Source organism: Mustela putorius, unplaced genomic scaffold (assembly GCF_011764305.1).
Source record: "Mustela putorius furo isolate JIRA1106 unplaced genomic scaffold, ASM1176430v1.1 tig00003875_pilon_pilon_pilon, whole genome shotgun sequence".
NCBI lineage: Eukaryota > Metazoa > Chordata > Mammalia > Carnivora > Mustelidae > Mustela > Mustela putorius.
The window spans coordinates 11362561-11434649 of NW_025422026.1; the positions used below are offsets into that span (position 1 = coordinate 11362561).

The window sequence follows — 72089 nt, forward strand, 5'->3', positions numbered from 1 at the left end:
AGTCTCTTTGGCTCTTTTAAATTCTAAGCATTCTTTAATTGATTAATTGATTGCTTTGTGGGACCTTCCTCATCTCAGAAATTATACGCATACGCTTCTCCTTTCCAGACTAGTTCTCTACTCCTCTGCGTTAAGAACCTTCTCCCTCTGGTCTCAGAGATACAAGCCCATAGCTAGAGGAACGCCCTCTAGTTTCCTGTGCAACTTTTTAAAGAAGTTGGACCTCAGGTGTTGGTGTTGAATTAATCACACCCCTCTGCTAGGATGCACTATCATCATGGATTACTGCAAAAACCCTTTCTTGTTTTGCTTTTTCTTTTTATCCCTTTCCCTACTTACACACACTTGCACACACACCTCCACCGCTCTTAACCATGCCAATGCCTTTTTTATGTGAATCCCTCAATAAGTTTCTTTTTGTAAACTTAGGACTGCCAAATAAAATACAGAACATCCAGTTAAATTCGAGTTTCAAACAAACAAGAAGTAAGTTTTAGTACGAGTAGTAATGTTCATGGGATCATTCACTGTTTATGCGATAAATCTGTGTTCATTCCATCAAGGGCCCTCCTTAATGCCCGTCCCCCAGTGACCCGATCCCCCCACCCACATCCCCTCCGGCAACCCTCTCTTTGTTTCCTAGAGCTCAGCATCTCTTATGGTTTGTCTCCCTCTCTGTTTTCATCTTATTTTTCCTTTCCTTCCCCTATGTCTGTCTCTCTTGTTTCTTAAATTCCACATATAAGTGAAATCATATGATATTTGCCTTTCTCTGACTGACTTATTTCACTTAGCATAATACCCTCTAGTTCCATCCACATCGATGCAAATGGCAATATTTCACTCTCTTAGATGGCTGAGTCATATTCCATTGTGTGTGTGCATGTGTCTGTGCATACCCGTGTATGTGTGTGTGTGTGTGTTTCACATCTGTCGATGGACATCTGGGCTTTTTCCATAGTTTGGCTATTGGGGACATTGCTGCTATAAACACTGGGGTGCACGTGCCCCTTTGGATCGTTTTGTTTGTATCCTTCGGATAAATACTTAGTAGTGCAGTTCCTGGGTTGTTTTCCCACCAGCAGTTTGCATTCCCATGCACCATGTAAGAGGGTTCCCCTTTCTCCCACTTTCAGCTCTCTCTCATTTTAGTTTGCATTTCTCTTATAACTTATGATTGGGAGCATCTTTTCCTAGTTGCCGTTTTTAACTTTCACTTCTATAAATTGTCCATTTGGATCCTTTGCCCATTTTTCTATAGAAATTCCTATACTTTTCTTATTGTTTTGTGGGAATTCCTTGGATATTTTAGATATTAATTCCTTGTCACCCTTAGGCATTGCAACTATCTCCCTCTGTCCTGATACCTATTAACTTTACAGTGATGTCCTTTATTCTGCTATGATCAGCTGTGTTTTAAGCTGGAAAGTTTGAATTAAAAGGTCCTTCTCAATCCCTAAGTCACAAAAATATTCTCCAACATCAATTTCTATTAACTTTGTCATTTTATGGGACACCTAGGTGGCTAAGTTGGTTAAGTGTCTGCCTTTGGCTCAGGTCATGACCCCAGGATCCTGGGATCAAGCCCTACAGCAGGCTCCCTTCTTAGCAAGGAGTCTGCTTCTCCTTCTCCCTCTGACTCTGCCCCCCACTCATGCTTGCTCTCTCTCTCAAATAAATAAATAAAATCTTTTTTTTTAAACTGTCATTTTACCTTTTTTTTTTTCTAAGAATTTATTTATTTATTTGACAGACAGAGATCCCAAGTAGACAGAGAGGCAGGCAGAGAAAGAGAGAGAGGGGGAAGCAGGCTCCCTGATGAGCAGAGAGCCCAATGCGGGAGTTTGATCCCAAGACCCTGGAATCATGACCTGAGCCAAAGGCAGCGGCTTTAACCCACTGAGCCACACAGGCTCCCCATCATTTTACCTTTTATCTGGATATATTTCATTCATCTGGAGTCTACCTTTGTATGTGATGTGATGTGGGACCCACCAATTTTCTTTTTATGTAATGAGCAAGTTTTCCCAACACCTTCTATCAGACAGCCCATCCTTTTCCCCTTGATTCTGTGGATTCAGTTCCCAGATACAGCTGAATCCGTCTAGAGCTTTCCTCTCTGTTCCAGTGGACTATCCGTTCTTCCATACTGTCTTTATCACTATGGCTCTGAAGTTGTCCCCACATACAATGGGCATGTCTTCTCATTCTTTGCTCTTTTTCAGACTGTTCACTTTTTTGTGGACCCTTATTCTTCCTTATATTTTTATAGTTTATATGAGTTTCAATAGCTTATATTTATAGATTATTGAATTCATCGAAACATCCAACTGGAATTTTATTGGGGTTGCACTGAGTTTTACAGGTTAATTAAGAGAAATTCAACATCTCTATAATACTGAATTATGGCATCAAGAACACAGCCTGTGTCTCCCTAGGTGAACCTCTATGATCTTCAGAGTTAAGTTGTTTTTCCAGAAACATCATGTGTGTTTTTCAGATATGCTAGTACCTAGATACTCATTAATGTTGTGAATGATACCTTATTCTTACTAAAACTTCTAATGAGATATGACTGGTGTAGAGAAATACCATTTTTTAAGTGATCTCCTATCCAGTAAAATCTTGCTGAGTCCACTTATTAGTTCTACTGGTTGATCCTGCTGGATTATCTAAGTATCTATTCAGATCACACATAAAGAGTTTTATTTCTTCCTTTCCAAACCTTTCTTCTCTTATTTTCTTATCACCTTGACCAGTAGCTCCATTCTGTGTTCTTTTTTTAAGATTTTATTTATTTATTTATTTTTTTTTTTTTTTTGAGACAGAGAGAGTGAGGGCAGAGGGAGGGGAAGATGAAGAGGGAAGCAGACTCCCAGTTGAGCAGGGAGCCTGATGCAGGGCTCGATTCCAGGACCCTGAGATTATGATCTGAGCCGATTATGCTTCACCAACTGAACCACCCAGGCACCCCTCCATTCTGTGTTAAACAGCAGCAGAGTTGGAGTATCTTACAGTAATGTCTCTGACTACTTTACTGGTGAAGTCTTAAGCAAATTTTCTCATCTATCCTGACTTCTCAGTTTTCCCAGCCAATAAACTTTCCTCATGGGCTTGTGACAAATATGATAATAAACTGGAAGTTCATAGGAACCAAAATAAGCTAAAGCATAGAGTGTAGAAATCATAGAGTGTAGCTTTACTAAACCCCTGAAAAGATATGAGACATCCACTCCTTTGTATGCCGTTCCAATCGATACAGGGAGTTGTACCATTTAAAATACATAGGCTATCTAGGGGCACCTGGGTGGCTCAGTCAGTTAAGCATCAAACTTGGGGCAGGTCACGATCTCAGGGTCCTGGGAGCCCAGGGATCAAGCCTGGGGATAGAGCCCTGCGATGGGCTCTGTGCTCAGAGGGGAGTCTGCTTGTCCCTCTCCCTCCACCCCTCCACCCTTTTGTGCTCGCTCTGTCTCTCTCAAATAAATAAAATCTTTTTTAAAATAAATAAATAAAATAGATAGGATCTCTAAAGTAGAGAGGTGGTCATTTTTATTTGCATCTAAAATGAAAGTTTTAGGGGTGCCTGGGTGGTTCAGTGGGTTAAGCCTCTGCTTTCGACTCAGGTCATGATTCCCAGGGTCCTAGAATCGAGCCCACATTGGGCTCTCTGCTCCACAAGGAGCCTGCTTCCCCCTCTCTCTCTGCCTGCCCCTCTGCCTACTTGTGATCTCTGTCAAAAAAAATAAAATCTTTTAAAAAAATGAAAGTTTTATAAAACTGATGGAAAGGATTTCAGTCCCCTACCCACTGCAAAGTTGTTCACTGAACATATTAACCAAGTATAATGGAGTAAATTAGCAACAGCAGCACCAGAGAGAAGATCACCCCAACTTTTCATTCAGATTTCATAATGTATGTGTCAGCAAACTCATTATCAACACATTTTAAAATAAGCTCTCACGATCAGTGATGGTGGGTGAGACCCTAGAATAAACTGAATTTCCTGTGTTCTAAACTGACAGGCAATGATTTAAAAAAAAGAGTAGCAGTGTTAAGTGTTAATTTTTTTTATTTAACACTAATACTTTGGTGAGGAAAATGCAATTATCTGTTATTTATGATAGGTAAAGTTTTAAATTTTATATAGTAGATCAGTGCTTAAAACAGGATATTATAAGTACAGAAATAAATTCTAAGTTTTAGCCAATTCTTTAAAAATGGTACAATCCATCAAGCAATTTTCTTTATTAAATTAGATTTTTTTAATTAAATTAAGAAAGAGTAGTAGCTCCACTAATTGACGATATATCTTTGTACTTGTGGCGTTGGTCTTCCCCCCTGAAGATGTGTACCAAAATGCTGATAAAGGGATTGCTAATAGTAATTATAAATATTCTGGGGATGTGGTTCCAAAGCTCTGATTTTCAGAAAACTGCATATTTTTTTGCTCTATTTGGGTGAAAGCATGTTTGTAGTAAAAAAACTTAGCAATAAAAACCATCTTTGAAAACTATTCTTTTCTTTGATGTGACTGCAGGGACTTTTCTCATCGCTGACGGCAAGGATTTTAAATAACATTTGCACAACTTGGACAGATTTTCTATTCTGCTTGAAACTGGGTGATTTCGCAATCCCCCTTAGTGACATCATGCTGAACAGAACAGCAATAAATACAATTCGCTCCCAGAGTGCTCATTCCTCACTGCGGCTGACGGGTGGTTACAGCTGCGGAAATGGAGTTTGATTCCCCTACATTGACTGTTAGGATTCTCCGATCTCAGCACTTTTCCCCTGCGATCCTAAGCTGGAAAATTTTTTGTATGTGAACCAACACAGTACATTTCAAATGGAACTGTAGAATTACAGTTCTAGAAATTACCTTTCATATCAACCATCTATATCCCTCCCACCTACACCATCTCCACAAAACATGGAGGCAGTGAGGTAGACAAAGGACTGTTAGGTATTAAAGCTTATATTAAGTACCTACTGCATGCCTACCACACCGAAAGGGGATTCAGCATTATTCTATCATTAATGCTCTTGTGAGAAAATATCTTGTGAGACATATTGCTCTCTGCCCCTGGTTCCTGGCACAGAGCTCCTAAAACCCTTGTGATTGCCTGGGGATTGGAGTGTCTTTTGTTCTCCTGAGGTAACTTTGGGTGGGCTCCTGGATAGCACCTGGGTGGGGGTCCCTGGAAAGACCCAGCTATGATGAGAAGCTTGGAATGTTCATTCTCTTGAGAGGGAGAGGGGCTAAACATGGGAGTCAATGACCAATCACCTGAAATTAATATAACACTGCAGGTTAGTTAATTATGCCAGAATTAAAATATTTTAAAAATAATTAAAAAGGGGCACCTAGATGGCTCGGGTTAAGCATCCAACTCTTGATTTTGACTCAAGGCATCATCTCAGGGTCCTGAGATGAAGCCCTGAGTCAGGCTCCCTGCCCCCTGCCTCTCCCTCGCCCATCTGCCCCCTCAAATAAATAAATAAATAGTTTTAAATAAATAAATAAATATTTTTAAAAAATAAATAACATGGAGTCAGGAGGCTAGAAAGGGGAGCTCTCATGCCCCACCACTCAACGGCAGACCCAGCAGGAAGAAGCCAACTTCACCACGGCAGCAGGCAGAAGGAAGAATCTTTCCTTGCCCAGCGACAAATTCAGCCAATAAGAAAGAGGCACCACCCGGAATGCTTGCTTTCCTCCAATGGACTTTTATTCAAAGTAGCCCCTCCAGCTTCTTCCTTTTCTGTAAAAAGTAACATTCCTCTCTTTTGATCTCCAGACTTGCCTGTGGCTTTGGCAATAGCTTGCTTGTCCTGAACTGCATTCCTCTGCTTTTTCTGCATAAACCCATTTGCTGGTAAAATACTGGTTGTTTTGCTTTTAAGGTCAACAGTAGCCATGGGGATCTTTTCAATCGACAAATTTGATCACATTACCCTGACCAACTCATTAACACCCTGTCTGCTGCATTTAAAATCTTTCAGTAGCTTATTTCTCTTAGGACAGAGGCCAGAATCTGTGATATAACCTCCAAAGCTGAGTGACAGAGTCATGCCTAACTCTGGGGCCTCATCTAGCACTGTGGGCTCTATATTCCATGCTGTAGCCACAAGAGCCTTCTTTCTAGTTACCAAGCCTTTCCTGTTCTCTCAGCCCCTGAGCTGGCAGTGAAAATAAACCCCTGAAGTAGAATAGAGTGAAGAGAGTTGGGAGAGAGGAAACCAAGTTGCTGAGAGGCTATCATGCAGAGTGAACCATCCATATGGATAATGAAATTGACCAGCATGATGGCAAGAAGTGGAATGGAGAAGACTCAGGTCACCTGCCCAAGGCCTCATCAGTAGACGTGCAGAAAAAACCCCGAAGCGTAGACAACAACACAACCATAGAGCTGCAAGATATTCCAGCAACATGAGCCTTAGAGCACTGAGAGTTTGACACTCCTGAAGGGAGGTGGGAGAACAGCTGTGAGAAGCCAGGAGAAGGCTGATCCATCCCTGCCCTGTCCTTCCTCCAGATCCCATGATGCCAGGACCATGGGAGAATGAGAAGCTTCCACTCAAGAGGCACACAGGGGAACCCTCCCTCTTTCCCCACCTTCTTTCTCACTCCTCATTGCTTGGTGACCTCCCCAATTACATAGGGATCATAACATTGGCCTTAAAAAAAAAGATTCTGATACAGATCAATGAGGGGACAAGTTCAAAGATGCTCACCGTAGTGTTGTTTAGTGGTAGCTGGAAGTTGGCAGCCATCCAACAGTGGAGAAATGGGTTTGTGCCATGCAGAGATTACACACTATGGAATATTGTCCAATACTTGGAAAAAACAGACCAGACATGCACAGCAATATGGACAAAGTGTAGAAACAGTGTGCCTCGCACCCGGGCTTTGGACTCTAATTATAATCTCCCACTTATCAGAACCAGGGCTCCTTGAAGAAATAGCTGACTCCAGGTCTGGGTCAATAAATTTATAAGTTGATCCAGGAATAGCTTATCATAACAGGCAGCACGGCAGCTATCCAAGACTAATGAGGTAGTGCCAATAATGACTACAAAATAAAACCTTGTAGAGGCTCCCATCTGCCAAAGATGAGATAATTTGAACATCAGTGTGAATAACTGCAAACAACTGAAATAAGCAAATATGCTTAAATACATGAGTTTATAATCTTATTTTTTTAATTTTACTGATTTATCTTTAGGGGAACTAGCTCATTATTTTGAAAATTGATAAAGGAAACAATCAAGCAGTGTCTTGCTTTTCCTATACAAACTGTATCTCAAGGTAGCTAAGTTTCTCTTTATAGAAATAGTCCAGCAAACAAATAAAGAAGGAATGATGGAATTAAGTTATCATTATGTTGAAACCCCTAAGGAATCATGGACCTAGGCACTGCCTACTGGTACCACTAACATTACAGAGAAAGCCAGACACTGGTGCCTCTTGATAGAAGTCCATAACCTCACCTATGAAGTATTTCTTGTCAAAAAAAAAAAAAAATAGATCCTGAATCTGATCAAGTTTCTAGATCTCACTACCAATTTACAGGAAATACAGAGGGCAGAGGAACATATGAAAAAAACACCACAGGGATACAGTCAAAGACTTTGGAAAACTTCATGAAGATAAACACTCTGATCTTCTAAATAATTATTTAGGGACAGAGAACAGAACCATAGATTAAGGGACACGTGTGTGACTCAGTCAGTTGAGCTTCCCCCTCTGCCTGCTGCTCCCCTTGCTTGTGCTCCCTCTCTCTCTCTTTCTCTGACAAATAAATAAATAAAATCTTTAAAATAAAAAGAACCATAGATTAAAAGAGACAAGGGACATATCAACCAATCACAATTGTTGTGATTTTTAAAAAATTATGAGACAACTGGGAAAATTTGAACAATGACTGAATAGTTGATGATATTAAGTGATTATTTCTAATTTTAGGTATGATATATTGATTATATAATTTAACGATTATATGTTAGAGGTACATACAAAATATTTAACAATGTAATAGTACGCGGTTGGGACTTCCTTCAAAGATATCTGTGAACAGTGGGAAGGGATGCTGGGACAAATGAGAGAAAACTGGCCACAACTTGAACCTGACTCTGTGCACAAGTTGTATACTTCACTTTGAGTGATGGGTGCCGTGAAGTTCATCACACTCTTCTACTTTTGACACTGTTTGAAATGTTTGCACAATAAAAGGTTTTTTAAATAATGGTGAGAAAAAGAATGAAACGGGTTATCTACCTCACCATTAATGTAAAACTAAAATATAAACACCAGGGGCACCTGGGTGGCTCAGTGGGTTAAAGCCTCCTCCTTGGGCTCATGTCATGATCCCAGGGTCCTGGGATAGAGCCCCACATCAGGCTCTTTGCTCCACGGGGAGCCTGCTTTCTCCTCTCTCTCTGCCTGCCTCTCTGCCTACTTCTGACCTCTGTTAAATAAATAAATAAAATATTTTTTAAAATGAAATATAAACACTAGGTGCCTAGGTGGCTCAAAAGGTTAAGCATCTGTCTTCAGCTCAGGTCATGATCTTGGGCTCCCCACTCAGCAGGGAGTCAGCTTGTCCCTCTCCCTTTGCCCCTCTCTCTGCTCATGATCTCTCACTCTCTCTCTCTCTGAAATAAATAAATAAAAACTTAGAAATAAAAACAAAAAATAAATAAAGTAAAATATAAACACCAAAAAATAATACAAATAAAAGAACATATGTCAAAAATATTAAAATGTCTGCCATTAGAAGAATTGGGGAATGGACATAGAGGATAAGATAAAAGGGTATAAAAATAACTGAACCGGAAAGTGACATTGCACTGACCAACACTAAGGTGTCATTAATTTAACCCTCTGAAGTCAAAGAAAGTTCTTTCACACATTTTTAAGGATTCAATGAGTATGTGGTCATTATTGCTGGCACAGTGCTTGGCACACCAGAGGTACATAATAAATATTAATTTCCCTCTGTTCCCTCTACCTCCCATCATCTCCTTGTCCTGCCAACAAATAAAAGGGGTCATGTAAGTTAATTCTCTTTGAGCTACTAAGCCCTGGTAACAGCTTCATGTATCCTCAGCAGAGGCTTTCCAGATCAGGCAATACTTAAAAAATTAATCTCCACTAAGTGGAATTCCTGCATACCACAGAAATTTATATTTACTTAGTTCCAAGCCCTAAAACTAGAGGGCCAACAGTGTCCATTGCGAGGGTGATTTCAGGAGGGCTCAGGTCTGCCTAACTAAACCCATAACTCTTCAGAGTGGCATTCGGGGTTAGTTGCCATCCCACATCTTCTAAATCGAACATATCAACACTAAAAAGCACACCGCCTGCTAGTTCATCCCAGGAATCCAAGAACTCAGCTTCATCTTAGATGAGCATCAAAGTGAAATATTTATGTGCTGAGCTTTGCTCTTGCATCTAGCTGGAAAGATTTCTATCGCATGCCCCATCACCAGAAGCCAACCTCTACCATTTCTCCCTCTCTGCCTCGATGGCCATGACTCCCATGTTCCTTCCAAGCAATATATAAACTTTTAATTCAAAATCCTGTTCTGGGTGACTGGCTTACTGGGAATCATCCAGAGGTTGCCAATGACTCAGCCAATAAATTTGAGGCCCAGCAAGTGACTTGGAGTCAGTGGCGCCTGACAACTGCTCAGCAGCAGAAGGTGAAAAACAGCAGAATTCTGCATTGGTTTATAATAGACAAATGCTCCTGGTCCATCTCACAGAGCTGTTGGAGTGAAAAGCAATCCATTAGCAGTGTTCCTGGCTGCAGCGTGGCCCCAAAAGTTCAAAACTAAGGTCAGATGTAATCGGAAGAAAGACATTTCACAGTCTGAGTAAAGCCTCGCCAATCAGTGCACACATCTCTAACTAGCACATTCCATGTGTCCATCACCACACTAAAACACAGAAAGAGTCACTCACTCTAAGAGACCTCTGCTTTCAAAATTGTAATAATCTTGTGAGAGATTCAATATAGAACATTAGACAGAATAACGTGAGATAGTACCACCGTATGACTACCAGGCATCCATCCTTGGAATTACTTTTCCCACCTTTATTGGTAGGCCTGAATTCTACAAGTTCCCAATGCCACTGCCCACACAGAATCCTCCTCTGGTAGCTTATCGTGGCAGTCACTTTTCTGACACTACCCTCTGAGGTAGCAGCCTGGGAGCCCCAGATACACAGGGCCTGCTGCCCTTTGGAGCTCAGCAGCAGGAACCAGCCCTATCTTAGCCAATCCCTCATGTTTAAGAGAGGAAGATGGAGGAGGACTCAAGGTATCTTCTGTCCGTGTCTCCACACTGGGGTGGGAACTGGATGAGTCCCTCTCACCACCTCCTTATTTCTGGAATCCAGTGTTATTTTGAGCAGATCCCCTGTGTCCATTATCAGGAGCACTGATGGGACAAAATCATCCAGCAGCACAGGCAAGAAGCTTTCCCTTCTACCACTGGACACAGATGACATCCCGAGTCATTAATCCCCCCACTGACAGGTCAGGATTAGACTGTGCTGTGTCTGGACCACTGAGCCACATTTGTATTGTTGCGTACAATGTCAGAATCGCAGAGCTCAGAGGTCTAATACCTGTCACAAACGGTTCCTGGACCCATTCTTCTCTCCCCTCGTTCCAAGCCTTCTGAGCAAGCAAATGAGGGCTTTCAGCCATAAGTGATCGAGTTACCTAACCAAACTGACCAGAAAAGGGTGGAAGCAAACAAAATAAAAGCTAAAATTTGAGTTTAGCCAAAGGAATTGTACAGCAGAGAATGACTTTTCAGTATGAGAAAGCCAGAGGTCAATGTTATGAAAATTAACTTAGGCATTTTTTTTAAGCATCAGGGGCTCTCTGTTAGCTAAAAAGGCTTGGAATCTTGTTCAGGGCATTGTCTTTAGAGACAGTGAATGCTGAGGGAATTTGGGACACCTAGCATGCATGCATGACAAAGACCATGAATCTGGCTGTCTCTGTGCTCAGCTACCTTGTCTTTGAACGCCGTGATGCAGCACAACCCAAGCGTCAAAGATCTCTGATTAAAAAATCCACGACTTGGGATAACCGCTGTACAAGTTGGCATTGCTGCTGTTTTGGACTCAACCCTCACATCCCCACCATCCCCCAACCCTCTCCTTGGTCCAAACATGACCATGGCCTTCTCCCGGTCAGCTCTACCATCATCATCTTGAGGCCTTGGTACAGCCAGAGGAAGTGAAGCCAGCCAGAGGGTCAACAGGGGAAGGAAAATACAACTGAAAGCAGAAGAGGAAGGTATCACCGGCCATGTGTGCATTTGTGGCCAGCAACTACTGTCCACTCAGTAAGAAACCTAGGCTGGCTTGGGGTCTGTAGAGTACATGCATATTTTATATATTTATAATTATTTACATATTTAGGTATATATTTTAATATATTTTATGGATATAGGAATACTGAAGTGTTATTGATGTGAACCTGAGTTTAATAAGTCAAACTGGAGGAAGAAATTGAGTTTTTTGGTGGGGAGCCCTGGGGTTTCAAGTAGGGGATTTCAATGCTGGAGGCTGGAAAGTTACCAGGAGGACTGAAGAAAGTTGAGGTTGCTAGGAAAGTATGCCCCTTCTCTGGTCTGTAGGAGGCTGTCTCTCTCTGCCACTGCCTCCACACCCCCAGCCCCTCCTTCTCTATGGGTCCCAGCCATTCTGTCCCTTCCTCTACTGTTGCCTTCCATTCACTCACACAAGCAATCCATCGCCATACCGCCATTGTGACCCACTTCATCATCACTGGCTTCTTAGGTTGCCAGTTGAAAATTCTTTATGTAAAACAAGTGTTTGTAAATCATCACATTTTCCCATTGACTTCCTACTGTCATTTCAGAACTATGATCCCACAGAGGAAAATACTTGGGCATACGTAGTAAAAACCACAGACAGAAGCTACTATAACCTTAATGGAATATTCTGCCTTCTGCTGAGTATGATTTAGGACTATGTGATTCTCCCCCTGGACATCTGCAAGAAAAGTTAGGCAAAGAGGCAATCAATTAGAGCACTCCATGTTAAAAGTGTATTTATTATTTATTAACCACCATTCTTGATTGATTGGCTTCTGTTTTATTGGTTTTTCTCAGTGACCCAATGTAAACAGACTACTTCAATCATTCACACTAGTAATCACTGGTCCAGACATTCCACAGAAACTGCCTGTAAGCCTTCTGGGCAACACCTGTGAGTAATGGCTCCTTAATACCCTCCCCCCTTCTTCGTGGTCTCTGTGTCCTGACCTGTGCTCCACTCCTCCACCCCTTCCCAATTCCCCTGGTCATGAGACAGCCCTCTCAGAACTGACCTCCTTCCCAGCTGTAAGTCACATTTACTCCCTGAATTATATCTGCTCCTGCCTCCTTCCTGCCCTGAGCTTCTACCCAACACAGCATCTTCTACCCATCTGCTCGGAAGTCCATGCATGTATTTCTCCAGTGTTCACAGCAGAATATTACAGTTACTCTTTCTCTAAAACCATACATTAGCATGGTACTAGTAGGTAGTAGTTTATGATCTTTTTGGTTCTAGCCTTTCCAAGCAGGAATACAGTCTCCTAGTTTTGGGTTTGGGTTGTTCGGCATGTTTTGTATTGTTTTGTTTTAATCCAATATTATACATATATCAGAAGTCCTGTCATCTGTAAGGTGCATTCCTGCCCTGGATTATCAGATGTGCAACAGCAGCCATGTCCCAACAACCTGTCACTAAAATCTAACCTCCTTGAAACTCAAGCAGAAGCATCTGATTGCAAAATCCACATGGAAAGGAATATGAATCTGCTCTTGACCAAGCAATAGCCAGAGCCCAGGTAATCAAAATGGCAGCAGACATACACCCAAAGTCTCATTAAACAATCCTTATCTCTCTATGCGATGTGCTCCGATAACTGTTCTATTCCATTTCACTTATAAAAACTGGTTTCCCCCATTTAATTGATTTTACACTTGGGTTGCATCCCCCAGCTTGTAAAAATACTGCTTCCATCAGTCCGGCTGAGGAATTACAGTCAGATAATGTCACCAGTTGGCAGGCTGGGAGTCAAGTGGGGAACCCCTGGAGGCCTGAGCCAAGTCCCTGCCCTTCTCCTTCCTTGCTGATGGGAGAGGACAGATCACTTAGTCTCGCTGTGACTCACTGTCCATCTTAAATGGAGGTTCTGCCAGCTCTATCCTCATGGGTCTGTTAGAGGGGTCTAATGAGATGAAAGACATGTAAGCGCTTTGAAAATATTGAAGTACCACTCAGCTCCAAGGAGGTGGTGTCAGTCACTGAGAAGGAAGAAGGGACATAATAACCTATGAGTTTCTACACGCTGCTTCTCTACAACCCAGCTGGGTTGCTTGGAGATCGGGTGGAGGTGGAAGATAGCCAGAACCCAGCGAGCAAAACCAAGAAGAGGAAGAAAGTGAAGGAGACAGACAATGAGGCGGCTGTAGCACATCCTGAAACAAGAATCATTTCATTGGCCAGCAATTTACACCCACCAACTGAGAATCAGTGGCTCAGCGCCTTACTCCAAGAGCCACCACGAAATTCATACAATACTATTTATATACACACACACAGACATATATGACACCATACATGATATATAGTGCATATGTAATACTAGTAAACACTATATAATATGTAGAACAATATTATATATATGCTAGCATATAACATATATATACATATATGCACTTGTGTGCACGCACGCACGCATGCACAGACACACACACACACACACACACACACACACACACATATTCTCTGATTCTCAGAGGCTTTGTTGCCAAATTTCTTCATAGCATTACTGGTGCTGACAGTTCCCCCTCTCTGCTTCAGGAGCTCTCAACAACACTGCCATTTTGTTAGAGACAGCCCTCCCAGCATATGCAAAAGGGATCTTGGCACATGTTCCATATTATTTGATCTGACTCCCACCGTCGATCAAAGAACACTTCTAACTGAGCCAGATGATTCAGCAATCTATCAGCCATTAGCCACAGTGTATAGAAGCCTTCTGAGAAGCAATTCCTATCCCAACAAGACTTCTAGCTGAATTTCCCTTTACCCTGGAGATTTTAAACTCAAATGTCCATAAGGAGGTAGGCACATTCCATTAATAAGGAGAGAGGGGCCATGCACAGGAACATATTCATCACTGCAGAGTGCTGGGACCGCATCCAGCTGGTGTGTGCGTACCCATTCCATTTGAAGCGGGCAGTCATTGCCCAAACCAGCTGATGGGTGGCCTATACTACAGATCTTCCCCTGCCCAAAAGAAGTAAAAAACCTGGAGTTTTATGTAAAAATTGCCTCATTTTTAAATGGCCACTCAACTTTTTAAAAATAGATAAATCAATCAAAGAAAACATAACAAATTCAGCCTATGAACATCAATTAATGGCCTATACTTTTTCTAAAAAAAAAAAACAGAATTAAGTAACTTTTTTATTGTAATATTTCATTACAGGTGAAAATTCAAAATAAAAGTCAAATTTATCTAGTGTTTTGTCTTTAGACTTTCGTACCATCTTAGCCCATATCCTCTAAGAAATGGAGCCTGAGGCAAGGATAAAAATATTTATACTTTGTTGGGGGGGAGGATATTATCCCTAGAATTTAAGAGTAAGGAAAAGGGGAAAGGACCAAAGGAAAGAGGAGGAGCATTACAGTGTTGCCTCTGTCTACTACAAACCACAGAGATGCAACAGGACACCAGGCAGGTAGATTCACTCCACACATGGAGACACAGGTGTGCTAGAAGGAAAAACTGACCCTCAGAGAGCACTCTGTGGAAGAAAAGAAGGATGGAAGTTTATCTGCCAATTCTGGGGAAGAGAAAAGGGTAAAGCAAGGAAAACACCTGATGTACAGGGATGACCCTGAGAGCAGGTGCCTCTTTACCTTGCACCTTCAAAGCCAAGTTCTGGCCCTGGCAAGCTCACACCTGTCTCCTGTTTCGCACTAGTCAATGTTTACCCCACAGGGTGACCCTAAACTTGCAGGTGCTAGATTCCATTACTATAGTGGTACTTCTGTTTTTCTAAATTCAAAATGGCAAGAAGAACCAGAAGATTCAGGTGTATGGCTGGTTGGCCCAGCTGTGCAGCATAAGGAATGGGGGGGGGGGCAGCACTCTCAGGGCAGGTAACTGGTTGGCCCTGGTGTTGTCTGCAATATGGTCCAGGAGGTGGTTCGTGCCTTCAGAAAAACGGAGGCAATTGAGGGAACCTAAGATGGTACAGATAGGCATAGAATACATAGACATCATCAAAGCATAGCTATACTGAGAACCACTAAGTTAATTTGAACATTGAAAAAGAGAAAAAGTACAAATTCTAGTATCAGAAATGAGAGATGGGTCATCACTACAGATCCTGCAGACAGTGAGAGATAATAAGGAAATGTTAGGGCAATAATTAGTCAATAAATACAACTTGGATGCAACAAACATGTTCCTGGAAAAAATTTCTAAGTCAGCATGGCCCGAGGTTGTAGAACAAATCTGAAACTCCGAGTTTCCCACTTACTCAGAAGCATTCAAATCAGAACAGTCCTAAGTTCATAAAGACTCATAAATTAAAATCAAATAGCAAACCTCTATAGGCCAGGGAGACTGAAGTAGAAGCTCGCCTTCGAGACTTACCATGAATACAGAGAAAGGGTTAATAAAGCCATTCAAGAAGAGTTGAATGGGTAAGACAAATCTGAGGAGAAGAATCTAAGAATACTTAGCACCATGCTTCCCCCACTCCAGAAAGCTTAATCCAGAAAAATTCTGTGACAATGGCTTGTTGCCAGGACTTTTACATCAGAAATGGCAAACTCAGATACCCACAGTGGTCAGAGACCAGCCAAGGCAACAGGGAATGGGATGGTTAAGAGGCTGATGAGCCCCTTACAACTTCACAGCTCCATCTGGTTTTGCAACTTGAGTGTGGTCAGGGACTCCAGATTTTAAACACCCCCAGTGTTTAAATGTTGACTCAAATTAATACTAATATTAACATATATACTGTGTGGGCCAAATATAACACATCAGCAAGCCAGGTACAGCCCATAGTCTAAGAGTGCATGGCCTTCACTTCTGGTTTGCTAATCGAAGGTCAGGAGCAGGGAGGAGGATTTGGGAGGGGTTTTTGCTTGTTTTGTTTCCTATTTTTAAAAGCTGGAAGATCTAGTTCTGGAAATTTTCTCTCTTTCTTTTTTATGACCCCTGCAGTATGGGGAACTTCAAAACAAAGGGAAACAGCCACCATCCGACATTCTGGCTCTTCCCCATCCCACCCCCAGGATCCAGCAGATAAGGAGCTAAAACCTGAGACTCGAAGAGGTTGAGTTTCTTCTCTCCCCTTCAGGCTACTGTCACCTACCGTCCCTGTCCTCAGTTTCTGAAATTTCCATATGGCTGAGTTTCTGCAGTTTCTGCTATTTCCATATGGCTGAGCACCACGGAGGTTGGGTGAACACTGAGGGCGCATTTTACTGTGATAAGATGCTATCACGGGTCAGGAAACAAGATGAAATGCACAGGAGTATGCTCAGGAGACTCCTGAGAAGAAGATGAATTGTAGCCTCCACGCCCAGGCACTGGAGTGCACAGCTCCTGGAGTCTTCCAAGTTTGGCTGTCAGGACCACCTGTTCAAGTTCCAATGAGCCAACCCAAGGTAGCAGCACTGTCTCAAGGAGACATTTCAAACAGGCAGATGACTGGATGGAGAACGCCTAGCACTAATGCGCCATCTTGCCCCAGCACCGGGCCTCCCGGTGGCAAAAGAACTTTCCCCAACACTCTGAGCACGGTGGCCACCATGCAAGCCATGGGATGAAAGGGGCTCAGGAGGGCGAGGGCAGCCGACCATCCCTACATCCTCCGGGCTGTCGGAGAAGAGGTGAACTCAGAAATGAGAAGGGGCCCAGGCACTGAGGGAACCCATTAGAATGCAGGTGTCTGCTGCATTCTCAGAGCCACTCTCCCATTGCTCTTTGATCAACTTGGCCCAGCTCCCCACGGAGAGGCCCTGAGCAGTTCAGGCCCCAATTGTCCACATCCCTTTGTGCACCTCCATCAAGGCCACTCAAGCCACAATTTTCCCCAGTAACAATCAGTAAGCTGACAGCCAAAGTGTTCCTTTTCCCATGGGCTCAAACAGAAAGCAGAGGGTTTCCTGGGCGCCCTGCAGCTCTCCGGGCATCCTGGGCTGACTTCATCTCCCCCAAGCCCAGGTCCATGGAGGGATAGACGGATAGGGAGCTGGGCTTTCAGAAGCCCGGCCCAGCTGCCCCTGGAGGAAACGAGAAGACCATGGTTTCACGGGAAAGGCCAGTAGGGAGCCCAGGGGTTTCTCCCCGACTGTGTGCCGACTCAGGTGTTGAGAAAGAAAATAACAAAAGAGCCATCCCACACACACACACACAATCCCTAAACAGTCTGAAGGCCAACCATCCTCTAAATTAGGGAGCCTTTGCCCCCTGTTGGTCCTCTCTGGAAAATTAAGAGAGACCACTCAGAGAATGAGCCACTCTAACGTAGCAGGAAAGAAAGAATTGAGAGGAGGAACAAACAAAGAAGTATTCCTACTCATCTAAAGGTCTTCCCAAATTCTACAAAAAGTCTTGCCAGAATCAGAGACATGAGGATTCATAAAGAGGAAAATGTCAAAACTGTGGCAAATTAGAATATCTCACATTTACAGATTACCCGCTGCTGTTTTAAATGCTTACACGTATGAACTCTTTGTAATCGCACAGCAGTTGGTATTTCCACAGCTCCGTTAGCTAATGCGGAACCTGAAGCACACAGAGGTTAAGTGACTTGCCCATGGTCACACAGCTAGTAAGTGGCAGAGCTGGGATTTGAACCCAAACCATCAGAGCCTCTGGGCACAGTTGCCTCTTGCACTTTGAGACTACAAATACAAAGACAAAGAGTATGTTCTCTTGAGTGCTTTCATTCACTCATTATTCCAAAAAATCTTTTTGTCTAGTCCCCACCAAATGCAGGTCCCAGAGACAGAATGGTGGACAAGAGATATCCAGTTTCTGCCCTTCTGGTTCTTCTCCTTGAGCAGAGGAGACAGATCAAGTCAACTGCTCCCAAAATTATATCTAAGGGTGGTGGGAAGTGCTATAGGAACAGACACAGGAGTCCTCGTTCTCCAAAACAAATACCACTTTCCTCATTGAACAGATAGGGAACCTGGGATTTCACAGTGAAATGCGATACAAGAGAAAGAACACACTGATTTTTTTTAATTTTATTTATTTCTCAGTAGGTATCCAGTATCCACACCATCTAACATTCAAAAGGTACTAAAGAGAATTCCCGCCTGACTCCAGACTCCCAGTTCCCCTGCCAGAATTAATCAATGTTGGGTCTCCTGTATCATGGGTCTCCTGACGGAGACACACACCAACAATCAAATACACACACACTTACTTTCTGGACACAAGTTACAGCACACCGCACACACTGTTGTGCCCCTCGGGTTTTTCTCTAGCAAACAAAGACACAGCCCGTGTCCTCATTTGCTCACGGCTGCCTGCGATTTCATCGTGGGGATGTCCCACACCTGCTTTGGCCAGGCTCCTACTGGTGGTCATTTAGGCGATTTCCAATCTTTTACAAGCACAAACAGTGCTGCTGGGACCCACTAAATCTATAAACCATTTCACACGCAGGCGGGTGTCTCTGCATGATAAGCTCCCAGAAGTGGAATTACTGGGTCTATGGCCATGTGTGTGTGTCATTTTGATAGACATTAGCCATATTGTCCACCATCGAGATGTCCCCAATTTACACTCACCCAGTGGCAGATGGAGCATCTATCTGGCCACACCCCAAGACAGTGAAGACATGCAACAGAATCAAGTGACCCAACAGCCCATTCCCTGACTTGCCAACCATGGGCTTTGGGCAGAACCTCAACCCCTCAACCACAAAGACCTCATCAGAAGAGTGGGCTTAGTAGTGACCTTGCCTTGTGTCTAACACAAGCCCATCGGAGGCAAGGTGAGAAGTCCTGCAGCTCCCCCAGGAAAGCAGCTTGCAAGAGATGGCCCCAAGGCCAATGTAAAGAGGGCCAACTGCCCCAAGCCAAAGGCCAGACAGGACACCAGCAAGAGACACCAGCTTCATGACCTTAAGCAAGCTGCTAACTCTCTTCCTGACTCCTTTGGGAGAAGAGTCAGACAGGTGAGTCCGTGAAGGGCACCTGGCACATGGCAGAGCTCAAACCCCCATCATGGTCCCTGGGGCAGACACAAGTGCCTGGCAGCCAGCATTCCAAAATTCTCGCCTGTGACTACCAGGGCTCTCTGCCTAGAGTGAGGAACCCACTTCACCCTTGAAGGTAGGACAGCCCTCAACCAATGTGGGACAGGAGCTGGGGACAGAGACCCCAGCTTCTCTGCCCTTTGCGGGGTGCTGGGAACTCTGTAGTGGGTTTGGCACCATCTCCCAGAGACTGTCAGGGAGGACCACACCCCAAGCGCCCATGGCAACGGTGGCTCTTCAGCCTCCTGAAGGGACTCACTTTCCTTCCATCTCACACACTTCCCAAGACTCCCCCCTGCCAAAAAATAAACCACCTGCACTCAAATTTCTTCTCAGAGTCCACTTCTGAGGGAGCCCAATCTAAGATCACCATTATCACTGAGCAAAGACTGGACAGACATGTGAGGAGGAAGCAGCAGTCAGCACTGAGACGTGGCGATGAGGCAGCACCATGCAGACCAGATTTTGTGGCTCTTGGGTTCCAGAACAGCATCTTTTCACACGTTGATCATGAGTGTTCAGTAGGCCTAAGGTAATGCCTGCTCACAGAAAGCCACTGCGAGAGCCCTCTCTCCCCTGAGCACCCACCCTGGATGGGGCAGGACTCAACTCTCCAAGTTGAAGCCCACCAACCTCCTGAAGACACACTTGAGGTGGGCAGCAAGTCCCAGAATGTTTTCCAGAAGGTTCTGTAACTGGCTTAGGATACTGGAAGTCCAGAGGACACCCCAGCTGTGTGTTCTCACTTCCTCTTCCAAGCCACTGAGGCAGCTGGAGGACCGTGAATATCCTTGGGGTGCAGGAGGAACAGCCAGAAGACCATTTTTTAAAGTATCAATGGGATCCACTCCCAGCGTCCATCCTGGTGGCAGAGGGCATGTGTGAGACCCACAGCAACCCACTTCTACATTCTAGCTTGTTCCTGCAAGAAACTTAAAGAAAACCAAAAGTCATAGCCAGGGTGTGTCATGACATCCCTGGCAAATTAAGGGAAGATAGATACAGAGCTTGGAGCAGAATCTCAGTTGATAACAGTGGCTGGAAATGAGTCGAACTTTGTAGAACAAAAATTAACAGCAAGGCAAAAAATAAGAAAGAAGTGGGAAGGAAATAATAGATAGAAATAGAGAGATAAATAGCTAATAGAATAATGAATGATGTGACGGCTCCCGTCCACTCCCTGCCCGTCTGCCGTGGGTCAGGGCTCTGGCTGACTGCCAATGCCAGCGCCATCTCTTCACCTGACAGCTTTCTCAACACTGCAGAAGACTGGCAGGGGCTCAAGGAACCAGCAACCCCCAGCCCTCGGCCAACCACTGACAAGCTGGAGTATAAACACCCCAGCTCCCTCGCCCCCCGGAAGGGATAATCCCCCACTACATCCCACCTTTTCCACAGGACGGAGCTCCAGCTGCCTGTCGTGGGAGCTGGCTTCAAAACACCCCTTTCCTGGCTGCCTGCTCCCCCCTCCATCTCATTTCCCCCAGCTCCCTATGGTGCATCTCAGGATCTGCTTCTGGGGCAACCCACACTAAAGCAGTTGGGCACCTGCTGTGCACCAAACACCGAGCTAGAGATTTTATATGCTGTGCAGATCTGGAGCAGTTTCTGCCGAGAAGGGAAAACAGTCCACACAGTCCATGCATCAAGGGAAGACCAGGCCTTTGTTCCAAAGCAAGTGTCCATGAGGATGCGGGGAAGAGTGCTCTTACTCTGAGGCCAAGCCAAGTGAACAGAATGACGGGCCAGATCTCTTTCAGGTAGTGCATCCTCCAACAGAAAAATAACACACAGCCAAAGGAGGGAGAACCGGGTTTGCCAAGCCTGTCAAACACATACCCATGGTCTGTGTTGTGCAGCCTTGCTCGGAGACGTCATTGCGCTCTCGTGGTTGGGCTTTAGTCTGCCTGGCTTTTGTAAACCTGCTCCTCGCACCACCACAGGTTAGGGGAAGGAAGGGGAAAGGTCTCTTCACCTCTCCCAAGAAAGGCAAGAGCGAGCTCTAGTTAAGTCTGGGAGCGGGATCATTAGTGTCTCATTAGTGACTCTAATCTCCTGCAAGCACAGAGAAGGCACAAAAACATCGCTGGCTAACCAGGGCTGTAATTGCCGCTGTCCCTGTCAGCAGGGGGGAAGCGGGCCATGCTTTGTGGCTTCTTGCAAACAAAAGCCCTCTTCGTTAATGAGGATTCTTAATTTAGGGCAGGAAAAAACTTTTAGGTTATTATTAGGCCACAAATGGAGGCTTGTGTTTCATTTCACTGCCCCACTTAACCAAAAAAAGCCTTCCGTTTTGCAAATTAAAGAATTATTTTTAAGTGTTAGAGGCTGCTGGATAACCTTGAGTAAAACCTCAGGCGTTGGTGCTCAGTCTGCAAATTTAACAAACTGGGGCAAACGGTCCCAAAGGCTTTGTAAGCCCCAACAATCTATGGTTTTGTTCATCTTGCCGCCTACCCCTCTTAGAGGTCCCTTCAAAACTCCCAGGGTCTTTGGATACCTCTGGGGACCACAGCATCTCCCACTTGCCTGGGATCCCCACCCACGTTCCCCAAAGAGGATCCCATCAGCGAGCTAAGAAGTTCAAAGACGACAGCAAACTCTCCCCTTTGCCAACCATGGGGGGGAGGGGGAGATAATCAGGTCTATTGGTTCCATACACTAAGTGATCCAGTATGGTCCAAGGCCTCTCCTGGCTGAATTAACACAAATCATGCCCTTAGGAGGAAGTTCACAGGCACTGGAGAGGGACAGCCCTGCATTATGGAGGCTTTAAAACCCATACTCATAAAATGTGATAGGAAAATTCATCTTTGAGGTTCATGACCCACAAAATCTGCAATGTCTCTGTCATGGATGCTTTTCATGTTCTCTGCAGAGCAGTAAGTGGGCGACCCCGGCAGAAGTGGGGGGTTGAGCAACTTCCTGAATAAAAATAAGAGGTGGGAATGGCGTGCCCCAGTCAGGGATCCATGCCCAGGCTGGGGAACCAAACCCCAGGCTCACAAGGGGACTCCTCCTGGAGTCACCTCAAGATGCCTGGCTACACACAAAATGAGATTGGTGGCATTGGGTTAAAAAGAAAAAAAAAAAAGAAAAGAAAGGGGTTGAGTGCAGTTCTACCACCAGGTTTTTTGGGTTTTCCTTTTCAACATCTGTCCTGGCAGTGGTGCAAGTGACCTTATAAAGACCTGATACCCTCGTAGGTTCTCTGTTTGTTTGGGGTCACCATGGAGACAATGCAGGGTGTCCCTTGAGGGCTCTGGTGCCGCATTTATTCCCCTGGCTTTTGGTTCTTGACCCCAAAGCTACCCACCATGTCGAAAACTAACACTTACTCTCCTCGGGAGCCTGGATCAGGCCTTGGGGGAGTCAGGAGAGGCCACCATGTGCCCAGCTAGGAGCCAGGAGCCACAAGGGGGGAAAATTTCCCTGCATTCCAGGGCTTTGTGCCCTGGAAAGTCCCTTACTTCCCACTGCTCTCCCAGTTTCTCCGTCACACCTCCCAAACCCACTCCCTTTCCCTGTCCTCTGACTCACTGAATGGCACCCACATCCCCCAATCCCCCAAGGAAGTCAGAAGCCTGGGAGTCATCTCTGACTCCTCTCTTCCTTCCCACGTATTCAATCAACCAACATCATTTATCTTCTGGATCCTCTTCAGTTTTCCCTCTGTTCACTCAGGGATGCTGAGTGCAGAGGGTTGTACAGGGTGCGCACTGTCCAATTTAAGGTGTATTAATCTCCTTGTGGCCCCCTCAAGAACGGTGCCCCCTGGAGTTGTGCAGTGGCAAAAAGCACTTTACATTCCTCTCCTTTCTGCTCCCATCACCTTAGCTCGGACCCCCATTTCTGGAACAGAGACAGCCTGAAGTAGAGGAGGACACCAGGGCTACCTGACACGACTTGCCCCCACCCATCCAGCCTCCATGGAGTCCTTTATCAAAAAGGCATGTCCTGTCACATCACCCCCTGCCTCACACCCTCCGTTAACTCCCCACTCTCCGTAAGACAAAATGCAAACTCCCTCACCAGGCTTACGAGACTAAAAGGCCTAGCACAACCCGGCCCTGCTTCCTTCTTGAACTTTAACCTAGGAAACCTGCTGCAGGCACCACTCACCATTAGAGGTTCTCCCACACCACGGCTCAATGTTAGAGCTTTACACATGCTATTGCCTCTGCCTAGACCTACAAACCCAGCTGCCCTCTGTCCTACCTCTGCCCCTCGCTCCATGGCTTATCTGACCTTCTAGGCATCCCTGAAGGCCCAACTCCCACATCACCTCCTCCAGGCTGTACTCCCTGACCAGCCTGGCATGAGTCCCCATGACCCCGACTTGAGTCTAGGTTGACTGCTTCACTACTGGGCGTTTTAGGACCAAAAGCTGTGCTCTGTAAATAGTTGTTGCATGCCAGAAAGGGTCTCCCAAGGCCCACTCCCCAGCAGATAACTGAGGAACTTTCTGCTGCAACTCTTCCCCAAAGAATTATTTCTCTGCAGTGTCACCACCTCGGGCACTTCTGGTATGCTCTGGAAATCTCACCAGCTCAGGCTAGGCTCTGCCCTTCCTTCTGAGCCAGCTTCCCCTTCGCCTCTCTGCTCCTACCCCATAGCTTGGCCGCCCCAGCTCAAGCTTCCTCAGCGAGCGTGCCTGTTTCTGCAGCCCCACAGCTGCCCTGTTCAGATACCATCTCTTCTATAAGGCTGGTTCCTGTACCCAAACAGAAACTCCTGGTGGGGAGCCAAAACCCAGTCATCCTGCAAAGTTGCCACCAGCTCCTTGGAAATAAAGGAAATCCCTGGGGGCGCCTGGGTGGCTCAGTGGGTTAAAGCCTCTGCCTTCCGCTCAGGTCATGATCCCAGGGTCCTGGGATGGAGCCCCGCATCGGGCTCTCTGCTCAGCAGGGAGCCTGCTTCCTCCTCTCTCTCTGCCTGCTTCTCTGCCTACTTGTGATCTCTGTCAAATAAATAAATAAAATCTTAAAAAAAAAAAAAAAAAAAAAGGCGACCCTTGTCCTGCCCCAGCCTCTCTCTCTCTTCTCCCAAGCTTCCAGACTTATTGGAGAACCTGTTGCACTCTACTGCAAAATACTTCTTGCTCTGTTCACATTGCAAAGGGCAGGCACGTTTAATGAAGTACACCCCCTTTCCTCCAAACATCCTTCCATGTTCTCAGTAATGACGACACTTTGCCTTTGCATGAAGCTCACTGGCTCGAATTCACAGAGGGCACAGACCTTCCTACGCCCCGGCGGAGTCTCTCCCAGAAGAAGCTAGCTGGGCAGATGGGAGCTCAGAGCCCACCCAGGTGTCCTGCTCTGTTCCTAACTGAGCCTGCAGGGCGAGGCCCCTGGCTCCCAAGGGCGGACAGTGATGTTAGTGACATTATTTTTTCTAACCAAGACTTGGGAAGCGGCTCAGTGAGCTCCAGCACAGAGAGGGACCCTGGGAACTACTCGGCAAAGGGTTCAAAGTGGGCTCCTCTCTGCTAGAGATGTGGCACATGGGAGCGGGATGTCGGCTATGTTGGGGAGAGCAGGTGTTCAGGAAAGGGACTGGAAAGCTACATCAGCCCTGGTTGGCTGCTTCAGGCACTGGGCTTCTGTATACACGGCCACCGTTTCTGAGCACTTCCTGCATACCAAGAGCTTTTCCCGTCTCACCTGCTGTATTCCTCCAGCTGGCCTCTGTGGCAGGAATTATGATGAACTCCAGCCAGCAGGTAAAGACACTGGGGCTCAGCGTGGCTATAACTCACCAGCATCGCACAGCCTGTAGGGGAAAGCGGAGAGCGCTGGGACCCTCCGTCAGGCTGTCCCACACCAGATCCGTGCACTCCCCCACCATGCCACAGCATACCACACAAGCTGTGGACTGCAGAAAGTCTGTGGCTCAAACACATAATGAATTAAAACGAATTTCTAATTTGTTTCCGAATTTCTAATTCTAATTCAGAAATGCTAATCAAAACCACTTCACACCCATTAGAATGGCTATCATCAAAGAGAAAAAAAATAAGAAGAAGAGAAATTGACAGGTGTTGTGAGGATGCGGAGAATTGGAAACCCTTGTGGTGAACCTTAAGGCAGCTCCTCAGAAAAGCAAACACAGCATTACCGTTTGATCCAACAATGCCACTTCCGGGCATCTACCCCAAAGAATGGAAAGCAGAGACTCGAAGACATCTGGGTACATCCAAGCAGGCAAGCTCACGGAGACAGAAGGTAGACAGGCAGCTGCCAGGGCTGAGGGAGGGGGAAGTTCGTGTCACATGGGTGCAGAATTTCAATTTCTGCAAGACGAAAAGTCTCGGAAGTGGACGGTGGTGCTGGCCCCACAGCAATGTCCACACAGCTAATCTCACAGAACTGTACCCTTCAAACAGTGAGGATGGTAAGTGTTATGTTATGTATTTGACCATAATGGAAAAGTCAAAAAAAAAAAAAAAAGTTAAAATGCTGACTGTCGTGTCCTGTAAGTTTTTTATTCATCTTTTGAGTAATCTCTACACCCACCATGGGGCTCAAACTCATGAACCTGAGATCAAGAGTTGCCTGGTCCACTGACCGAGCCAGCCAGGCGCCCTGTTTTGCCACAGGGCCCCAACCCCAACCCGCTGGCCACAGTTTCTTCAAAACTGTGGGTGGCCCAGAGAGGAGAAGCTGCCTTTCCGTCCGCCTTCCCTTGTGCCTGTTTGTGCTCTCCCTCTCTGGCAGTGGCCATGCATCGCAGAGGCACTGCGGGGCACGAGCTCACGCCAGAGCCAAAGGAAGCGGCTCTGCTCCTTCCGCCTTTTCTGTTTTTCTCCCTCCACCGCTCAACGCCAACCTGCCTCTTCCAAACATTTCAGCCAGAAGGTGGTACCTGGGCTGAAAAGCTCGTGAAAAGGCTTTGGAACGACAGATCGGGCCGTGAGGATGTGCAGAGGCGACAGATGCCACCTCTGAGAAATAGTCTCTGTCACCCACTGGCTGTCCTTTTCACTTGGGCCTTTCTCTTCCCTGGACCCAAACCCTTCTCCTCTCTGGCTCTCTGGCGCCATCTTGTGTGACTTCTTAAATAGCCACAAAGGGTTTTGGGGGTTTTTTTTGGTTTTTGTTTTGGGGTTTTTTTTGTTTTTTTATTTTTGGTCTTCATCTTTAGTAGCAGCATTTTTATTTTTTATTTTTTATTTTTCATTAACATATAATGCATTATTTGTTTCAGGGGTACAGGTCTGTGATGCATCAGTCTTACACAATTCACAGCACTCACCATAGCCCATGCCCTCCCCAATGTCCATCACCCAGCCACCCCATCCCACCACCCGCCTCCCCTCCAGCAACCCTCAGTTTGTTTCCTGGGATTAAGAGCCTCTTATGCTTTGTCTCCCTCTCTGGTTTTGTCTTGTTCCTTTTTTTTCCCTCTCTTCTCCCATGATCCTCTCCCTTATTTCCCAAATTCCACATACCAGTGAGATAGTATGACAACTGTCTTTCTCTGATTGACTTATTTCAGTAGCAGCATTTTTTAAAAAAAAAGATTTTATGTATTTATTTGACAGAGAGATAGAGAGAGATGACAAGTAAGCAGAGCAGCAGGCAGAGGTAGAGAGGGAAGCAGGCTCCCCGCTGAGCAAGGAGCCCAAAGCGGGGCTTGATCCCGGACCCTGGAATCATGACCTGAGCCAAAGGCAGATGCTTAACCGAATGAGCCACCCGGGTGTCCCAGTAGCAGCATTTTTAAAGAACAAAATAGTTCTCAAAGTTTTATTGCAGCAGAATTTCTGTAAGACAATGTTGTTATTATTATGTTGTTTCCAACAACAATGTAATAATAATAATATTCTAGAAGAAAATCAACTTTACCCATTGTTCTAGCACCAAGAGGCCAAGGTTCCCACCCACCAGCAGCATATTCATAGATGTTTCAAAGATAATCTGAAGGGCAGAATTTGACTTTATCCCCCTTGCCCTTCATATTGCTTTCAATGGAAAAACTCCCTGTGGGATAAAAATGAAGAAAGAAGCGGTTTGTGTTGAAAGTTCTATCTGAGCCAGAAAAGGAGCAGCATGAGTAAAATATGTCATAAACCCTTCTCTTTGCCGGTCTGGGCTCAGCACTGCCAGTGGGCATAGCCTCACCGCAGCAATTAGAACTGTCCTCCTAACAAAAACGCAAATGTGGTCCAGGGGCACCCCCAGAAAGCCAATGACAGAATCCACACCTTCCGACCCACTGGTCTGTGCCCTGGGGCATGTTGCTAAAGCACACGAGTGTCTCAAAGAGGAGGGGGAGGGAGCCAGTTACACACAACTGCGCAGAGGCATGAGTCGTTGGTTCACGAAACGAATCGAGCACCAGGACTTTAAGCACCGGCACAAAGCTTCACCAAGCCTTTCTTATTCCTGTGGAAATGCAAGTTGCTTTCGGCAAGTGACACAGAGAAAAAAGCAAGCAAGCAAGCAAGCCACTTTGGTGTTATAATCCCACCGTGGGTTATCAATGCCACTGAGAGGGCTTTAAAACATCCACTCTCGGGCGCCTGGGTGGCTCGGTGGGTTGAGCCGCTGCCTTCGGCTCGGGTCATGATCTCAGGGTCCTGGGATCGAGTCCCACGTCGGGCTCTCTGCTCAACAGGGGCCCTGCTTCCCTTCCTCTCTCTCTGCCTGCTTCTCTGCCTACTTGTGATCTCTGTCTGTCAAATAAATAAATAAAATCTTAAAAAAAAAAAAAAAAAAAAAAAAAAAAAAAAAAACATCCACTCTCCGCACAGGAGGCCTCAAGATGAAGAGAGACTTTCGGGACTCAGAAGGGGGCTTTGTTCTGGAGATCCGGGTCCCTTCTCCACTGACCGAGCCCACAGAGAGCCTACAGAGTTCAAAAAGAACAGAACAGCAAGAGGACCCTGGGAAGGGAAGGACGCAGGGGCCGTCCACATTTGCAGGCAAGCTTTCTGCCAAAGATTAATTGACAAAAGCAAATCCCTGCGACTTGAAGTAGAGAAAATCTCAAAAGGAAAACACACCACTTCCCCGGTGAGATGGCAGCCAGGTGGAGGCCTCATTTTTTTTTCCTTTAAATACATGTCACATTTCCCAAAAATGCACGAGATGTCATCCCTGCAGTAAAACAAGTCAGGCTTTGAGGTCAGGGAGCCCTGAGTTTAAAAACCTGCCCATGACTTCAAACAGCTTCAGCAGCACCCCTGGACCCTGGGATCCTCATCTCCACATCAAGACAAATAAAATCTGCCTCGGGGGACTGAAATGAATCCAGGTGAAGCGGCCCTAGGATAGAGCATGGCCCGAGCCGGTGTTCAGTAAATGGTGGGTGCCATCTTGATGATGATGAAGATGTTGATGATGGTGGTGGTGGCAATCGGGGCCATCCTACTGTTCCACTCCTGCTAGACTCCCATCCTTGCACACACAAACCTGCCCCTCTTCTAACCGGCACTCACACTCAGTAGCTGTAGCTAACTTCCACTGAGCACTGACTATGGGCCACGCACCATACAATAAGTTGTTTCACTTCGTTTTCAGGGCACCCAAAGATAGCTACAGCTAATGCCCCCCACTTTACAAGCGAGGAAACAGGTTCAGAGAGGTCAGGTAATGCATTGGTCAGGGTAGGCTAACCACTATCACAAAAAAAACCCAAAGCCTCAGTGGCTTAACATAGTCAAAGCCTAGGTCTCCCCCACATCCCTGCGGGTAGAGGGCATGAAACAAAGGACTTACCCAGCCATCATTCAGGGACCCAGGCTCCTTCCATATTGTGACTCCCCCACCTCCTACACTGAGCTGCCACTTAATCCCTGGCAATTAGATAACAAGCAAGAGGGAAAGAGTGAGAAAACCCATGGCTCTTCCTCCCCTCAACTCATGGTGACACTTGACACTTCTGCTCACAGTCCACCAGCTAAAACTAGTTTCTCAGGCCCTCCTAGAGGCAAGAGGCTGGGGAATAGCTTATCTGTGCTCCCGGAAAGAGAAGGAAAGAAATAGATACTGGTAACAATAGTTTCTACCACAATAAACCTGCCTAAGATCATGCAGCCAGTAAGAACCTAGACCCTCACCTCTTTATCACTGAGCTACATGCCATCTGGGGAACTGTGGAGGTTCTAAAACAGGGCTCCCAAATTCTCTCCTGTTCTTCCAATCAAAATGTAGGGTCAATGTCCCAAACCTGGGTCCTGTTAGTCCTTGACTAACAAAATACAGCAAAAATGACACAATGACCACGTCCAGTTTCTGAAGACACTGGCAAGCTTCTACTTCCTATCTCTTGGGATACTCTCTCTAGGAATCCAGCTATTCCATTACGAGGAAGCCCAAGCTAGTCTATATGGAGAGATCATCAGTATTTGTTCCAGCTAACAACCAGTGGGAGGTTCTAGCCATCATCTAGAATCATCCACTGGATGTGTGAGTGAAGACACTTCCAGATGATTCCAACCCTCAGCAGTCAAGTCATTGCCAGCATTTCAGTCTTCCTAGCTGAAGCCCCAGACACCATGGAGCAGAGATAACACTACGGCTGTGCCCAGCCTGAATTCCTGACCCACAGAATCTGTGAGCATAATAAAATGGGTGATTGACACCATTTAGTGTTAGGGTGGTTTGTTATGCAGCAATGATAACTGGAAAAAGTACTTATTTAAGAATTTCATGTTGGGGGGCGCCTGGGTGGCTCAGTCAGTTAAGCACCTGTCTAAGGCTCAGGTCATGATCTTGGGGTCCTGGGATCATGCCCCACATCAGGATCCCTGCTCAGTGGGGAGTCTGCTTCTCCATCTCCCCATATCCTTCCTCACCACCACCCCCGACATGTGTGCTTGCTCTCTTTCTTATAAGTAAAATCTTTTTCAAAAAATTTCATTTCAAATAGTCAAACAGATCCTATTACTTCTGGGGGGAGGGGGAGGCTTCCAGAATCTTTTTTTAAAAAAATTTTTTGAAGATTTATTTATTTATTTATCTGAGGGAGCGAGAAAAAGAGAGCACAAGAGGGATTGGGCACTCAGTGGGGAGCCCAACGCAGGGCTCCAATCCCAGGACCCTGGGATCATGACCTGAGCTGAACACAGATGCTTAACAGACAGAGCCACTCAGACGCCCCCAGAATCCTTTTTATTTTTGTTCTTGTGCTATTTGATATTTTCATCTGCAATAAAAATTATCCACAACAAAAATTTATAACTCATCATAAGGGGGAAAAATGCTTTAATGGTATACCCTCTGCTTAATCACTAAACCCCATTGCCCCCTGTGTAATCCTGTCCCTTGACTTTGCCAAGCAATGAGACTCCTTGGTCTACTGTAAATCGGGGTGGCTATGCAAATCCTAGAGGTCCTCGTTCCAGGAACACATCAGTGGCGTTAGCCGTCATCTCAAACTGTCCTCTTCGAAGCACTAAACCAGCTTCGGTGAGGATGAGCAGGGACTTGGGTCAGCCCCAGCTGTGCACGCGAAAATAACACTAGGAAAGGGGCCTCCTTCCTGGTTATGAGTAAAACAGGGCCTAGAGATGGTTTGCGAAAAGGTTGCCAAAGACACCAGGACGCTGCCTGCCTTCGGACCACGACTCATGCTGTTTCCCTACGTGGTGTGCCCTTCCCAGGCACAGAAGACTAACCATGGAAGTGAAAGTTCAAGTAAAGGAAGATGGCAGTGCCCAGCAACCATGAGAAGAGAGGACACGGGGACCCCAGGGAGCAGCCAGACTCGGGCACTACAGCCCCATCCCCACATACTCTCTCCTCGTGCCTCCCAACAGGCTGGGTCGGAGGATGTGTACGGCTTCCAGACAAAGGGGTACTGCAGGAATCCCCTCACACGGATGCATCTTTTCAGGACCGTCCATAAGCTGTGGGGGACATTTCAGCACTCAACCTTCCTCCAGAGCCTGCATGTCACACAACTGGACAGAAGCCTCAACCAGCAAGTAAAACGGAAGTGAGACCAGCGCCATTTTCTTTCCCGGAAAAAACACCTTTGGGTCAGGCCATAGCAGACATCTAGGTCCTGAGACCTCTTCCACCCCGCAGCCTGCCTCTGTCTGCAAAGCCAAAGGAAAAAGAACTAACTTCTGAAGCTGGAACCAGCTTCCAGAAAGCAGTGGGGAGACCTGAAGTGGCGTCTGGATGATTTGCGAGGAATTCTGGCTCCGCTGTCCAGTATCCAACTCACAGCTCTCAGCTGGGTTTGCAGGCTCAGGGACCTTCTGACTGGCCCTGCTTCCTACTTCCTTTTCTTGTAGCAGGCCTTGCATCCTGTGCCACCAACTCCAACCATCAATTTTTTGAGGCGTCATTGGATTCAGACATGAATAGGACAAAAAACTGACCTCTGGTTCATGGACAGATCAGTCCGTGACTGACGGTGTCCTTGGCCACTTGCTGTGCTATTCCAGGACATGCCCTTCCAGCCGGGGGGGGGGGGGTGAACCCACTCCACCTGCAGGAGCCCTGGGGGCCCTCCACATTTCGCTGTATACCTGCTGCTTTACCCCGTTAAGAGGATCAGCATTGTCAGCAGGTAGGTCAGAACCATTTCGGAAGCCATCCCACCTGTCATGCGCAGAACAGCAGCTACTGGCAGACTCCATGCTGTAACATTTATTTCTTCCAGGAAGAATCCTCTACTCTTGCCAGTTTCCTCCATTTCAATGCCCTGACCTGGGGACTCTACACAGACTCTCCCGAGGCTACCCCATGAGGTCGGTCACCCACCCAGCCCTGTGCAGGGGCACTGCCCTGCACCACGCCTGGCCTTCACTGGACCGTCCTCAGCGGCCCCCATCCTGGATGTCAGCACATGGACCTTCCCCCATCATCTCCCTCCCCATCAACCTGTGTATTTCCTAACGTGACTTTCTGTTCTCCAGGGATGCAGACCGAAGAGCTCCCAGAAGCTGCTCTTCCCCAGCCCTCCGGCACCTGCCCTGCTCCCACTGCTCCCATTCACCTGTGCTAAGTGGCCCCCAGCTGGAAAGGGACCGGGGAAGAGCCTCAGAGTTGACATCACATGGGCATGTGGGAAGAAAACAGAAACAGAAAACATTCAGGGAGGCTCACAATTTTTGCTATCCCTTTGCTGTTAGACAAGAATATTCTGGTAATTCAGGAGCTCGAGAAGAGAGATTGCTGTGTCTGGTCCAAGACTAGAATCATTTGGTGCTCAGTGATCACCTGATGACTGTCTTTCATGGTAACCTCGAAAAGGCTTCCCAAATAAGACAGAGGTTGGCCCAGGTGATTAGGATGAGAACAGTTTTCTCTTTAAAGGTCTTTATATATTTCTTCCTCCAATTCCCTTTCCCCCAATTGTTTTTCTTCCTCATGCAGATGTACAAGTGCACCTCTTCCCCCATGGCCCCTCGTGCACGCGCACATGCACACACACTCACAACGTTCTCGTGCATATTCTTAACCACATGTCTCCCCAGTGTAGAACACCAAGGATGCGAAGGGAGAATGGCAAGCAGCTGCCTTGGCACTCTCAGACGGGACTGCCAGCCCCTAGCCCACCCCCATTACCCATCAGCATTTCAAAAACTCCAAGGAATCAAAGGCATCTTTATAGTTCACTTTAAACACAGGAGGTAGCCGGAGGCACCTGGCTGGCTCAGTCCAGGAGAGAGCATGTGACTCTTAATCTTAGGGTGGTGAGTTAGAGACCCATGTTGGGCGTGGAGCCTACTTAAAATTAACAGTAATCGTAAATACAATACAATACAGGAGGTGTGTGAGGTATTTCTTTCTGAAAGATGGGCGCTAGACCGCAGACCTGCCCATCCTCCTCGGACCCATGTTCCCCTCGGTCACTGTTGCCTATCAGCAGGCCCTTTGCTGTCCGGCTTCTCAAGACTGAATGAGAAGGGAAATCAGAAGAAAAGTGAGCTGGCCAAGCCAGCCACATAGCTCACATTCTTGTCCCTTTAGTGAAAAACACCATTTCTCTCCTGGCAACTTCTAAAGCCAAAGTAAGGCTCCATACACCCACTGGCCTTAAGAGCCAGAAGCGTGGGTTGGCCTCTGCTTGTGTTATGTCTGTAGAATGTCTCCATTCTCTTCTCCTGCTGCAGTAAGCCAGTATATAAGGGAAAAAAGAAAGCACAAATGGAAGCAGATTATAGGAGAAAAACTATTAGCTTGGACCACGTGAAATCGCCGATATTAGTCATGTTCAACCTACAAAATACAGCAATTTCATATGGTTCAACCTAGTAACAAGGGAGATCTGATGAGGGCTTACTATGTTGCAGTCCATGATAGACATACATGCTCACATTTAATCCTCTGGTCCACCTGCGAAGGGCATTTCGATTCCCATTTCACACAGGAGGAAGCACCCTGGAGGAGAACTTGAAGATCACTCAACTGGTCAAAAATTCACAAATGTGGAAATGACCAAAGAAACCATAGGACCAACCCCCTCACCTTACAGACAGGATGGCCATAGGCTGCACATGGTCTGACTCTCACAGGCACAGGCACAGGAAAGTGAGTTCTTGAGAACCCTGGCGTTCTTTGTCTCTCCCTGGTCTCACCGCGCTAAGTCTCTGCCCCTTTCTCACCTTGACCTCACTTGGTGTAACCAAGTAAGGAGAAGAGTCATCTCCGCATATCAAAAACTAGAACCTTTCTGGAATGCCTGGGTGGCTCTGAAGGTTAAGCATCTGCCTTCGGCTCAGGTCATGATCCCAGGGTCCTGGGATCAAGTACCACATCGAGCTCCTTGCTCAGCAGGAAACCTGCTTCCCTCTCTGTCTGCCCCTCCCCCTGTTTGTGTGTGTGTTCTCTATCTCTGACAAATAAATAAATAAAATCTTTAAAAAAAGAAAACTTGAACCTTTCTAAATGCCCCCCAAAAGGACATTAAATACCCTAAATTATGTTGCATCTTTTAAATGGAATACTATGGAACTTTCAAAAATAACGTTATGGTCAGGGCACCTGGCTGGCTCAGTTGGTGAAGCATGGGACCCTTGGTCCCAGGGATAGGAGTTCGAGTCCCACGCTGGATGTAGAGATGACTTAAAAATAAAATCTTTTTAAAAAAAATACGGTCGTGGGGCGCCTGGGTGGTTCAGTGGGTTGGGGCCTCTGCCTTCAGCTCAGGTCATGATCGAAGGGTCCTGGTATTGAGCCCTGCATTGGGCTCTCAGCTCAGCAGGGAGCCTGCTTCCTCCTCTCTCTCTGCCTGCCTCTCCGCCTACTTGTGATCTCTGTCAAATAAATAAATAAAATCTTAAAAAAAAAAAAAAATGCTTAAAAATATTTTTTTAAAAATACGGTTGTGGGCGCCTGGGTGGCTGAGTTGGTTGGGCAACTGCCTTCGGCTCAGGTCATGATCCTGGAGTCCTAGGATCAAGTCCCATAACAGGCTCTCTGCTCGCCAGGAAGTCTGTTTCTCCCACTGACCTCTCTCCTCTCATCCTCTCTCTCTCTCATTCTCTCTGTCTCTCAAATAAACAAAAAATATATATACTTTTTTAAGAATACGGTCGTATACTTGGAAACATGAAAAAATGTCAAGTTATTATTAGGGTAAATTACAGAAGATGTTGGCAAAAGTGTTACTGTGGTAGGAGTCAACCGTGTAAAACACAACAGAGACAGCTTCGAAGAGAGACTGGAAGAACATACACCAAGATGTGCACTGACAGTTCTGCTAAGCACTGGGATCGTGGTTTTTAGTTTCTCCTTTCTGCTCTCCTACAGTGAATTTTTTTTTTTAAGAGAATGGAGGGAAATTCAAAAAGATTTCCTAAAGAAACAGTACAAAACTCAGCAAAGAATGCTCTCCTGCTTCCACATAATGGCACCCAGTGAAGCTCCCAGGATTTCCAAGGATCCTGGGTCCTGTAGGCCCGGCTCTTTCATGTCTGTGCACCCTCTGATGGAGAAAGCAGCTCCTCCATAATAAGACAGTGCTTCCTGTGATTACAGAAGATAGTAAAACTTTCAAGAAAATGACAGATCCCTCATGCTTTCCTAGACAAAAACAGAGACTGCTTTCAAATGCTAATTCCTAGAACCGTCTATACACATAGCCCCCTTGGGGTAGGCTAACTTGTGGCTCTAGGGGCCACCTTTCCCCTACGGAATGTCACAAGGTCTCTTGTCTGTCCTGCCTCTGCTGAGTGCCAGGTAGCTCTTGGATGGAAACAGACTGTGCCCTTGTGCACAGAAAACCCATCATTTTGATGTGCTCAAGAGTCCCAGGGGCACCTGGGTGGCTCAGTCAGTTAAGCATCTGCCTTTGGCTCAGGTCACGGATCCCAGGGTCCAGGAATCGAGCCCCGCATCAGGCTCCCGCTCAGTGGGGAGTCTGCTTGTCCCTCTGCCTCTTTCTCTCCCCCAGTTCATTTGCACTCTCACTCTCTAAAATAAATAAAATATTTTTTAAAAAAAGAAAAGAGTCCCACCCCTTCACACCCTCACCCATCCCTTCTTCTAGGCTCTGGATACTTAGTGCTAAGGACTTAGAGAAGGTATAAAAGACAAATGTCTCCTTACTTGACTAGATCTGGTCACAGTCCTATATTGGTTGACATGGCTTCTCTGACCAGCCCTGAGTAGGCTCTCCTGATCTCCAGCACTCCTTCTCCAAGACCATTGTATTGTTATCTATTGGTGTATAGCAAATTACCCCAAATGTGTCCACTTAAAACAACAAATATTTATTCTCTCAGTTCCTGTGGGTAACAAACCTGAGCATGTATTTTATTTTTTTAAGATTTTATTTATTTATTTGACAGACAGAGATCACAAGTGGGCAGAGAGGCAGGCAGAGAGAGAGAGAGGAGGAAGCAGGCTCCCTGCTGAGCAGAAAGCCCGATGTGGGACTCGATCCCAGGACCCTGGGATCATGACCTGAGCTAAAGGCAGAGGCTTTAACCCACTGAGCCATCCAGGTGCCCTGGAACCTGAGCATGTCTTAACTGTGTCCTCCAGCTTAGAGTATCTCGCAAGGTTGTAATCAAGGTGTCAACCAAGGCTGATATCTCATCTGAAGACTTGGGAAGGATCTTCTTTCAAACCCCCTCACTGGCTATTGGCTAGAGGCACTCTAAGTTCCTCACTACATGAGCCTCTCCACAGAGCAGCTAACAAAATGGCAGCTGGCTTCATCAGAGTGAGTAAGCGAGAAGAGCCAGGGTGAACGAGTACAACAAAATGGAAGCCACAGTCACTTTGGAACCTAATCTCAGAAGTGACAACACGAGCGCCTGGGTGGCTCAGTGGGTTAAGCCTCTGCCTTTAGCTCAGGTCATGATCTCAGGGTCCTGGGATCGAGCCCCACTTCGGGCTCTCTGCTCCGCAGGGAGCCTGCTTCCTCTCTCTTTCTCTCTGCCTGCCTCTCTGCCTACTTGTGATCTCTCTGTCAAATAAATAAATAAAATCTGTTTAAAAAAAAGAATAAAAAGAAGTGACAACTCTTCACTTCTGCTACTTTCCTGTTAACATAGGCTTAGGGCAGAAAACAAGAGCTCAGAATCCCTGGAGGTTATCAAGGGGAGAAGCAAGCAACCAAGAACCCAAATTCTGAACTGGGAGAATCAGGCTAGAGGCCCAGAAATCACGACCAGGGATATTTGAATCCTTTCCTGGGAAGGTTGGAAAAGGCTCCATCTCCTCAACCCCATATCCCCTTCCCTTCCAGAGGGACTTCAGGCCCCTTCCGATGACCAGTAAAATCTATTTCTCCGCCCCCATATTCTTTGACTCTTTCCCAGAAAACAAAAGAGAAAGGGATTTTTTCTGTGAAAGATTAAGGAGAACATTTCACTGCAAGTCACAACACAGAAACATCAGAATTGCTTTCAGGATGACTCCAGCAGAACCTCCCGCAGGAAGATCAAAGACCCCTTGATTATCAGCAATAAATACATGGTTGCAAATGAGTTCCCAAGCCTGGCTGTTTGACTATGAGTTCATGAAACCTGAGCACATAAACATATTTTCTGCTAAGTATTTTTTTATTTAAAATATATAGGGGCACCTGGGTGGCTCAGTGGGTTAATGTCTCTGCCTTCAGCTGAGGTCATGATCCCAGGGTCCTGGGATCGAGCCCCTCATCAGGCTCTCTGCTCAGCGGGGAGCCTGCCTCCTCCTCTCTCTCTGCCTGCCTCTCTGTCTACTTGTGATCTTTGTCTGTCAAATAAATAAATAAAATCTTTAAAAATATATATAAAGTTGTTAAATTCCACCATACATTAATAGTTACTTGGGGCTAGCTCAAGCATGTATACGTTTTATATGAGGAAATACAGCCCCAATTCCAAGGTCCAATGATATAAATGAATATGTATACTACAATCACCTCTTGGGTTTCATACCCTTATATTCCGGTACTTGAGTTTTGGGTGTTTTTTAAAAGATTTATTTATTTTAGAGAGAGAGCGTGCAGGAGCAGGGGGAGGAGCAGCTGAGCAGGAGGGAGAGAATCTCCAGCAGACTCCCCACTGAGCACAAAACCTGAGGCAGGGCTCAATCTGGTGACTCTGAGATCATGACCTGAGCCAAAATCAAGAGTCCGATGCTGAACCAGCTGAGCCACCCAGTCGTTCCCACAGTACCACTGTTTTTAAATTTTTTTTATTTTTGAAGTGTCAAAACAATGATTTTATCCAGTAAGAAATAAGTAGTGTCCCCAAATCAGGAAAATACAAAAAGTGGAGCTTCTGCATCTGACAGGAATGAGGCCAGAGTTCAGCTGCCTCCCCTCTCTTCAGATTTCTTGGGGCCCTCTGGGGACCCTAGGACTCCATGGGACACAAAGTCATGTTCAAAATTAATCTGCAGTTTCAAGATCCAACACTAGAGGGAAGAATGCTGAGCCTAAACTGAGCTCAGATTCATTATTCTATTTGTGTTCAGGATGATAAAGATTCCCACTGCAAGTGACATTTTTAAAGAATCCATTTTCAGATCACAAAGTTTAACTCTCTTGGAAACATAGGTCTCTGTTAAAGCAAAAGTCGTTGTAGAGTGCCCTGGAAAATTAAATTAAGTAACACTGTAATTCAGTGAGTTCAGATTTTGACAAACCACAAACCAGAAAACAGCCTAAAAATATTAGATAAAAGGGCAATACACTTGGGCCTTGATGGGGGGGTGGGGCATAAATAAGCTTAAGAAATAATAAAAAAGATAATAAAATAATTATGTTACATCTTTAAACATAATGAAACGATCTCATTAAGTCTAAATTCATTTAAAGGTCAATGATGCATAATTTATGTAGGCTCATAAAATGTATTCTATAAACGATGATTAAACCAACATCCCTGTTTTTTTCTTATTCCTCTCCTATTAACTCTATAAACACTAGAACACTGGTATATTTTAGGCGGTAGCAAGATTTAAAGGAGAACAAGTTTTTCTGAGGTTATTTCTAATAAAAATACCAAACTCCACAGACACCTAATTCACTGACATTTTATCAAACACGACAGTGTTGTGTCCCAGAAGATTAGCACTGCAAGGGAGGAGCTATATAGGAAAGATTCTACACAGGAATGAAAATAAATAGGTCCAAGATAAAATATGTCAGTTTCATAAAATGGCTGGGAACTGCCCTGGACACGTATTTTTCCAGAATTAAGGAACTGAGCTAATATGAGTCTGCCAGAGAAAGAGACTCTGATTCATTCAGCATTTCTCTTTTCTGGGGTTGAGAGTATACAAGTGAACAAAATAAAAATCCCTACCTTCACGGAATTTAAATCCTTGCAAAGAGAATCAGTCATGAACAATCTGGTTGTGATAAAGTAAATCAACGAAGCTGGAAAAAGACTGTCAGAGTAGGTAGGGATATAGGGATTTATCTTTTTTTTTTTTAAGATTTTATTTATTTATTTGACAGACAGAGATCATAAGTAGGCAGAGAGGCAGACAGAAAGAGAAGAGGAAGCAGGCTCCCCGCTGAGCAGAGAGCCCGATGTGGGGCTTGATCCCAGGACCCTGGGATCATGACCTGAGCTGAAAGCAGAGGATTTAACCCACCGAGCCACCCAGGTGCCCCGGGATTTATCATTTTAAATCGGGTGGGCGATGCCAATTCCAGGAAAAGAGAACAGAAAGGGGAAAGGCCCCGAGGCAAGTGCAAGGACTAGGAAGAAGGTAACTTTGGCAGGAACAGAGTAATTAAAATGGAAAATAATAGGACATCGAGGCAGGGCAAAAAGGTAGAGTAGAGGGGTGGGGGGAAACACTGAAGGACAATACTTCTGATTGCCAGGGTTTGGGCTTTCATTCTGAGGGAGACTTACAGTGGTGACTTACAAAGAAAAGAAAGCATCATCAGACTTCATGTTCTAATAGTATTAGTCTGGCTACTAAGTTGGGAATAAGCTGTAAAGGACAAGGGTGCATAAGCATATTACAAAAAAAAGTCAAGAAATAATAATGGCTTGGTTGTAGCCTAATAACTTATATCAGACTATTCTTCCTGATGATCACAATTTTAAACTCTGGAGCTTTAAAAGACAGCTGTTTGAAAACACTGCAGAGTGACAAAAAGCAGACAGAAACGGAAGAGCATATGATATTTGAAAAAGTGCACTATGGCACACAGAGGCAGGCAAAGTCTGGAATCTTAATTGGTCTCCAGAGTCAAAAAAAAAGAATTGAGGCATGCCAAAGCAGCTGGTTACAGAATTCCAGAATTCCACCAAATGGAGGAAGCCACAAAGGAAGTAAACTCAAAATCTCCACAGAAAATCCCCTCAACTCGGCTCCTGGGTGGCTCAGTTGGTTGAGCGACTGCCTTCAGCTCAGGTTATGATCCCGGAGTCCCAGGATAAAGTCCTGCATCGGGCTCCCAGGTGCATGGGGAGTCTGCTTCTTCCTCTGACCCTCTCATGCTCTCTCTCACTCTCTCTCTCTCAAATAAATAAATTAAATCTTTTTTAAAAAGAAAGAAAGAAAGAAAGAAAGAAAAGGAAAGAAAATCCCCCTCACAGCACTGGCTGACCCCTGAGGTACATATGTGTAGGGCAAGACTACAAAGAGCCTCAGGGAAAAACACTAGGAGGACAAAAGAGCTGAACAGAGATTTTAGCACATGCCCACCACAGGGAAGACAGAGTTTGGAGATCAAACCCTTCCAAGTTAAAGGGGCTTGGGAAAAAAATGGCTTCTCATTAAAACTCCATAAGCCACACTTAGAGAAGTAAAGACCACCCCTGGGGACTAATGTATTCATCTTAAGAATAACAGTAAAACCAAAACAGACCTGCCCTAGATATGCATAAAATCAAGCCTCATAAGATTTGGGGGATATAAAGTAATTTAACTACATTCCAGAACAAAATTCAATATTCTCTAAAGATAGAAAACAGATCTGAGATCCTTTTAAAGTACATCTCCCCCACACAATGTCCAATATATAATAAAAAATTACTAGATATGAGAAAACAAAGGAGAATGAGACCCATATAAGAAAAATTGGAATTAGCAGACAAGAACTTTAAAATATCTATTTTAAACACGTACAAGGGACTTAAAGGACAATATACTCATAATGAATAAACAGAATAAAATACTAGCAAAGAAATTAAACATCTAAAGAATGACTTAAAAAAAAAACTCTAGAACTGAAAAACAGAATATCTAAAATTGAAAACAAAACAAAACAAAACAAAAACCGTAGCATAAGAGTGGATTGGACGCAACAAAAGGAATAATCAGTGACCCTGAAGACAGGTCATTAGAAATCATGTCAACTGAAGTTTGAACATAGTCACCAAGTTCCTGAAATAATCAGTTATAGGGGATTTGCACATTTAGTCATTACCAGCACTAGGCCTGGAAAAGCAAGAGGAGTGTAAAGTATCAGAAACCAGAGAGAGCTGTAAAAGAAGGCCCAATTTTACTCTCCTCCAGCTTCTAGTCTTCTCCTAGTGCCTCCCATTGGTCCAATCAACCAGAAGTTTAGGGACATCAACTGACTCTGTAAAAATCCCATGGCCCACAGCAGGGTGGATATTATGGAGAATGGAGGACAAACAGGGAATTTCTAGACCACACACATAAATAAATCCCAGCAAATGATTAAAAAGACAAAGCAAACAAAAAAGGTCCATCATAAATCCTAGGTCACTTACATATTAATAAAATTCACACTTGCCCAAAGCTCACACAGCACTGGGTTCCAAAAGATAATGAAATAATATTGATCACATTTTGAGCAGAACTGTTGTAATCATGTATTTTTAAGTCGAGTCAAAATGTTTTTTATTGTGTGGGGCACCTAGGTGGCTCAGTTGGTTAAGCGTCTGCCTTCTGCTCAGATCATGATCCCAGGTTCCTGGGTTCGAGCCCCATGTAGGGCTCCTGAGCAGGGAGCCTGCTTCTTCCTCTGCCCCTCCCCCACGTCCTGCCTCTGTCTCTCTGTCTCTCTCTCAAATAAATAAATAAATAAAATCATTTTTAAATTTTTTTTAATATTTTCTTTTTTTAACTTATTTTATTTTATTTTTTAAAGATTTTATTTACTTATTTGACAGACAGTGATCACAAGTAGGCAGAGAGGCAGGCAGAGAGAGAGAGGGAAGCAGGCTCCCCGCTGAGCAGAGAGCCCAATGCGGGGCTCAATCCCAGGACCCTGAGATCATGACCTGAGCCGAAGGCAGAGGCTTTAACCCACTGAGCCACCCAGGTGCCCCTCATTTTTTTTTTTTAAATAAAAATCAATAAGTAAAATTTAAAAATAAACTAGAGCACATATCCATGATATATGGGCAGGAGCTGTTACTGACCTAGAAGATCTTAAAAAAATATGTTTTCATAAAAAATTCTTTGAGGCCATACTAAGGCAAACTGAAAGAAAAGTCAAAATTAAGAACTTGAAAACTGGGACTCTATAGTAAAAGATTTCTGTAATGCTTCAATTTGGGCAAGGAAGGGTATGCAAATCAGAGTTATACATTCCTTCTTTTTTTTTTTTTTTATTTACACTTGACAAGCACTAAAAGAAATTATGTTATGCATTCCACCAAGAATCCACTCCTCTAGCATGAGAGGAGAGAATGAGAGGCCCGGAATCTCCACTGAGACGGACAACTGGAGAAGCTGTCCTAGTTACTAAGGTTACTAGACTAAAAGGTCTTTCCTTCCACTATGGGGCACCAACCTCACTGATCCCCTTAGATCAGGTCCTATCTGAGAGCATGTGGAGCTTAAGGTAAGGTTGGACCCTACATGCTTTCCTCAACTGTTCCCATTCTGTATCCGCTCCTTCCCCAGTCTGCACTCTTCACCCTGCAACACACACAAAATATCCTATGTCTGATTAACTGAAAACGAAGACCATACTGTCCTGCCCCATCCCTTTCTAACAATGGCTAGATTTTTTACAGGATTATAGACACTGTGCAGAGAAACACTGAATTGTCTCCACAAAAACCTAGTAGTAATAAAGAATCACACAATGGCCAATTTCATTGTAAAATAACTTAAGAAATTACTTTCTTATGAAAGTAAGCTGAGCTCTGCTACAGCTTCTGGAAAAGTCTGACAGAATATATGCCAGACAATAGTGATTGTCTCTAAAGTGATTGTCTCTAAAAATATGACAAGTTCACCTTTTCCACATTACCAACTGTATTTCAATCATTATTCTCATTTTTTATAATCACATATTATAAACTTTAATTAGAAAAGCATTTAAAATAAATGGTTTTAAAATAAAACAAACTATACAAGGGAAATAGGAGCTAGCTGAGTAACAGTACAAGGAAGCAACCAACAAATCTAAAATATGGGGTATTTTCCAGGACAACCAGCCTGGTTTTTGTAACATGACAATGGGCATGAAGGGGGTGCAGGTTAGTCAAGATTTTAAAAGAATTAAGGGACAACAAGCAAATAAGATGTATTGACCTTGTTCATACCCCAATTTAAGCAAACCCTCTAAAATAGGATATTTTTTAGATAACAAGGAAATTTTTATTTTATTGTGGACAGGATGATTCTAAATTTTGTCAGACATGATTATGGTACTGTGGCTATGTAAATAAAGCCCATCTTATTGGAGACGCATATTAAAGTATGTGGGGGGGAGGGTGATATGACCACTGGAATTTGCTTTTAAAAGAAAAAGAAGGGGCACCTGGGTGGCTCAGTGGATTAAGCCGCTGCCTTCGGCTCAGGTCATGATCCCAGGGTCCTGGGATCGAGCCCCGCATCGGGCTCTCTGCTCAGCCTCGAGCCTGCTTCCTTCTCTCTCTCTCTGCCTGCCTTTCTGCCTGCTTGTGATCTCTCTCTGTCAAACAAATAAAATCTTTAAAAAAAAAAAAAAAAAAAAGAAGAGGGGTTCATGGCTGGCTCAGTTGGAAGAACATGAGACTCTCAACCTCGTGCTTGCTTCGGCAGCACATATACTAAAATTGAGACTCTCAACCTCAGAGTCATGAGTTCGAGCCTCATGTTGGTTGTATAGAGATTACTAAAATAAATAAATAAACTTTAAAAACCAGTTTCAAAAAAAAAAGAAAAGAAATATCCACTGGATGGCTCAGTGGATTGAACCTCTGCCTTCAGCTCAGATCATGATCTCAGGGTCCTGAGATCGAGCCCCACATCAGGCTCTCTGCTCAGCGGGGAATCTGCTTCCCGCCTGCCCCTGCACCCCCACCCCACCTCTCTGCCTACTTGTGATCTCTGTCTGTCAAATAAATAAATAAAATATTTTTTAAAAGAAAGAAAGAAATTGCCACAGCCACCCTGCTCCCCAGCTTTCAGCAACCACACCCGGATAGGTTGGCGGCCGTCAACACGGAGGCAAGATCCTTTAAGAAGACAAGATTCCTTCTTAAAATAAGACAGTGAAGTCTGGTACATCAACTGACCCTTCCTTTCACAAATGGGCTCTCTGTAGCACGGGATGCTGTCTGATAGCATTTTACACAGTAGAACTTTTCAGTCCTCTCAAACCCTGTTGCCGCTCCATCAACTAAGTGTAGGTAATATTCTAAATCCCTTGTCGTCACTTCAACAATCTCCACAGCATCTTCACCAGGAGTAAGTTCGCCTCAAGAAACCATGTTCTGTGCTCATCAATAATAAGGAACTCCTCTTCCATTCAAGCTTGATCGTGAGCTTGCTGCAATGCAATCCCATCTTCTGGCCTCACTTCTAATTCTAGTTCTCTTGCTGTTGCCACCGTAAACTCAGTGTTGTCCCTCCCTGGGGTACTGAACCCCGTGAAGTCATCCATGAGGGCTGGAATCAACTTCTTCCCAACTCCTGTTAAGGCTGATACTTTGACCTCATCCTACAAATTCCAAATACTCTTAACTGGCATCTGGAATGGTGAATCCTTTCAAGAAGATTTTCCATTTACTTGCCCAGATCCATCAGAGAGATCACTATCCGGCAGCTACCACCTTACAAAATGTATTTCTTCAATAATAAGACTTGAGAGTCAAGGTTAATCCTGCACACATGCAAAATGTATGTTGTGTTAGGAGACGTGAAAACAATAATCTCGGTGTTCATCTCCATCAGGGCTCTTCGTGACCAGGTGCCTGATCAATGAGCAGTACTATTTTGAAAGGAATCTTTGTTTCTAAACAGCAGGTCTCAACAATGGGCTCACAATATTTAGGAAACCAAGTTGTAAAGAGATGTGCTGTCATCCAGGTCTTCTTGTTCCACTGACAGAGCAGGCAGAGTAGATTTTGCATGATTCTTAAGAACCCCAGGGTTTTTGGAAGGGTCAATGAGCACTGGCTTTGAGTTAAAAGTCAGGAGCTGCATTAGCCTGTCCTTTGAAGCTTTGAAGCCAGGCGCTGACTTCTCCTCTCCAGCTATGAAAGTCCTAGATGGCATCTTCTTCCACGATAAGAAGGCTGTTTTGTGTACATTGAAAATCCGTTTGTTCAGTGGAGGTCCCTTCATGAATGAGCTCCGCTACAGCTTCTGGAGAACTCGCTGCAGATTCTCCATCAGCCCTTGCTGCTTGACCTTGCTCTTTGATGTTATGGAGACAGTGTCTCCTTAAACCTCAAGAACCAATATCTGCAAGCCTCGAACTTATCTTCTGAGGCTTCCTCACCTCCCTCAGCCTTCACAGAACTGAAGAGCTTTAGGGCTTAGCTCTGGATCAGGTTTTGGCTTAAAGGAACGTTGTGGCTGTTTGATCTTCTTTCCGGACCACTAAGATTGTTTCCATTTCAGCCAATAAGGCTGTTTCAGTTTCTTATCATTCATGTGTTCACTGGAGTAGCGCTTTTAAGTCCTTCAAGAAATTTTCCTTTGCATTCACAACTTGGCTGTTTAGGGGAAGACGCCTAGCTTTTGGCCTATCTCAGCTTTTGACATGTCTTCCTAAGTTCAATTATTTCTAGCTTTTTGATTTTAAGTGAGAGACTCGCAAATCTTCCTTTTGCGTGAACACTTAGAGGCCATCGTAGGGTTATTAATTGACCTTATTTCAATATTGTTGTGTCTTAGGGAATAATAAGGAGGCCCAAAGAGCAGGAGACAGACAGGGGAACAGCCAGTCAGTGGAGGAGTCAGAACACACACAACATTTAACAATTAAGTTTGCCATCCTATAGGGGCAAAGTTCATGGCATCCTGCATGCCTGTTTTGTCTATCATCTGAAACCTTATGACCTCATGTTAACTTTTTAAAAAAAAATAAGTACATGCAGTCCATTTCCATTACGTAAAAACTGCAAAGAAAAAATAATCTAGGGGCATCTGAGTGGCTCAGTCAGTTAAGCGTCTGCCTTCTGCTCAGGTCATGATCCCAGGGTCCTGGGTTTGAGCCTCATGTAGGGCTCCCTGCTTAGCAGAGAGCCTGCTTCTCCCTTTCCCTCTGTCTGCTGCTCTGCCTACTGTGCTCTCTCTATCTCTCTGTCAAATAAATAAAATATTTTTTAAAATTTTTAAAAGAAGAAAAAAGGAAAAATAATCTGAAGATATAAATATTAATAATAATAATAATAGTTAACATTTATTGCATGCTTATGCACCAGGAAGTACACAGCATTTTCTTTTCTTTCCTTTTTTTTAAGATTTTATTTATTTATTTGACAGACAGAGATCACAAGTAGGTAGAGAGGCAGGCAGAGAGAGAGAAGAAGGGAAGCAGGCTCCCTGCTGAGCAGAGAGCCCAATGTAGGGCTCAATCCCAGGACCCTGAGATGATGACCTGAGCCAAAGAGACTAAACCCACTGAGCCACCCAGGCGCCCCTGTACACAGCATTTTCTAAGAATTAGTTCATTTAATCTCCAAAACAGCCTCATGAGAAAGATGTCAAGATAACTTCACTGGGAACTAGTTGTGAGTTCTGGGCAACCTAACTCAGACCACCATATCTGGAGTCTTAGCTGTTTTGGTGCGGTGCAATGTTCAGCTCTGGAAGTGTGTCGTGAGAAATATAAGAGATATCTGTCCCCATCACCTAATAAACAGAGTCACACTATGAAAAAGTCTTAAAAGGATTTTCACTTTGTCATTAAATGATCTCTACAGGGGCGCCTGGGTGGCTCAGTGGGTTAAGCCGCTGCCTTGGGCTCGGGTCATGATCTCAGGGTCCTGGGATCGAGTCCCGAGTCGGGCTCTCTCCTCAGCGGGGAGCCTGCTTCCTCCTCTCTCTCTCTCTGCCTGCCTCTCTGCCTACTTGTGATCTCTCTGTCAAATAAATAAATAAAATCTTTAAATAAATAAATAAATAAATGATCTCTACATTCCCTGCAACTGAATGGTTGATCTTTGCTACTAGACATAAAACATGGACCTAAGTACCAAGGTGTCCAGACAAATCCAGCTCCAGTGTGTCACAAGATACTTAGGACGCACAAGAGTGCTTGATGAGTAAGCATGTGTGTTTGCATGAAGGGGATGTCTTCGGCCTCAATTCAGAATTATACAGGGCCACCTTAGCTCCAAATCTTCCAATCAAATGTGCTGAGCCCTTCTGACCATATAGAACACACAACCAGATTCGTCATTGATTAATATTTATATAGTCAGTAAATGCTGTTCTTTGGTTTCACCTTTTATGATAGACCTATTGACACAGCACAAAGACTTAACTTTAGCTACTGAAAATCATTTAAATATTAATCCTGGTATTTAAAAATGAATTTACAACTGAAAAATTCAGATGGTAGCACGGAAAAGAGATGAGAGAAAGAAAGAAGAGAGACACTGATCTCTTCGTACAAGGTAAGGGGCAAGGACACTGCCAAGCAGCAGTGGAATATGAGATAAGTGTTTTAAGTATGTTCCTTCAAGTCAGAAGGCTTCCGTGTAGCAGAACTAAAAGTGATGACATTCACCAACTATCAAAAATCAAGTTGAGGGGTGCCTGGGTGGCTCAGTCGGTTAAGAATCTGCCTTCAGCTCAGGTCATGATCCCGGGGTCCTACGATCGAGCCCCATGTCGGGCTTCCAGCTCAGCAGCAAGTCTGCTTCTCCCTCTGCCTCTCACCTGACCTCATGCTCTCTCTTGCACTCTCTCTCTCTCTAAATAAATCTTTTTTAAAAAACGTTTAAGAAGAAGAAGCAGAATACTGTATGGATATTGGTGCATTAATAGTAACAAATAATACCAATATACTAATGTAAGATGTTAATAAAAGAAAGGGGGTGTGAGGTTTATGGAAACTGTACTATTTTTATAGCTAGTAAATCTAATGTTATCCTAAAAAATAAAGTTTATCTTTAAAAAATGAAGTGGGGTTACCTGGGTGGCTCAGTGGGTTAAGCCTCCGCCTTCAGCTCAGGTCATGATCGCAGGGTCCTGGGATCAAGTCCTGCATTGGGCTCTCTGCTCAGCAGGGAGTCTGTGTCCTCCTCTCTCTCTCTGCCTGCCTCTCTGCCTACTTGTGATCTCTGTCTGTCAAATAAATAATAAATAAAATCTTTAAAAAAAATAAAATACCAAGTGGGGCAAAAGACACACTAGTAAAAATGCAAAATAATAAACTGACAAGGCTCTTTATCATCACATTATTTGTAATAATAAAGAACTAAAAACAACTCAAATGTCCATTGAGAGGTGACTCACTAGATAAAGTGAGAAAAATCTTTATGTGCCAATGTGGAGTACCTTCTAGTACACAGATTAACTGATAAAAGCTGCTTTTATGTACAAAAGAGAAGGAGTATATACATACACAGAAACATTTTGGTATATCTGTAAATCAAAATCCCTACGGATAAAAGAAGGAGAAGGTGAAGAGGCAGTGATAAATGCAAGATTTTTTTATACACTGAATTATATAGTTTTGACTTTAAAGAGTCATTCATGTTATTTATTCAAAAATAATGCTTTTCGTTTTGTTTTTAAGATTTTATTTATTTATTTGACAGAGAGAGATCACAAGTAGACAGAGAGGCAGACAGAGAGAGAGGGAAGAGGCTCCCCACTGAGCAGAGAACCCGATGCAGGGCTTGATCCCAGGACAGAGATCATGACCTGAGCTGAAGGCAGCGGCTTAACCCACTGAGCCACCCAGGCACCCTCAAAAAACATTAAACAAAATAGAGTAGAAATGAGAAAAAGAGGGAAAGCAAATCTGAAAACAAAACAGATGAATCTATCTGAAGATTAAGTTGGGGGTAAAACCATAGAGAGAAATAAATGATTGAGGCAATTTTATAAGACAGATTTAACATACCCACTTAGTGAGATATAGCCTACAGACAAAAAGGAATAAAAAGAAGCTTGAAATTTCATTTAGTACTCTCACTACCAAAAGTAATAGTTAAATTGTTATTTTGAAACTAATAGGAAAAATAAATAAGTAGTTATGGTAAGGAGATTAGAAACCAAACTTTTCATTATTAAAGAAAAGAGGTACAAGGAGAAACTCCAAGTTACATAAAAGCCTTGGAAGGATAAATTTGAATGGTAAGTATCAGTAGCAATGCATTACTTATTTTTCTTTGGGCCACTGATGAAGTCTAAAACCTATGAAGAGGTCTGAACAGCAACACAGTATTCATCCCACTCAGATGTGTCTTCTAGCCACCATTACCCCACAAAAGTCATCAGAGACCATGCAAAAACAGCTAGTTCTGGATCAGAGGAATGAAACGTCGGGGACCCGGTGTAGAAAGCAAGGAAGCTACCTAAAACTGACAAGGTCACTTCAAAAGCAAACAAAAGCCAACTTCAAAGGATCCCCACTGGCTATAGGTGGTACAATGTCAGTATCAAAAAGAAAAATGTAGGGGCGCCTGGGTGGCTCAGTGGGTTAACGCCTCTGCCTCTGGCTCAGGTCATGGTCTCAGTGTCCTGGGGTTGGGCCCCACATCGGGCTCTCTGCTCAGCGGGGAAACTGCTTCCCTTCTTCTCTCTCTGCCTGCCTCTCTGCCTGCTTGTGATCTCTGTCAAATAAATAAATAAAATCTTGGAAAAAAAAAAAAAAAAGTACTGCACTGATTAAAACATATGGAACAAATAAAAAATCCACAAGTTCTCAGGCACCTGGGTGGCTCAGTTGGTTAAGCATCTGACTCTTGACTCATTATCTCGGGATCAATGACATGGAGTCCCATGTCGGGCTCCACACCGGGCATGAAGCCCACTTAAGATTCTCGCTCTCCCTCTCCCTCTGCCTCCTCCCTCTCACTCTAAAAAAAAAAAAAAAAAAAAAAATTAATTCCGAGTTCACATCAAGACCAAAAAAAACAGAGAAAAGAAAACTAAAATATAGGGGCGCCTGGGTGGCTCAGTGGGTTAAGCCACTGCCTTCGGCTCAGGTCATGATCTCAGGGTCCTGGGATCGAGTCCCGCATCGGGCTCTCTGCTCAGCAGGGAGCCTGCTTCCCTATCTCTCTCTGCCTGCCTCTCTGACTACTTGTGATTTCTCTCTGTCAAATAAATAAACAAAATCTTAAAAAAAAAAAAAAAAAAAAAAAAGAAAACTAAAATATAAAATAAATAATAATATGCCTAAGTTACTAAGCAGTCACTCCTTACTCTGAAAATTTATCATGTCTACCTTATAAAACTATATATCCAGGTAACCAAATAGTCCTCCTTGATAAGAAAATGTCTCTCCTTACAGGAGATTTTCAACTAATGAAGATAAAAGGAATGAGAGAATTCAAAAATCTATTTGCAACTTCTAACAAAATAACTGATTTTGGAAACAATAATGGTAAGATTATTAAGAAAAAGAGGGGCAGGGACACCTGGGTGGCTCAGTTGGTTAAGCAGCTGCCTTCGGCTCAGGTCATGATCCCAGCATCCTGGGATCGAGTCCCACATCGGGCTCCTTGCTCGGCAGGGAGCTTGCTTCTCCCTCTGTCTCTGCCTGCCATTCTGTCTGCCTGTGCTTGCTCTCTCTCCCTCTGTCTCTCTGACAAATAAATAAAATCTTAAAAAAAAAAAAAAAAGAAAAAAAGAAAAAGAGGGGCAGCTGGGTGGCTCAGAGAGTTAAGTATCTACTTTTGGCTCAGGTCATGGGTCAAGGGTCAAGGGTCCTGGGATCAAGCCCCATGAGGGGCTCCCTGCTCAGCGGGGAGTCTGTTTTTCCATCTCCCTCTGCTCCTATCCCAGCTCATGTGCACTCTCGAGCTCTCTCTCAAATAAATACAATCTTTAGAAAGAAAAGAAATGTAGATAATTATGCAAACAGAAAGATTGGAAAGCCACAATTTTAGCTTTATCAGATATTATGAGCTCCCCCTATGCAATACAATATGCAGTATTCTTGTAAAAAAGTTGAACCTGAATCTAGCCAAGTTACAGATCAAACATTTTATATTCAGAAAGTATGGGGGATAGGGGAACAAATTAAATGACACCATGAAGAGCAGATTTACAGGACAGCTGGCTCAGTTTCTTCAAAAACCAATGGCATGGGGAAACCAGGACAGAGAAGGGGGAGAGACTATTCTAGGCAAAAAGATTTAAGAAACAATATCCAAACACAACATGTGGGCTTTGTTTCAGTCCCCATTTGGAAAAAAAAAAAAGTAGAAAAAATATTTTTCAGGAAAATGAGGAAAATTTAATATGGACCTGCTATCAAGTGATATTAAGAAAGTAGTGCTAAAAAAAAAAAAAAAGAAAAAAGAAAGAAAGAAAGTAGTGCTAACTGCTTTAGGTATCCTGAAAGAATAATGTTCTCCAAAGAGGTCCACGTCCTCATCCCAGGAACCTGTGAATACATTATTTTACACCGCAAAAGGAAATTAGGTTGCAAATGAATTCATGGAATTAAGGTTGTGAAAGCTAGTCAACTGACTTTAAAATAGGGAGGGTATCCCAGATGATATCCGTGGGCCCACTGTCACCACAAGGGTCGTTACAACAGGAAGAGGGAGACAGAAGGAAAAGGACGCAAACAGCTGGAGCTGGTTTTGAAGACAGAGAAAGGTACTTTCTGCCAAGGAACACAGAAGTCTCTAGAAGCCAGAAAAGGCAAGGAGATGGACTCATCCCTGGAGCCTCCAGAACGGAACACAGGCCTGTCAACATCTTGATTTTAGTCCAGTAAGTCTTGTAACCTACAGAACTTAAAGATACTGAGTATGTGTTAAGTCACCAAGTTCGTGGTCATTCATGACAGCAGCCGTAAACAACTAAAACAGATGTATGCTAATAAAAATATTACCCTCACACTTAACTCCCATTCTCATCTGCCCATCAGTAATTCTTCTGCATCAGGAAAAACAAACACGGTGTTAACAATATTATACACACCATAAGTTTCTACGATTGACATTAAGAAACTGGAGTTGATATTTTTACCATTTGAACTCAGCTCTTACAGTGAAAGGCCTCAGCCTAATAATGGCAGAAGCTGAGCCTTACTCAAGATGACGGTTTTATATTCCTGAGCGTTGTAGGCAAACCTAAGGTCCAGCTCCAAGGTGCTGTCTGGAGTTTTCCCAGTTCTGTGTTGCAGGGTTATAAACAGATACATCAAGTGCCAGATGCTTAATCCATGGCTGCTCTTGTTAATATGAAAATCCCATTTGCAAAGGACTTTTTCTACCCAATTGAATTGGCCCAGGGAAGTAATCCTGTTGAAAAGAAAACCTGTCTGAGAGGCCCCGGGAGAGCTGTACATTATTTGCATTGATTTGCATATTAATTCATAGCTGGTGAAACACCTCACTAAGGAGTGGATTTCTCCAGGCTATGAAATCCGAGGCAGCAAATATTTTGAACCAATCCATGTAATGGATTAGGACTAGCCTCCCTCTTTCTGTACCACTTCTCCCCTTCAAAAGAAAATGAATAGTAAGGCTTCACCCCAAACCCAGATTTTACCTGGAAATGCTAATGGGGTATGGGTCGGGGGGTTAGCGGGTGGATTAACATGGGTGTACTTTGGTTGGGAATCTGAGGAAAGGAGTCCAGACACACACTTCGAGCCAACAGCTCCCCAGATCCAAGTCAGCATCCGTCTTTGAGCACCAGATCCTACAAAGGAAGCCCAGACCAAGGGCAGGAGCCACGTGACTTCTCTACACTATCCAACTTCTCTGCTGCTACCTCTCAATTCCCTTATCTGACCCCCCTCCACCCACCTCTGCATTCCCTTTCACTCTATCCTTCTTGTCCCTCATGCTCTTTCCCCCATGTCAGTGCCCCCCTCTGTACAAAGAGGTAACAACAGCATCCACTTCAAGAATTAGCAAGGGAAGGCTTAGCACTCTACTTTTTTTTTTCCTTAAAAAATTTTATTGAAAGGTAGCATATGGGGCACCTGGGTGGCTCAGTCAGTTGAGCGTCCAACTCTTGATTTTGGTTCAGGTCATGGTCTCAGGGTTAGGAGATCAAGACTTTCAGAGTCTGTGCTCAGCACAGAGTCTGCTTGGGATTCTCTCTGCCTCTCCCTCTGCACCCTCCTGCCACTCATGCTCTAAGATAAATGAAGAAAATCTAAAAAAGAAAGAAAGGTAGTGTATGTGACTAATTCAGGACACACATTTGGATTCTTCTTGGCTCACATTTTATTTGACTTTAATATACATTGAAGGGATGCCTGGGTGGCTCAATCAGTTAAGCATTTGCTTTCAGCTCAAGTCACGATCCCTGGGTCCTAATACTGAGTCCCGCATCAGGCTCCTTGCTCAGAGGAGAGCCTGCTTCTCCCTCTGCCTGCCAATGCCCCCCTCTGACTTATGCTCTCTGACAAATAAATTACATTAAATTAAAATCTTAAAAATATGCATATATATTGAAAAAAATTTTCTGATTCAGCAATTACTTATGAGTAAAACAAAAAGTTATGTATATAAAGGTAATATTTTCAGGTAAATAACTAGTAAGACTTATGAATATTAAAATCTAAGTGGCTAGGAACAGACACATGAAAAAGTGCTCAATATCACTCGAAGAAATACAAATCAAAAACCACAATGAGATACCACGTCACACCAGTCAGAATGGCTAAAATTAACAAGTCAGGAAACAACTTGTTAATATTAGCGACTTGTTGGCGAGGATGTGGAGAAAGGGGAACCGACCTACACTGTCGGTCGGAATGCAAGCTGGTGCAGCCACTCTGGAAAACAGCATGGAGGTTCCTCAAAAAGTTGAAAATAGAGCTACCCTATGACCCAGCAATCGCACTACTGGGTATTTACCCTAACGATACAAATGTAGTGATCCGAAGGGGCACATGCACCTGAATGTTTACAGCAGCAATGTCCACAACAGCCAAACTATGGAAAGAACCTAGATGTCCATCAACAGAGGAATGGATAAAGAAGATGTGGTATAGATACACAATGGAATACTACACAGCCATCAAGAGAAATGAAATCTTGCCATTTGCAACAATATGGATGGAACTAGAGGGTATTATGCTTGGCAAAATAAGTCAATTGGAGAAAGACACTATCATATGATCTCCCTGATATGAGGAATTTGAGAAACAAGACAAGGGATCAGAGGGGAAGGGAAGGAAAAATGAAACAAGATGAAACTACAGAGGGAGACAAACCAGAGATTCTTTTTTTTTTTTAAGATTTTATTTATTTATTTGACAGACAGATCACAAGTAGGCAGAGAGGCAGGCAGAGAGAGAGGGGAGGAAGCAGGCTCCCTGTGGAGCAGAGAGCCCGATGCGGGGCTCGATCCCAGGACCCTGAGAACATGACCTGAGCCGAAGGCAGAGGCTTTAACCCACTGAGCCACCCAGGCACCCCCATAAGAGACTCTTAATCTCAGGAAAGAAACTGAGGGTTACCGGAGGGGAGTGGGGTAGGAGGGATAGGTGGCTGGGTGATGGACACTGGGGAGTGTACATACTTTGGCGAGCACCAGGAATTGTGTAAGACTGATGAATCACAGACCTGTACCCCTGAAACAAATAATACATTATATGTTAATAAAAAATAATAACTAAATAAATCTAAGTGACTAGGAATAGAAGGATTTGTAAAACAAATCATGGGTAACTGACATCCTAACAATGTTGCCTACCACTGCCCTTGACATGCACTAAATAACCAAGAAAACGTTAGCTGTTGTCTGCAGAGCAAACTATCCCATGACAGTTCAACCATCTCATTTGGCTTGCTCACAGTCTGTGAGACAGGAATGCAGAAAGGGCTCAGCCAGTGGCTTCTCTGCTGCTCATGGCATCAGCTGGGGCCATCCACTCAGCCACATTCAGCTAGTGGCTGAACTGGACTGGAATTTTCTAGAAAGCTTCATTCCTTTTTATGATACCTCCACACTTTTTTCCATGTGGCCTCTCTTTCACATGGCAAGCTTGGGCTTCCTTCCAGCATGGTGTTCTCAAGGCTATCAAGCTTCTTACAGCCTGATTCGAAAGGAAGCCTTCCAAAAATGAAGCCAGCAGCTGCCAGTCTCTGAAGGCACAGCCTCAGAGGTGAGGCTGCATCGCTTCCATTGCATTCTGTTGGTCAAAAGGAGTCCCACGGCTACAAGAGATTCAAAGGGAGAGAGAGAGGCTCCAGATCCTGAAGGGAGAGAAGCAAAGAACCAGCAGCCAGTTTTAATTCACTGCACTGTTGCCCAGCAATCTTGTCCACTTCTGTGCCCTAACTTCTCCTGAGCCTGGAATCACAGACTTTTCCCAAACCCAGACCTGACCACGTCCTCATCTCTCTATTCAAGTCTCCGAGGCTCTCACTGCCTATGGAAGGGAACTCAGATTCCCCAGCCTGGCATTCAGGACCCATCACACACTCCTGCACTCTGCAGCCCAACCTCTGACTGTTATGTTCCTGCACATGAACACACGGACACCTCCTGCAGGCGCTCTCATACAAGTGAGTGTGCACGCATGCACACACACACACACCTTTACACCACGACCACCCAGAGAGTCCACCAGAATGTCCTGCGCACCAAACAAAGCCATGGTTTTTACCTAACCACTGTCAGAGGGAGCAGCTCCACCCCGGTCAAGCCTAGAAGGCTCTCAGGAGGAGGAGGCCAGAGGCAGCTACCTCCTGGATTTCAGTGTCTGAGCTCAAGTAGTTTAACGCAGGTCTTCTAATACAGTCTAGGACTGGTGGCCACCACAAGGCAGAAGCCTTAAAAGGCAGGAATCTTTGTTAGTAAACTGTTGTTCAGTAAGCAGACTTTTTAGCCCAGGGGAGCAGCGCGTGCTTGTGAGAACAGGGCTATGTGCCCAAATGTGCAATCTCTTATTTGAATAAATCGGTTTTCAGGAATTTCCAAAGTAAATGGTGAAATATTTCATGGTTTACAGCCTTATCTTCCTGGACAAGAACTTTCTGGAGTAAATGGTAATCATGTTGACACAGGTGGCTTCAGTCTTCCGTCCTGTGAAGCCACCAACATCTCAGTCTTGGACACACACAGTCATCCTTACCCACCTCAGCCGGACTCTGAGCAGCCCTGCTCCTCCCCAAACACCTCATTTTCATATCCTCGCCCTCTTTCCTAATAAAGTTTACTTTCTCCCATTATAAATGAAATGCCTGATTATTCCTGCAAAGTTTGAAAATAAAAAAGGTGAAAAGAAGTCAAAATGCCCACACGGGGACAGAGGAAGAAAGATGGGGTTGGATTATTTTCCTACGGCTGCCAATAACATAATACCATAAACTCAGGAGCTTAAAACAGAAGAAATTGGGGCACCTGGGTGGCTCAGGGGGTTAAAGCCTCTGCCTTCAGCTCAGGGTCCTGGGATCAAGTCCCGCATCAGGCTCTCTGCTCAGTGGGGAGACTGTTTCCCTTCCTCTCTCTCTGCCTGCCTCTCTGACTACTTGTGATCTCTGTCAAATAAATAAATATATAAATCTTTAAAAAAAAAAAAAAAAAAAAAAAAAAAACAGAAGAAATATATTCTCTCCCAGTTCCAGAGGCTGGAAGTTTGCATGCAGTCAAGGTGTTGGCAGCACTGGTTCCCTCGAGAGGCTGTGAGAATCTGTCCCCTGTTTCTCCTCCCGCTTCTGCTGACTCCCAACCATTTTTGACAGTCCTTGGTTTGGGGCTGCATACCTACTGTTTCTGCCTCAATGTTCACACGGCCTTCCTCTCTCTGTATGTGTCTCTGTGTGTCCTTTCCTTGACTTACAAGGACATGAGTCACTGGATTTAGGGCCCACGCCAAATCCAGGATGATCTCATCTCAAGATCCTTAATGTAATCATATTCACAAAGACCCTATATCAAAATAAAGCTGCTGTTTCAATGTTCCAGGTGGGCATGAATTTTGGGAAGACCACTATAGGGGTATGAGAGACGTAAATCTTCATCTACCTCATCGGGAAGCCAATAGATAATTCCTAAAATCAATAAATCAAGAAATAATAACCTGAGCATGTTATCTTGACCTAGAAGGAAAAAATTAAAGGCTTGAAGAGGGTTCCCCAGAAGAGAAGGAACAAGTTTAATAAGGCACAGCTCTTTTTTTTTTTTAACCTAGATCACTGGTTTAGTATGAAAGGACATCACTCAGGAACAACCAGATGGAAGAAATGCATAGGACAAGGCACGTGGGAATGGCGCAGAGCTTCCGCACTGTCCAAGGCGGCCACTCTCCCCGCATCTCCAGAAGTTCGCTCACCCGGAAGTCCTGCCTACTCTTCTTCACACTTAAACATTTGCCAGTACCTCTAGACTCTAAGTTATCAAACTGCAACCCCGAAGAAAATCACCCATGTGGCTTTTCTTCCTTCTGCTTTTCTGCACTTATCTAGAAGGGCTTTTTTCATTTCGAATAAATGAAAATCCTTATTGCCCAGTGACAATCGGAGTAGCACATTGGTGTAGGTCTTCTCTCCAAATTGTTTAAGCTGATCATCCTGTATATGCAACAGCGAAACCCATTTAGCTCCACCTAACTTCATAATATAAACATATCCCCATGTTATTCTTTTTTTGGGGTTTACCCATTTGTTTGTGAGACAGAAATTGACAGCATTCATGGGCAGAAGGGGACGGGGAGACAAGCAGACTCCACTCCCAGTGGGATTCCAACACAGGGCTTGACCCCATCACCCAGAGATTATGACCCTAGCAGAACCAAGAGTTGGATGCTTAAGAAACTGAGCCACCCAGATGCCCTCATGGTAATTTTAAATCTTAATAAACATTATCATTACTAGCTACATAAAATCCCACCTAACAAAAGGTCCATCATTTACTCTACATTGATTCCTGGGTTTTTTCGCATTATAAAGAACACTGAAATAAATCTCTCCGAGCAGATCCTTGCTTGTTGTATTCAGATTACTTCCCTAAAACAAAACAAGTTCTAGAAGGTTACATTACAGGGGTGTAAATATTTTGAAGACTTTGGATATACCTACCAAATTGCCCTCTGGAGGAGGGAGAGGTACCAATCTGTCCTCCCACCAGACCATATAAAACACATGCCCCGTCGATCTTGCTCTCAGCCTTCTCAGTGAAAGCCTGTTTCATAGGATGTTACAAAAACTTTCCCTGCTGCCCCACATTTTACCCAGACAGATGGTCCCTTACTTAGGATGGCTTGACTTATAATTTTTTGACTTTATAATGTTGCAAAAACAATTTGCATCCAGTAAAAACCATACTTAGGATGTTGAATTTAACCTCTTCCTGGACTAACACCACACAGCATAACAGTCATTCATGACAGTGGCCATCAGCAGAGAGCCCCAGCTTCTGGTCAGCCACGCAACCACGAGGGTAAGCCACAGACATGCTTAACGCTACTCTGTCCCTGTATAACCATTCTGTTTTGCACTGTTAGTGCAGTATTCAATAAATTATGTGAGATAATCATTTATTATGGAACAGGTTTTGTGTTAGATGATTCTGCCCAGCTGTAGGCTAATACAAATGTCCTGAGCCCATTTAAGGTAGGTGAGGCTAAGCTGTGATGTGTGGTAGGTGAGATGTATTCAATGCATTTTTCAACTTATGATATTTTCTATTTAGGATGGGTATATGGCGATGTAACCCCATCATACACGGTCAAAAATCTAGAATCCCAGAGCAAAGGATTCTGAGATTACCCAGACAGCTTACCAAAGGGAAGTAAAGGATCACCTCCAACCAGTCAAAAGAAGCAGAAAGTTGAAGCTCATATATTATATATGAGAAACTGAAATAAATATATATATATATTATATATTTATATATATATATATATAAGCTTTTATATATATACACACACAAGCTTTATTTTATTTTACTTTACAGAGAGAGAGAGGGCTCGTGAGAGCACAAGCAGAGGAGAAGGGCAGGCAGAGGGAGAAGCAGGTTCCCTGCTGAGCAAGGAGCCCTACCTGGGACTCCAATCCCAGGACCCTGGGATCATGACCTGAGTTGAAGGCAGACACTTAACCAACTGAGCCACCCAGGCGTTCCAGAAAACTGAAGTTTTTAACGGAGAGAACTATGAAGGGAGGTAAGTCATCAGCCTGGTGGGAAGTATTGTGACATTTCCCTTCTTCAAGCCAGAGAATCGTCATAGAGACAGAAGGTGACTTCAAGGGAGACTGTCTTCCTTCCTCCAGGTACAGCTGAGCTGAGAAAGCCACAGACCACCTAATGTACATGAACAGAAAGCTGAACAACTGCCAGATGCCTAACCAGCACGCACTTCTTCCTTAGTAACAGATGGCCGTTTTTATTCAGTACACAATGCTCCAGAAAAAGATTACATTCCCTGGCCTCCTTTGCAGACTAGATATGCCCCAGCCAATGTGGTGGAAGTAGGATTTCTGGGCAAGCTCTTTTTAAGGAAATAACAAAAAGGAGCCCTATCCTCCTTCGTCCATCATCCTTCCTCCTTCAGGATGCTTGGAATGCGGCCAGAAGCCTGGCGTTCTGGCAGCCATCTTAGACCATGAAGTGAAGGGCTTCAAAATGGCGGAGTATCTACAGAAGAAGCCCAGATCCCTGACGATCATGGGGCCACCAAGTAACTCCTGGGCTGTTTACCTCTGGACGTAATGTACGTGAAAGAAACTCAACTCTTACATGTTTAGACCACCTTACAGTGTTTGTCTCACTTTGTTATTTTAGATTTGAAGGGAAGTTGCAAACAATACAGTGTTTCCATATTCTCCCACCCAGTTTCTCCTAACGTTAACACCGTTAACACCGTATGTTACTGGGCTTCATCTGTCACAGTTAAGAAACCAACATCGACGCATTACTGGGAACTTGGATTTCACCAGCTTTTCCACGAATGTTCGAATGTTCGTTCTCATTCCAGAATCCCATCAGGATGCCACAGCACTTAGTCACCAGGCCTCCCTCCTCGGTCACCTCTGACCAGCGAGTTTCTCATTCTTCCCCTGACTTTTCGCAACCTTGACCTTTTGAAGAATACTGGTCAGCTGTTTTCAAGAATGTTCCTCTGTTTGATTTTGCCTGATGTTTTCTCATGACAGACTGGGTTTAAGAATTTGGGGGAAGAATATCACAGAAGTGAAAGTTCCCTTCTCACTGCCTTGCATGGGGGTGACGTGAGAGCAGCACAATTTATCACATGGTGACACGAACCCTGATCACTGGGCTCAGGTGGCACCCACCAGGTTTCTTCACTGTAAAGTTGTTCTTTTTCCCCACTCACAATTTTGAAAGTGAGTCATCAAGTCCGGCCCACACTCAAGGGGAGAGAAGCAAAGCCCCACCTCCTGGCAAGACAGAATGTCTATAAATTGTTTGGAATTATCCTGGAATGTTTATTCCTTCTTTCCCATTTACTTATTTACTCATTCATTCGTTCATTCAATCATTTGTTTATAATCATTTATTTGGGTTACAATCTAACACTACGGTTATTTATTTTGTTGCTCAAATTGTCCCTGTTTTGGCCATTGGAGGCTCTTTCAGACTCTGGCTCCTAAGTCCTCTTAGGACACACACACCCCTCCACTGTTTGTTTTTAGCTGCATTTTATTCTGGTTTTTTGACAGTGCTCCAGGCTCATCCTGTACTTCCCTGTCCCAATCCTGGAACCAGCCATTTCTCAAGCCTTCGTTCCTTTAGTTGGAGAAGGGCATTTAGAAACTATGATGTGGGCTTCAAGTGTGCTCTGTGCTCCTGGAGCGTCACTCTTCCTCTCAGCCGGCAGAGCTAGGAAGTGTACATATGCAAACCATCCTGTGTTATTAAACCAGCTTATGGGTTAGAGGACATTGCTTTATCCTGCCCAACTCTGAGCATTCTTGGAAGAATGTAATGCATATCCCTTGGAGTCTGGGGTCCATCTGCAAACGTTGACACCGATGTCTCTCCTTCCTGTCTGGAGAACACTAAAAGTGGTGGGTGTGTTCTACAGGCAGGAAATAAGAGGGCTGAGTTTACCTGATGGGATGGTGAGGTTGGGCCTTCTCACTCACTGTTTGCGGAGCTGTAAAGATGTGTCCAGTTTTCCCGCGGAGCAATGGGTGCTGAGGAAAGCAGCAGACTTGAGCCAACCCAAGTCTTTTGTGTCTAATAAGGCAACCTGCTAGAGCAAAAGGACCCCAGCGGGGAGATTTTTGTGACATGTATACTGGGGTACATTTGCTAGACAAAATACAGGACTCCCAGTTCAACCAGAATTTCAGGGACACCTGGGTGGCTCAGTCGGCTAAGTGTCTGTCTTCAGCTCAGGTCATGATCCCAGGGTCCTGGGATCAAATTCCATATTGGGTTCCCTGCTCAGGGAGGGGTGGGGGAAGGGGGAGAGGGAGAGAGGGGAGGGGGCGAGGCCCTGCTTCTCCCTCTGCCCCTCCCCTTCCTCCAGCTTGTGCTCTCTCTGACAAATAAAATCTTCACAAAAAAAAAAAATAAAATAAAATAAAAAATAAAAATTAACTAGACTTTCAGATAAATAACAAATTCATTTTTAGTCTAAAAACATCCCAAATAGTGTATCTGCAATGCCGGTTTGACAGTCTGGTATTTTTATTTGCTAAATCTGGCATCCCCACACTGGGGACAGAAGTTGAAACTGGGGTTGCCGGGACTTGGCTGGAGAAAGCATCGTCACATCAAAGAAGTACAAAGCCCTGAGCTCCGGAGTAATCTCTGCATCTGCTCCCAAAAAGGCCTGTCACACAAAGGGCATCGCCAGCCAAGAAAAATCTATAAGCCAGCACAAGGTCAATAAAGTTGGTACACCTCGTTATCCTTCAGAAAGCAGCTCCGATGTCACATGCCCTCTGCTTTCCGTAGCTCAGCCCCAGGCCAGATAAACAGCCCTTCCGCTGTGTTCTCCAAAGCACTGTGTGTCGGCTTCCGTGCAGGCCCAGCCATCTAAAGAGTCAGGCACTGTTTGTTCTGTTTGTTTTGAGAGGGGGAGAGGGAGGTGAGAGAATCTTAAGCAGGCTGCACACCCAGCGTGGAGCCCCACTCAGGGCTCGATCCCACAACCCTGAGATCATGGCCTGAGCCGAAACCAAGAGTCGGACGCCGTGGGGCACCTGGGTGGCTCAGAGGGTTAAGCCCGGCCTTCAGCTCAGGTCATGATCTCAGGGTCCTGGAATCGAGCCCCGCATCAGGCTCTCTGCTCAGAGGGGAGCCTGCTTCCCCCTCTCTCTCCGCCTGCTTATGATCTCTCTGTCAAATAAATAAATAAAATCTTTAAAAAAAAAAAAAAAAAAAGGAGTTGGACACCACATGCACTGAGCCCCCGGGGTGCCCCAGGAGTCAGGTGTTGCCAATGGGTGGCTGGGGCGGTTGCTCTGCAGTCCTCTGAGCTCTCCACGCGCAGAGCTCTTGCTCTGTCCACCTCTGCAGGCTTGGTGTCCACCGCAGACACAAACAGAGTCTGCAGAGGCTCACGGAAATGTTCACTCAAGGAGCAAGAGAATAAATGAATGAGTGCTCCCATTTTAGAGACAGAGGAGCCAAGGCCTGAAAAATTTACTTCAGTGCCACATTGTTCTTGATTTATTTATTTTTAAGATTATATTTATTCATTTGAGAGAGAGCACAGGGAGGGGCAGAGGGAGAGGGGGCAGCAGACCCCACTGAGCAAGGAGCCGGACATGGGGCTCGATCCCAGGACCCCAGGATCATGACCTGAGCTGAAGTCAGACACTTAACCAACTGAGCCACCAGGTGCCCTGTTTATAAGTCATCCTATAAGTCATCTCTATGCCCCACGCAGGGCTTGAACTCCTGAACCCAAGATCAAGAGTCCCATGCTCTTCCAACTGAGCCAACTAGATACCCTTTTTTTCTTTTTTTTAATTTTGTAATGGGTCTACCAAGAACAAGGAAAATGAATGCTATTTCAGAAGCTGGAGTGGAAGACACCTCGCAGTCATGAGAAGACATCTGCCGTGAAGGACACGGAACACGGCCCTTAGTAGAGCCAACATAGCACTGAGGGGAGCAGGTTTTCCTCCTCCATCAAGCTGCTGCCTTTTGAGGGGTAGAAAGAGCCCCTCTAAAAATGGAAGTCAACGGCTCCAGGTTCCGTTCTGACTCTGACCCTGGGCAAATCCCTCGGTCTCTATTTCCTCCTCTGTGAAGTGCCAGGGATAATCTGTACGAAGCTCACTAAGACCTTGCTTCCCTACTCATTCCTCAGTCAGCATGTCAGGGCCCCTCTGTGAAGGCCTCTGGGGAGAGAAAACGGGGCAGAATCCCTGAACCTAGGGAACCGGAAAGGCAGGGAATGGAAATTAACGGACTGATCATAAAAGCAACAGCCACCCTCCACTTTGCCCACGCACATGTAGCAGCCACGGTCCCAATGACCACAACCACCTTACAAGCATTTGTCATTTTAATCACTTAGGACCAATGACTTGGTCAAGGTCACTTCACGAGGACGTGCCAGCACGGCCACTGAAATTCAGGCTTTCCCGCCTCAAAACCCAGTGCGCACAACCACTCGGCCACATGCCATTCCCGGTCGGAGTATGTGGGAAAGATCACACGCAGTGCAAAGAATGGCACAGGGAGGGTTTCTCAAGGCCTTCCCAACTGTGACAAAGTCCAGGAGCCACAGCGACGTTGTAAATAATAACAGGCATCAAACACAGAACTTCCTATGTTCTCTGTAAAGCACTGTTACACACACTTTACGTATACCAAGCATTTAAGCCTCACGAAGTCCGTATGAGGTCGGCACTATTACCCTCACTCTGTAGACTGAGGACAATGAAGCACGGAGAAGCAGATTTTCAAAGCCCCACAGCCCTGTTGGCAGAGCTGGAATGCGAACGTGGACAGCCCGGCTCCGGAGTCCGTGTCATAACCTCTTGTGCTGTACTGTCAAAGTCAAAGGGAGATGACACACGGAAGAGAAAAAAATAATTGAAATTCATAGTGCAAAGGGCTAATCTCCCAAATATCTTAAGAGCCCCCCTCCAAGGAAAAGACCAATGACTCAATAGAAAAATAGGCAAAGCATGCAAATAGATAGTTCAATAAAATTAAGTACAAGCAAGAAAAATGCAGATGTTAGCCCTAATGAGATAACATTTCTCACCTGCCAGATTGGCAGAAACCCAGAAGTTTGACAAAACACTCTTTGTGAGGCTGGGGGCGGGGGGCGGCAGCCTCAGGTGCACTGCTGAGGGGCGCACAGACCAGCACAAGGTCTACAGACGCAAAGTAAAGTGACAAATCCATACACTCAGCGGTTCAACATCAAAAACTCTCTCATGCAGGCAAAATGGCGTTAATGCAAGACCAGCCATTACAACCTTCCTTGTGACCACAAAGTCCTGGAAACTACCGGAATGCCCATCAACAGGAACGAGTTGCCTATGTTTGACACATCCGTACAGTGGAAGACTCTACATTGTGAAGAAGATTGTAGAAGCACTTTACAGATTGATGAGAGACCATTTCAAGACACATTAAGGGAAAAAAGCAAGGTACAGAACAGTGCGCATGATACACTATTCTTTTGTGTGTTTTATGTATTCTTTTGTTCAAAAATAAAAGGAAGGAAATATATCTTGTACTGATCTGTAGAGACCTTAAAAAAGCCTTTGGGGAAAAACAGGGAGTGGGTAGACGGGAGGCAAGGATAGGACGGAGAACTTCCCCCACACCATCCCTTTTGTATTTTTTGAGGCTTGAACCTTGCATCTTTTTAATTTAAGAAACCAAAAAAAGAAAAACCTTTCAGAGGAGGGGTCATTTTAGAACTCTCTGCCTCTAAGATGACAACTCAAAGTCCTCTAATGAGAAAGTCTTCATGAACCCATCACTGATAAGGAAACAAAAAGGGTGTCAGAGCTGCCCATGGCGGCAAGAAGGTTCTTTCATTCAGACCCACGCATACAGTGCCCGTGGCCTCTCCCATTATGCTCTCGAGGCTCATTCAAGCTGAGACTCAGGCGCCAGTGACATCTGCTCACAGAGGTAACCGTGGGCAACCAGGCTTCTCTCGTGGTTGTTATAGCAACACTGGTGTTCCTACCATTAGGTTTTCATGGTGAAGTGATTATCAGGCCTTGTGGTGGGCTCTTCCACGTCTGCAGTATGAATGAGCCTAAATTAGATGCAATTTCAAATGAACTGTGAAGAGAGGCTGTGAATGGAGAGAGATTTCCATTTCCTTCCATTGGGACTGGCAAGCCTCAGGAGTTGCACGCCCGATGAATTCAAGGATAGGATGTCACTGGCAAGCGGTCATCAAAAACTGGGGGATGGCCAAAGACCTGCCACATTTCCCTGCAAAATGGGCAGTCCCTTCGCTACTTCCTTTCCTCGATTCCCCCACAAGTAGCAGGAGCTAACCCAGCAGGCTCTTGGTTTCAACCCCCGGATCCAGAACAAGAGCTCCTGATTTACTACTAGAACACTGTACACCCCATTCTCCTGAACAATGAGTCCCCGCTCCACACTGCGGCAATCTCAAATTCCTGCTCGCCAGAGCCCGCCACTGGAAAGGGACGGAGCCAGGATCCCCAACCACCGCCTCTCAGAATGTCTTCTATCTCTGATCCTTCGCTCATGATGAAATTTCTCTTTTGTGTTTGGAGAGTGGCACGGAGTTTCACCCACTCCATGAGCCTCAGTGAAAAGAACAAATGCTCTGCGTCCATCGGCCAAAGGGTGTAAGGAAGGGGCTCAGTCCCGGCAGCCAACCACCCCCACTTGTCGGTGACAAGCTCCCAGTGACTCATACAGCCCCTTCACCTCTGATTTCCAGGGGTTACAATTTGCCCAGCCACATGCAAATGCATTTCTCTCTCACCCTGTTCTACATTATTTCATTTGTATAGGGCATCGCAAAGTGGCAAGGTATTAGAAAAGACTCAGGATTTGGGCTTGCATTAGGTACTTCCTGGGAGAATTCAAGGAAGTGGGACTTTGCTCTGAATTGGATGTTGTCGGGAAGAAATAAATCTTAGCTACAAGGAGAAAATAATAGAGAAAACTAAAGTTTTAACTGTAGAGAAGCAATCACTGTGGGGAGAACAGGATTATATCAGTTTCCTATGACTTGCAACAAATTACCACAGATTTAGCAATCATTAATTAAACACCATTGTTTCACAGTGTCTGTGAGTCAGGTTGTGGCATGACTTATCTAGGTCCTCTGCTCCAGGCTTCACAAAGCTGCAGGAAGGAGAGAGAGGGCCTAGGGAAGGAAGGAGGAAGGAAAGAGGTACACAGAAAGGTGAAAAGGCTAAGACTGAGACCAAAACGCAGGCCAATACTAAGTATAAGTTTATTATGGGCTCTTCTCCAGTCCAGCCTCCAGATGCGAATGTAGCCATTGGCACTCCCGAGTTCAAGCAAACATCAACAAGCAATGATAATGCAGTGCGGTGGGGCAGCCACCGAAGCAGTCACAAAGGAAGCCCTGAAGGCCTTAGAGGGACAGGATCACCTGCCATCACCTACCACATCAGGGAGGAAGGCACACCTCAGCTGGGCTCTGGAGCAAGAGCTGGTCCCACAAAGCAGAACATGAGAGAATATTCTAGCATCTGAAGACAAAACAGCACCAAGACCAGAAATAAGAGAAGCTACAAAATGCTCAGAACACTCACAGACAGCTGGAGAAGTTACTATAGAAGGTGCAGGGGAGTGAAATGGGGTCAGACAGGTAGGGAGCAGATTCTGAAAACCTTCAGTTGCCTGAGAAGGACTTTTTTTTTTTTTTTTAGAACAACAAGGAGTCACTGAGAAGTAGGAAAGAGCTATAGAAATGTTATTCACTATTAGTAATATCCAGAGTCATCACAGCCACATTGATTATACAGCAGAATTTCCAAGCAGATGTTTTTACAAACCAGAAATGTTATATTTATATATATCTATACATAAATATATATTAAAACATTTTATTTTATTAGTAATTAATATTATCATTAATATTATTAATAATAAATATTGCTAAATATTATTAATGTGAATATTTGAAGCAAAAATTATTTGTCACTGATAACAAGTGTCCTGGGCACATCTGTCCCGGTGTTAAGATGTCTGCAGGGTCTGAGGTCTGAGAGCAAGGACTGGATCATCTCACAACTTTGAATGGGGTAAAATTTAGGTAAAACACGGGCAGGCCTGCTTGCATAGCTCAGGTACTGGTGAGACCACAATGCAGAGAATGGTAATTTCGTTATCAACAAACATTCATTCTGTGGGAAAGCCACCCATCGCCCCTGATCTGGACACACCAGTCACTTTGGACCCAGACCTAAGCATTTATCTGATTCTTCTGACAGCAGTTTTCCTTGCTGCTTTAGACTGCTTTGAAGGAGCTGATCACTCAGGAGCCTACCTTGGAGCAGTGCCTCAAGTGCCTCAGGGGCGGTGCCTCAAGTCAAGCCTTGGTCCTTAAATTCACACAGACAGAGCTTCTGAGTAAGATCGGCTTCTCAGTACTGCGTACAGATGATCCCTAAACTGTTGATAAGATTTGGTTATTAAAAATCCCCAGGGGGGCGGGTAGTCAAAGAATCAGGTCCATCGTTAACCTCTACAGAGAGTCAAGAGAATTAGCCAACCAAGTTTAATTTCATTTAAGTCTTTCTTACTGACTTAATTTAATAATTATTCGTAAGCACAAAGCATCCCTCCTTATGTTAGATCTGCAGGAAATTAATCACTTCTCCCTCTGGACAAGGTTATTTGCATTCTTTTCAACATTTTTTAATAGGAAATACATAAGGCCTGGTACAAAACAAGAAAGAGAGGAAAGAGCAGACAGAAGAAAGACCTCATCCAGTTCCCTCCTCCAGAGGCAGCCTCCGGCAACTATGGAAAGCACGGACACATGCCCTGTTTGAGATGATTTTTTTTTATATATGTTATATCAAAAGTAAAAACAGTCTACACAGTTTTCAGTACTATAATATTCTAGCTGGTGACTGTTCTATACCAATACAGGAGAAGCCCCATTCTTTGTTACTCTACTGTAAGGTTATGCCTACTCTACACCATTGATTCCCCTACACACACACATTTAAATGGCTTCGAACCCTTTGCTACTTCTAATAATGCTGCAAATTAGATCCTCATACAAAACTATTCTCCATATGAAAATAAAGAAAAAAAGGCAGTAAATAACTAAAATGGAATATTATTCAACCTTTAAAAAGGGACATTCAGGGGGCACCCGTGGCTCAGTCGGTTAATCGGGCTCCGGCACCGGCTCCCTGCTCAGTGGGGACCCTGCTTCTCCTCTCCCTCTGCCTCTCTCTCTCTCTCTCCCTCTCTCACATGAATAAATAAAACCTTTTTAAAAAATAAAAATAAAAAAAAAGGACATTTGGACCCAGGCAATAACATGAATGAACTCTGAGGACATTACACTGAGTGAAATAAGCCAGTCACAAAAGGGCAAAGACTGTGCGATGCCACTGTACCTCATAAATTGTATGTTACATGTATTTTACCACAATTTTTAAAAATTTATTTTCTATATTCTTAGGTATTCATTTATTCATTCATCCATTTATCCCATCATTCCATAAGCCTATATGTGCCAGAATCAGAGAGTTACGCACAGATTTATCCTCAGGTTCAGGAAGACAAGAAGGAATTAAGGAAGCAAAGAAATATCACAAGGACATTCCAAGCAGAAAGCTCGGGTTGTGAAAAAGTGCCACACTAGAGAAAAAAGGATGGAGAGGTAAGAAGGGACCCCATGTAAAGACCTCCAGCATCTTACTAAAGGGGAGATTTTATTCCAGAAGAATAAACAGTCATGCTGAAAAGTTTACGCAGCGCATCAGCCACCTGACCTGTGTGGTAGGAGAGCTCGGGCTTCCCTGTGCAGGCTGGACAGAGACCGAAGCTACAAAACACTCCTTCCATGCTGCTTTCCTCCAAAGGCAGAAAAGTAACGGTGAGGCTTGGTGAATCTTGACCTGCACAGAAAAGACGGAAAGAAAACAGACTGTAGAAAATTAGGGTGCATAATTCACTGCTCTGATAGTTTTCAAAGCTTGGCCTCTAGACCAGCCACCTCGGCATCACCTGGGAGCTCGTTAGAAATGCAAATTCTCAAACTCTCTCCCAGCCCCACTAAGTCAGAAACTCTGGGGGCGGGACGCCAGCAATCTATGCTTTAACAACCACAGGTGATTCTGATGCAAGCAAGTTTAAAACCATTCTCTACAGCAGAAATTACCACAAGTGCCCTTTATTCATCTTTTTTACTTTTATGTTTTTAAGTAGGCTCCATGCCCAGCATGGCAATGTCAATCTTGAACTCACCACCCTGAGATCAAGACCTGAGCTGAGATCAAGAGTCAGATGCCTAGGGGCGCCTGAGCGGCTCAGTGGGTTGGGTCTCTACCTTCAGCTCAGGTCATGATCTCAGGGTCCTGGAATCAAGCCCCACATTGGGCTCTCTGCTCAAGGGGGAGTCTGCTTCCTCCTCTCTCTCTGCCCACTTGTGATCTGTCAAATAAATAAAGAAAATCTTTTAAAAATCTTTAAAAAAAATAAAATTTAAAAAATAGATGCCTAACAAACTGAGCCCCCCAGGTGCTCTGGTGTCTTTTAAATAGTATGTTTCTTGTTTTTTTTTTTTTAAGATTTTACTTATTCATTTGACAGACAGAGATCACAAGTAGGCAGAGAGGCAGGCAGAGAAAGAAGGGGAAGCAGGCTCCCTGCTGAGCAGAGAGCCCAATGGGGGGCTTGATCCTAGGACCCTGGGATCATGACCTGAGCCGAAGGCAGAGGCTTTAACCCACTGAGCCACCCAGGTGCCCCTGAAGAGTATATTTCTTATGCCTCCACTCAACTTGCCAATAAAAGTTAACACTCTGGTTCCTTTTAGTTCACATGACATAGAAAATATGATCAAATTTACCTGCCCTGCCCAAAAGGTACTTGCAAAAACTTTCACAAACATAATGCAAAGTACAACTTTTCCTACATTTTATATAGATTCTACCTTGTTTCAAAAAACATTTGAGGCAGCTGGTGTATACGTAATTACTATTTACCATTGATCTCAAATGCACTTTGGGAAGAATGTTAAAAAAAAAAATTACTCCATGAAAGATCCAAAACTTTGTAGAGACTTAAAGACCAGAACTTTCTAAGCCACAAAATCAAAAAACCTAAGAAATACATGCCAAGAAAAGCCATCTGTGAACCATCCAGAAATACTGCATATCCAGATGTCCTGGGGTCTTCGAAATGAGAGCACTCACAGGTCCTCGGTTACAGTAAAACCAGTAAGCATTCCTCCCAGACTCCAGACATTTTACTCAAATCTGAGGAGCCCCATAGTACCCTCCCTAGTTACAAAATATGTTTCCTGCCATTAAAGAGAGTTTTGTTTGGGCTCCTGCAATCACTGCGACAATTCCGGTTTTCTCATGGATACAGTTCACCTAATAAGCAGCAGAAGCACAGGAGCAGTGGGATGCAGTAAAAAAAAAAAAAAAAAAAAAAACACAGGCTCTGTTCAATGAAGGGTCTTCTCTCCAGCCCCTGGCCTAGGAAGGAGAGCTTTGCTCAGGTATCAAGCAGGCAGTGCTGTGATGCCTACTACGATACCTGAAACAAGGCAAAGCATGCAACAAGTTTCTATTATGCATGTACTGATTTCCCTCTGTGCCAGGAAGGAGCCCAGCGACAGATCGCACTGTGAAGCGGAATCAGGACGCTGCGCTCAACGGTGTAATAACATCAGTCGCCACTAGATGGCGATCACGGAGCTAAGTAATTAGTTATTAACAGCGGTTCTCATCTGAGCACCAGGTGTTGCTCAGCATTTACTTACCATTCATTCAGAAAATGATTTATCAATGCCTGCTATGTCCCTAGCACCACAGTTTGGATACAAGGATCAACAAAAGAAGACAGAGTTCCTGTCCGCAAACCTTACGGTTGTAGGTGAGAAAATGGGCAAAGAATCCCAGCAGTAAAACATCTCAAGTGCCGTGACTCTACACAAGGGGAGAGTCAGGCTGCGGGGGAGGAAATGTCCCCAAGAGAGAGATGAGACCAAGAAGGGGGTAGCTGAGGTCGGAAGAACAGGAGTTGGTGGGTGAGGGGAGGGGAGGGAGCACTCAGGCGGAGGGAAGAGCCTGTCAATGGCTCCCAGGTGTGCGGGAAGACAGCATATCCACGTGGCTGGAGTCCAAGGTGTGGGGCAGCAGTGAGGGAGCTGCCTATCCCCGGGGATCAGCAGGAGCCAGCCATGCAGGGCCATTTGGGGGAATTGGGTCTAGACCCAAAGAGAAATGAGAGGCCACTGATGGGTTCTACACCCTAGGAGGGGAGAGAGCTGGGTGGCGACATTGGGTTTGCCTTTGACATGTCAGATCCACATTCTTTTTTTTTTTTAAGATTTTATTTATTTATTTGACAGAGAGAGATCACAAGTAGGCAGAGAGGCAGGCAGAGTGAGAGGGGGAAGCAGGCTCCCCACTGAGCAGAGAGCCCGATGCGGGACTCGATCCCAGGACCCTGAGAACATGACCTGAGCCGAAGGCAGCGGCCTAACCCACTGAGCCACCCAGGTGCCCTCAGATCCACATTCTATCAGGGTTGCTTGGGTCTCCAAGATGCTCCAGGGACTGATCCAACCTGGACTAAAGGGTTGGATCAGGGAAGGGGCAATGGAGATGAAGGGGCAGGAACACAAGAGGGACCCAGGTGGGAAGCGGGAGCTGGGGGGTGGGACACATGACACTCAATGGCGAGGGGGTAGTACAGGAAAGGGGAGAGGCAGAGATGGCTCCCAAGCATCCGGCTCGCTCAGGGCAGCAGAAGAAAGGGAACTGAGGTGGGGGGCGGTTCTCAAGTAGCAGTTGGGAGTGGGGGGGAGTCATGAGTTCAGTGTTAGACATGCTGACTATGAGGGTTTGGGGAGATATCCAGAGAGAACCGCCCAGAAGGGAAAGTCTAGAGTTCAAAGACAACCACGTGGAGTCA

The 72089-nt window shown here is 44.7% G+C and overlaps 1 pseudogene; it reads left to right on the top strand.

Annotated features, from left to right (window-relative positions):
* Nucleotides 1-31475: 31475 nt before the first annotated feature.
* On the top strand, nt 31476-35811 carry LOC123388112 (annotated as a pseudogene).
* The last annotated feature ends 36278 nt before the right edge of the window (nt 35812-72089 follow it).